Genomic DNA, 72,089 nt, shown 5'->3' with positions numbered 1-72,089 from the left:
AGTGCCTCCACTGTAACACCCCTTTAATTTGCCGCTGGGGCAGGGTGTTCGGTAGTTCTCACCTTGATATGACGCAGTGCCTCCACCCGAATCTTGCTAGGAGCTCTAGTGGAATGCAGAAGGGTCTTTGTCTTCTGCTAGGGGTCGACTCGGGAAACCCCTACCCACGCTCAATACACACTCACAATAACTGAGGTTAGAAATCTTAACAGGTTTATTTGCAGGAGGATGACAATGGTAATTGCAGGGAACAAGCAAATAACAGTGAAACGACAGGTAGTGTTATGCAGTATTCTACAAAAATGCAGGAGGGGCTCTTTGTTATAGACCTGAAGGTTAGGGGTAATGCTTCCTCTTTAACCTACACCACACACTCTGCTGACTACTTACAATCTACCAACTAACAGCTGCAGCCTCACAATTGACACAGTCCCAAATTGGGGCCCCAGTTGCCGCGGATGTCGGCGCGCTTGCAGTACGTTGGTGCACTTAAAGTAATGAAGGCAGTATTTCCCCAGGGCTGGTCCTATAGAAACTCCCAGTTAGTGCAGTCAAAAGTCCTCTCTAGCAAGGCCTTGTAATTTGCTCCAGCACACTTCTCAAACTGTAGAACTACAAGTCACAGCAATGTCCTACTCACTTCTGTCTGCAGCAGGTCTGTTCTCTCAGACTATTCCACACTGGGGCGTCTGGATTCAATGTCTGGGAGAGAGTTGGTACAGCAGGCAAAATCCTTCTTCGGCGTGGTAAACCTGGAAGGCCGCAGCTCCTGCTAATGGTGCCTCCTGTCACTTTCTTAGACGGTCTCTCCTCACACAGAGTTGCAGCTTCCCGCCTCCAAGATGACTCAGCTTCCTTCCACCCCTCCGTCCTGTTTCCTCCTCCCCCAGATTTGCAAGGCACTTTGGGAATTGTAGTATTCTCCAGTTCAACCAAAGAAGCAGCATCTGTAGAGGTGAATGTGGGTGGAACACTATAGATCGCTCCCAAAGCAGGTGTCACACCTGAACTGCCTATAAGTTAGTTTTTATATCAAGGAGTCTACCTTCTTTTCTTTTTTTTTTTTAAATCAGGTTCATTTTTATTTAACAGCAAAATTATACAACACATAAAATAAGTTACCCCATAAAAACATCACAGAAAGGGGAAAAACCCCACCTTCTTTTCTAAGCGGTTGATGGATTAGGAGCATCATTCAGGCACACTGCTTCAGTCAATTTTTCGGTCACTGCTCACATTTTCACCACTCTTCCTAGTCTGTTTCGCCAATTGCTAATAGTGGCCATCATCAATAAAAGCTCAATAAAAGCTCTATAAGGGGAACATAGACATATAGTGATCCTTCATGATGGGTCTCTCTCAGGACACATAATCCTAATAAAAAGTGAGTAAGAGAATAGAGAGAGATAACATATATAGAGCGCTAGCTAGCTAGATAGATGGATAGATAGAGAAAAAAGATTGTGTGACGTCTGTGTGCCGCCCCGGCGCAGACTGGGGTGCTCGGACCCGGGATGGTCGTGGCTAGAGGGGTCCAGACCCGAGCTCGGCACTCACTCCGATCCTTGAAAGGAGAATTATTTACAGGGAAGATGTTCGTGACACCACCTGCGGGTTGCGGTAATGGGAGTACTGCCGCTGCTGGAAGGAGTATCAGGGCAGATGGTGAGTAGCAGCAAGGTGTCAGTCCTTCCACAGGTAGGGAAGGCCATTGCCTTTGGGGTTTTTGGTGAGATGTTTGGGAGCACAGGATGCAGGGGAACCAAGGTACTCACTGTGGGTAGTTGTGGTGCAGGATGAGGATTATAAAGCAGACACTCATACTGAAGATAAACCAAAGACTCCATGCATCACAGTCTCTACAAGGGAGCCTGTCCAGGTGTCTGCTCCCACCGGTGTCACTTGGCAAGCTGTAGCCGCCTCCGTGCACAAGTTAGTTCTCTGTTGTGGCCCCTTGGCTTGAAACTGTTGGGGCCCTGCTCACTATATTTTTAGTGTAGCTGTGCTCTTCATGGCTGACACTTGGGATTTTAGTGGGCCATGTTACTGGAAAGCCCTATCCTCCGCGGTGTGCTCTCGCCTTCAATCTCTGAACTCCTAGGGAAGTTCATAAAGTGACTCTCCCTCCCAGGTTAATTATCAGGATGGTTGAACCTGCTCCTGCCCTAGGGTCCTGTACCCCGTCGTGCTCGGTACCAGTCAGTTCTTTTGGGTTTCTGATGCCGACAGTATGGGGCAGGCTGGGCTGGGGGACGGGGGCGCAATTGCCCCCCAGGCTGCTCTCCCAGATATTGTAGAGGGCCGGCCGCCTGCTGCATAATGTCATTATAACACACATGGCCGCGCACAGTGAATTGCGTGCGGCCGTGTCTCTGTACTGTAATGTGGCCAGGCACACTGAGACATTAGGCGCACACAGTGCTCACCGGCCGCATAGTACAGGAGACTCGGCCGCAAGCAGTTCACAGTGCGCGGCCACGTGTATTATAATGATGTCATGCAGCACGCGCTGCCTCAATCCAGCCGAGGAGCATCAGTCAGCGGCTACATCCCAGTAGCTAGGAGCTGTCTGGGTAGTGGACGTGACCGACTTTGTTAGTGGGCGTGGCCATGTTTCCTCCCGTCCACTATAATCATGCAGGCTTCACCCCCCCTACAACACCCATCTGGAGGTTTAACCTCAGTCCCCCGCTTCTATTATAAAGAACTCCAGGACACCTGGAGTTTCTTTCTGTTATCAGCTGTGTTGCTGAGGCCCCGTCCCTTCTGATCACATGGATGTGACGTCACCACAGGTCCTTTAGCCTACAGTGATTTACCATCAAACAAGTCTGTGGCAGCACGGGAGAGAGGAAGAGGAGAGAAGTGTCCCCCAATCATCAAAAGTAAAAAGCCTCCCAGTGTGTCTGTGTGTCTGAGTGTATAGGATTGTGTATGATTATTTGTATGTGAATGTTTTCAATATGTATACGCATCTATGTGACTATATCTGTGTATGTGTCTGTGTATATGGCTGTACGCAGGTGTCTGTAGGTGCATATGGCTGTACGCAGGTGTCTGTTGGTGTATACGGCTGTACACAGGTGTCTGTATTTGTATACGCCTGTAAGCAGGTGTCTGTAATTGTATACGGCTGTACGCAGGTGTCTGTAGGTGTATATGGCTGTACGCAGATGTGTGTAGGGGTATACAGCTGTACGCAGGTGTCTGTAGGTGTATACGGCTGTAAGCAGGTGTCTGTAGGTGTATACAGCTGTAAGCAGGTGACTGTAGGTGTATACGGCTGTACGCAGGTGTGTGTAGCTGTATACATCTGTACGCTGTGTGTACACATCTCTGTACTGTATGTTTACATGTCCGTGTTTCTGGTGTTGTGTAGGTGTGTAAGATGCATGTATGTGAGGCTGCGCACCATCAGTGTTTACAGTGTTTTGGATTCAGAGTGTTTTCGCTGCATTGCACAGTACAAGCACAGTGGATGGGATTTCTATAGATCCTATGCCCACTGTGCGTGTAGAGCCCACAGCAAAAACTGACCTGTGATGCGGATTCCCGAGCCCTGGCATGTCAATTTATTGCTGTGTAGCCACAAGTGTCTCCACAGAGAGAACAGAAGAGAGGGACCACAGCGGCCTGGACTCTGACTGTGGGCACAGGCTGCTGTGGTCCCTGCGGAGAGCACTCGCGGCCCCACAGGAGAGGATATGCTGCGTCCAGGACACATCATGTGCAGACCGTGGGCACGTAGCCTTATAGTGTATTGTGTATGTGTAAAACATATCTTTAGGGCACAGCACTAAATCTTTAAAGGTGATTCCCCACCTTCAGGCGTCCTCACGGTCTGGACGCAGCATACTTTCTCTGGTGGAGATGCTAGTTTCTTGGGCAGGAGATCGCGCTGTCCGTGCACACCATCAGAGTGACTGTCAGTTAATTTTCGTTATATTCTCCCAAACAGAGCACCAGCATCACTGTTAGAATAAATTTACATGCTGAGGATAGGAAAGCAGCGCCACAGGTCGGTTTATGGAGCGTCTAAAAGAAGCCCAGGGGGCCGGAGATTTCCATAAATCCATCCACTGTGCCTGTACTGTACAATCTGTACAATGCAGCACTTTGCGTCCAAGACGCTGCTGACACTGATCGTGGGTACACAGCCCTAAGGGCTCACTCACATATGTGTTAGGGAATTTCATTTGTTTTTCCATGTTTCTGAAAAGAAAAGTGAAATTAACCCCTACACTGTGACATAGTTATGTCACCACCTTATGGCCTCCTTCACATGTCTGTGTATGTGGTATGTGTTGTATCCGTTTTATTCACGGTTACAACGCGTACCCATTGTAATCTATGGTGCTGCTCGCATGTCTGTGTGTTTACACAGACCATGTGTGATCCCTACAGAGGCATCTTTTTTTTTCCCAGCACTGCCAGCAGCGCACATGACAAGGGCCAATAGAAGTCTATGGGGCTGTGAAAAACACGTACAGCACACAGATGGCATAAGTGTATAGTCCGTGTGCCAGCCGTGTTCCGTATGAGTTTAACATTGAAAATATAGGATAAGCTTTGTAATTGTTGTACATGTAGTTAGCTAGGTTATGGTACTGTATCTATGTAGCAAGTGTTGTTTTGCTCCTTTATCAATACAGTAAGCTCAGTTATGGTACCATATTTAAGCAGTAAGCTTAGTTCTGGTACTATGTCTATGCAGTAAGATCTGTTCCCGTAGCTATTTAGGTGGCTTGGTGTCCTGTTGCAGTTTCTATGTAGTAGACTGAGTAAGTACGATTTTGTTCCTGTATGGGTACAGCAAGCTCGGTTCTGCTCCCATATCTCTGTAGTAAGCTCTGTTCTGCTACCATATCTCTGTAGTAAGCCCGGTTTTGCTCCCATATCTCTGTAGTAAGCTGAGTTCTGCTCCCATATCTCTGTAGTAAGCTCAGTTCTGCTGTCATATCTCTGTGTAGTATGCTTGGTTCTGCTCCCTTATCTCTGTAGTAAGCTGGGTTCTGCTCCCATATCTCTGTAGTAAGCTCTGTTCTGCTCCCTAATTTCTGTAGTAATCTCAGTTCTGCTCCCATTTTGCTCAATATTTGACTGATGCAAAAGTATGGGCACCTCAACAGAAAAGTGACATTAATATTTTGTAGATCCTCCTTTTGCAAAAATAACAGCCTCTAGTCACTTCCTGTAGCTTTTAATGAGTTCCTTGATCCTGGATGAAGGTATATTTGACCATTCCTGTTTACAAAACAATTCCAGTTGAGTTAAGTTTGATGATCGCTGAGCATGGACAGCACGCTTCAAATCATCCCACAGATTTTCAATGATATTCAGGTCTGGGGACTGGGATGTACATTCCAGAACATTGTAATTGTTCCTCTGCATGAATGCCTGAGTAGATTTGGAGCGGTGTTTTGGATCATTGTCTTGCTGAAATATCCATTCCCTGCGTAACTTCAACTTCGTCACTGATTCTTGCACATTATTGTCAAGAATCTGCTGATACTGAGTTGAATCCATGCGACCCTCAACTTTAACAAGATTCCCGGTGCCGGCATTGGCCACACAGCCCCAAAGCATGATGGAACCTCCACCAAATTTTTTTGCCTCCATGCATAACGCTTTTTTGTATGACCAAACAACTCAATCTTTGTTTCATCAGTCCACAGGACCTTCTTCCAAATTGTAACTGGCTTGTCCAAATGTGCCTTTGCATACCTCAGACGACTCTGTTTGTGGCGTGCTTACAGAAATGGCTTCTTTCGTATCACTCTCCCATACAGATTCTCCTTGTGCAACGTGCGCTCTATTGTTGACCGATGCACATTGACACCATCTGCAGCAAGATGAAGCTACAGGTCTTTGGAGGTGGTCTGTGGATTGTCCTTGACTGTTCTCAACATTCTTCTTCTCTGCCTTTCTGATATTTTTCTTGGCTTGCCACTTCTAGGCTTAACAAGAACTGTACCTGTGTTCTTCCATTTCCTTACTATGTTCCTCACAGTGGAAACTGACAGTTTAAATCTCTGAGACAACTTTTTGCATCCTTCCCGTGAACAACTATGTTGAATAATCTTTGTTTTTAGATCATTTGAGAGTTGTTTTGAGGAGCCCATGATGCCACTCTTCATAGGAGATTCAAATAGGAGAACAACTTGCAAGTGGCCACCTTAAATACCTTTTCTCATGATTGGATACACCTGCCTATGAAGTTCAAAGCTCAATGAGGTTACAAAACCAATTTAGTGCTTTAGTAAGTCAGTAAAAGTAGTTAGGAGTGTTCAAATCGAGAAATTGATAAGGGTGGCCATAATTTTGCATCGATCAAATTTTGTTTAAATGCGGATTGCACATTTTCTGTTAGTACAACAAACCTCATTTCAATCCAGAAATATTACTCAGTCCATCAGTTATTAGATATATGAAACAGAAATAGCTGTTGCAAAAACCCAATTTGTTATAATGAAAAAAGGTTAACATTAATAGGGGTGCCCAAACTTTTTCATATGACTGTATCTCTGTAGTAAGCTTCTTGCAGTTCCCATATCTATGTAGTCATCTTGGTTTTGTTGCAGTATCTATGTAAGTGTCATGTAAAACTCTCGAAGGGTCCTCACCCCCCTCTTTGCCATCAGCCACAGATCATCATGACGATTATCTGATCGGCCTGAAAGTTTAGGTATTTATGACTTTGGGTGGTGGTAGAACTACAGAAAAAAAGATGCAGAGAAAGACAATCCTTTGTTCTATTGGAGGAAAAACTTCCAAAACAGTTTTTAAGCGCTCCGTTAATGCTAGAAAAAATAAAAGTATATTTCCAGAATCCCTGTGGAGTGCTGAACCCAGCACACCATTTTGCTTGACGGGGAGATCGCCGGTATCACGACATATTAGTATTGGCCAGTAAAATCGTGCTAGATGCGTTGTGTTTGGTATCTATGTAAATGTAAAATCGAGATATAAAATATGACGCTAATATCTTTCACCTGAGTGGCCCAGGGGTAAAGACATGTGAAAAGCTAGAATTAAGGAACCTTTGGGACAATCTCGGCACAGCCCACAAGAGACTGTAAAATGAGGTCACAGAGAAGGGGGGTTACCAAAGGCACAAAAGCAACTAGCGTCAGTATTAGAAGGCATCCGTAAGAGGTGATGCTGGCTGTCTCTTAACATCTTCTTCCTTTGGAGACCTTCCCTCTCTAAAGCGGGCTTTACACGCTACAACAAATCTAATGATGTGTCGGCGGGGTCACGTCGTAAGTTACGCACATCCGTTAGTGTTGTTGTAGCATGTGACAGCTACGTGCAATTGCGATTGAACGTAAAACCGTTCATCGCATAAACGTCATTCATTTCCTTAAAATTGCACGTCGGGTTGTTCAATGTTCCCGAGGTGCCACACATCGCAGTGTGTGACACCCCGGGAACGATGAACAGATCTTACCTGCGTCCTGCAGCTCCCGCTGGCAATGCGGAAGGAAGGTGGGCGGGATGTTTACGTCCCGCTCATCTCCGCCCCTCCACTTCTATTGGCCGGCTGACGCGTGATGTCGCTGTGACGCCGAACGTCCCTCCCACTCCAGGAAGTGGATGTTCGCCGCCCACATCGAGGTCGTACGGAAGGGTAAGTACGTGTGACGGCAATTAATCGTTTGTGCGACACGGTCAACAAATTGAATGTGCCGCACATACGATGGGGGCGGGTATGATCGCATACGATATCGTATGTGATATCTTAGGGGTAAAGCAGCCTTAAGTTTGGACGTCACTTCTATTGCTCGAGTTTAGTAAGTTTCACGTTTCTACCTTTTATTTTTTTATGTAACTTTTTATACTGTATTTGTATTGTTCCCTTTTTTAAATTCTTGTATATGTTTTAAACACTGCCTATTTTCAGATTAAATATATAAAATTTAATAGTTTATTTCCTCATGCTTTATATACGATTCCAAAAACCTGAAGGGCCTTATGCTATCTGAAACGGGTCCCCAGCGAACCCGAAAAGCTGGGTGGTGGCAGCATAATTATTATTGCATAGAATTATTGGAGTGCTATCATTAAGGGTACCGAGGTATATATATATATATATATATATATATATATATATATATATATTCCATTAGCGGGAATCGGTGATATATACATTTACCCTTGCTGTGAGACCTCCAATATTTGGCATTATCAGCTCAGCAGGCTCTTTTTATGTATTGTCCTGCAGTACCAAAAGTGGCCTGCCGGCAAGAGGGGCGCTAGAGAGTAGTCATGTTTTTAACAAATCAGCGAACAGCTGCGGGATATCTGAGTGACTCCCCAGGCTGTTCATGACAAATTAAGCAGTAAGCGCGGTTCTGTTCCAATATATATGTACCAGCCTGTTCATAAAGCCTGTTATCACTGCTGCTTTAATGCAGCGGGCAGAGATAACCAGACCAAAGGTGGGCTGCCACAACTTGAGGGCCACCGCCTTATGATTGCCCCCCAGGCTAAAATGTGCCAGCCAGCCCCTCCCGACAGTCCTCCTAGACTGTGTCCGTCACACCCTTCCAATGGCACTGCCACCGGTCCCCGACTCCTCTGGTCCTGGACCCCCGTCTGCAACCCAACCTTGGTCTAGCTCCCCGGGAGCTACTACTCCAGCTTCTCACTCTCTGAGGGCTCTTACTCAACTCCCTCTTCCTCCCTCCCACCAGTCTGCCTGACCCCTAGGTGGGTGGCTTTATTCCACTTAACCAACCCACTGGTGTGTCTGACAGGTCATGATGTGAGGTGTGATTGGGATTTGTGCTGATTTTAGTGACACCGGTTTCTTAGGAACCTGGAACCATGGAGGTAGGCCCTGCACCTTGAGTAAGGATTGCAATACCCTGTGGCTCCCTCATATATTCACGGGTGCCACATCTGCCCGATGCCACAGACTCAGGATGGCTGTCGCTGACAGACTAAAGTATAACCGCCCACTAAGCATGATCCCAAGGGCCCCCGAAACCCTTTAAACCCTGTACAGGAATTACACAGGGTCCAGGAAGTTACTACCTATGGAAGTCTACAATCTGGAGAAAAGTAGTCGCCAGGCAGTGTCAAAACCAGGTGATACAAAAGAGACAAAATCAACAGGCAAGAGAGGGTCAGGTAATCAGGCTAAGGTCAAACTGGAGATAGCAGAGAAGTACAAAAATGGTAGGCAGGAGTGTGGTCAGAGAACAGGCAGAGGTTAAAACATGGGAATCAATAGTACAGAGCAGGGTGTGAACCAGGCGGCAGCAATAAACAAGACTATATCTGGCAGCTACCACCAGACTGGAGGAGGAATAAGAAGGGTGTGATGCCTCCACATTGGCCCTGGCTGAAAGGTGGTGACTTCAGCTGGAAGGCAAATGCCACCAGAGTCATCCAGTGGTACTGCAGGTCCTAGTGAAACCCAGCTTAATGGATGAGCGGAGCCTGCTCCCCGTCACCAGCACCGCCCATGGTGGGAATATGGCGGTGTCTGGTGATCGAAGCAGAAGTCGCAGGAGAGGACTCTGGTGGAGACGTGAAAGATAGATAGATAGAGATAGATAGGTAGATAGGTAGATAGATGGATACATATATAGATAGATAGATAGATAGATAGATAGATAGAAAGAAGGCCTGCTATTTTGAGCCAAAAAGCTGCCTGGGCTGATTAAAATCTGTTTTCTCCCCATCTGACTTCTGAGTGCTGGGCTATTCTTTTGGATTTGTATATAACAGGTTTTGATAATAACCTTATTTGCTTTTCGCCCATTTTTTCATGAAAAGTGATACTTTTATTTTTCTGTTTCTAGATAGATACTTTCAACGACTCTGTACACAATGTCACACTAAGGTCACACTTTACGACCGTTGTCCAATCCTAACTCCACAAAATTTATTGTGATTCCGTTCTAGAGTCTCCACCTTTAATAATGATAGAATAGCACTTCTGCCTCTAGTGTCCCGCTTTGTGTCCACACAATAAAACACCTCTTAACGGTCACACAGTTCACTGGAAATCCTACAAGCTTTTCCTGGACAAATAAGAGATGGCGACCTCTGACCATCGCTTTACATAACAATCAATATAACTATTCAAAAACTGCAGCAATGGCGACTGGGACTTTGTAAATGGCAGGTCCTGATTTAAAACCATTTTTTTTTTTTTTTTTTTTTTTTTTAAGAACCCAAAAGAAAAGAGGGGAACTTGGTTCTCATCTGCATTACAGATCAGGCCTCTTTCAGAAAATCAATCATCCATAATTCATTACATGTTTCCTGCAGGGCCTAGAGACAGGAGTGATCCTAGCAACAGGGCCATAGCAACAGCAGTTTATCGCAACCAATCCTCTCCGCTGCTCTCTGAACATAGGCAGCCAATCGAGCTGCAGACGCTCGGCTTGGAAGTGTTGTCAGCGAACTCGTAATGCTGACATGCACCCAATTTGCACTAATCTTCAGTTAGATTTCTTTCTAAGAATTAACATAGTGTTTGCAAAATAAAATGAGGAAAAACAAGAGCAGCCTCTTTTTTTTCTTGCTGATTTATTGATGCAAAGTCAATGTTTTGAGATCAGGGAAAATAACTGGGAAAATAAGGATTTGATACCTATCAATTATAGGAATAGGGAAAATCTCATTCTCCTTGGCACAGATACAAGAAAATTAGGGTTGGCATAAGGCATATGTGTGCGAAACTAGACCACCATTCATCATTGCACTGGTTTATAACGATATATAGATAGAACAAGATATATATATATATATATATATATATATATATATATATCAATCTATATAATTGCCTTATTCTGTCTGTCTTGCTCCAAAATTGTGTCACTTTGACAGTGTCACCGTGACAGTGTCGTTACAGTGACAACTGTCGGATTGGCCGCTGGGCTCGGCCTGGCCCCGCCCCCCCAAGGATTGGCCGCTCGCCTCGGCCTGGCCCCGCCCCCGCATGGATTAGCCGCTCGCCCCGGCCCTCCGCACGCATCGCCCGCTCCAGCGTACACCGGCTCCCGGTACACATGTGCAGGGAGCCGGCATACGCTGACGCCTCGCCCGCTCGCCCCGCCACACGTTGGCACACTCGGCCCTGCCCCCGGTGGACATAACCTTGCGGCGATGCTGGGATCGTGACGGAGCCGGTGTACGCTGGTAACCATGATACACATCGCGTGACTATATAGAAGCGCTTCCCTCAGTTACCCGATGTGTATCATGGTTACCAGCGAACACCGGCTCCCGGTACACATGTGCAGGGAGCCGGCATACGCTGCGGTCAATAATGAAGTGTCATGCAGCGGTGAAAGAGTTAAAGACACTGCAAGACACTTCATTATAGGCAGCGGGCACCCCCAGAAGAGAGAAGACAGAAGAAAGAAGACCCCGCAGTCATACTCACCAGACGCCGACCGGGAGCAGGTGAGCGCATCAAGGTCCTGCAGCGGCGGAACACACACACACGCACACACATAAGAACAGACAGACACACATCAGATCACACTCACTCACTCTCTCTCATACACACATCAGATCGCATGCACACACTCACAACATCCAGTGATATCGTTTACTTCTCAGCGGCGATACTGTGCGTGCAGTGACCTTCCAGGACCTGCCGGAGGATCACATAGCCGGAAGCATGTGGTATCTCCGGATGTTGTGACTTGTGAGTGTGTGAGCGCTTATGTTCAATATTGTCAGTGTGTGTGCGCGTGTATGCGATCGGATGTGTGCGTGTATGCGATTGGATGTGTGCGTGTATGCGATCGGATGTGTGCGTGTATGCGATCGGATGTGTGCATGTGTCAGATGTTTGAGTGTATGCGATCGGATCTGTGAGTGTCGGCAGAATGCAGAGGAGCACGGCGTGCAGCACAGCTGCTGGGACCGCCCACCGGAGGGCACAGGGAGAAGTGGGGTGTGAGTGTATGCGATCAGATGTGTGTGTGTATACTGTCTGATGTGTGACTGTGGAGCACGATGGGGAGTGCGCAGCATGGGGCATGGAGCACGATGGGGGCTGCGCAGCATGGGGGATGGAGCACGATGGGGGGTGCGCAGCATGGGGGATGGAGCACGATGGGGGGTGCGCAGCATGGGGGGGGCGCAGCATGGGGGATGGAGCACAATGGGGGGTGCGCAGCATGGGGGATGGAGCACGATGGGGAGTGCGCAGCATGGGGGATGGAGCACGATGGGGAGTGCGCAGCATGGGGGATGGAGCACCATGGGGAGTGCGCAGCATGGGGGATGGAGCACCATGGGAGTGCGCAGCATGGGGATGGAGCACGATGGGGGGTGCGCAGCATGGGGGATGGAGCACGATGGGGAGTGCGCAGCATGGGGGATGGAGCACGATGGGGAGTGTGCAGCATGGGGGATGGAGCACGATGGGGAGTGTGCAGCATGGGGGATGGAGCACCATGGGAGTGCGCAGCATGGGGAATGGAGCACGATGGGGGGTGCACAGCATGGGGGATGGAGCACAATGGGGGGTGCACAGCATGGGGGATGGAGCACGATGGGGGGTGCGCAGAATGGCGGATGGAGCACTATGGGGGGTGCGCAGCATGGGGGATGGAGCATGATAGGGGTGCACACCTCCCCCCAAAACACACACACAGCACCACTTGCTCACCGCACAACACACCACACACACACTGGGAACCACAAACCCCACCCTACACAGACACCCACACACAGACAACGCCGCACACACACACAACACCCAACACACAAACACCGCGGCATACAGAAATATACGCACATACCGCGCAACACACACACTGCACAAAACATACCTCCCCCAAAACACACACGCACTCCACACCCACACAAACCGCGCAACACACACAGCACCACACACAGACAACACTGCAGACACACAGCGCTCCACAAGCAACGCAACACACACAACGCAACACACATACAACACCGCTCTCACACACCCCCACACCCAGACAACACCCAGAACATTTACAGTGCCCTACACAAACACTGGCAACCACACACAACAACATCGATATATATAACAAAAAACATACATTAGCTACACAATAAATTCTAGAATACCCGATGCGTTAGAATCGGGCCACCTTCTAGTATATATATATATATATATATATATATATATATACAGTCATATGAAAAAGTTTGGGCACCCCTATTAATGTTAACCTTTTTTCTTTATAACAATTTGGGTTTTTGCAACAGCTATTTCAGTTTCATATATCTAATAACTGATGGACTGAGTAATATTTCTGGATTGAAATGAGGTTTATTGTACTAACAGAAAATGTGCAATTTGCATTTAAACAAAATTTGACAGGAGCATAAGTATGGGCACCTCAACATAAACGTGACATTAATATTTTGTTCATCCTCCTTTTGCAAAAATAACAGCCTCTAGTCTCTTCCTGTAGCTTTTAATGAGTTCCTGGATCCTGGATGAAGGTATTTTTGACCATTCCTGTTTACAAAACAATTCCAGTTCAGTTAAGTTTGATGGTCGCTGGGCATGGACAGCACGCTTCAAATCATCCCACAGATGTTCAATGATATTCAGGTCTGGGGACTGGGATGGCCATTCCAGAACATTGTAATTGTTCCTCTGCATGAATGCCTGAGTAGATTTGGAGCGGTGTTTTGGATCATTGTCTTGCTGAAATATCCATCCTCTGCGTAACTTCAACTTCATCACTGATTCTTGCACATTATTGTCAAGAATCTGCTGATACTGAGTTGAATCCATGCGACCCTCAACTTTAACAAGATTCCCGGTGCCGGCATTGGCCACACAGCCCCAAAGCATGATGGAACCTCCACCAAATTTTACTGTGGGTAGCAAGTGCTTTTCTTGGAATGCCGTGGTTTTTTGCCTCCATGCATAACGCCTTTTTGTATGACCAAACAACTCAATCTTTGTTTCATCAGTCCACAGGACCTTCTTCCAAATTGTAACTGGCTTGTCCAAATGTGCTTTTGCATACCTCAGGCGACTCTGTTTGTGGCGTGCTTGCAGAAATGGCTTCTTTCGCATCACTCTCCCATACAGCTTCTCCTTGTGCAACGTGCGCTGTATTGTTGACCAATGCACAGTGACACCATCTGCAGCAAGATGATGTTGCAGGTCTTTGGAGGTGGTCTGTGGATTGTCCTTGACTGTTCTCACCATTCTTCTTCTCTGCCTTTCTGATATTTTTCTTGGCCTGCCACTTCTTGGCTTAACAAGAACTGTACCTGTGTTCTTCCATTTCCTTACTATGTTCCTCACAGTGGAAACTGACAGTTTAAATCTCTGAGACAACTTTTTGTATCCTTCTCCCGAACAACTATGTTGAATAATCTTTGTTTTCAGATCATTTGAGAGTTGTTTTGAGGAGCCCATGGTGCCACTCTTCATAGGAGATTCAAATAGGAGAACAACTTGCAAGTGGCCCCCTTAAATACCTTTTCTCATGATTGGATACACCTGCCTATGAAGTTCAAAGCTCAATGAGGTTACAAAACCAATTTAGTGCTTCAGTAAGTCAGTAAAAAGTAGTTAGGAGTGTTCAAATCAAGAAATTGATAAGGGTGCCCATACTTATGCACCTGTCAAATTTTGTTTAAATGCAGATTGCACATTTTCTGTTAGAACAATAAACCTCATTTCAATCCATAAATATTACTGAGTCCATCATTTATTAGATATATGAAACTGAAATAACTGTTTCAAAAACCCAAATTGTTGTAAAGAAAAAAGGTTAACATTAATAGGGGTGCCCAAACTTTTTCATATGACTGTATATATATGTACTGCCCCTGCAGCAGTTGGACTGCTCGGATCCGGGGTTGCTGGGGCTCGAGGGTCTCCGGACCCGGGGGCTTACGGCCACTCAGAAATAAAAGGGGGACTATTTACAGGGGATTAGTGATTTAGTGATCATGACATCACCCGTGGTTCGCGGTAAGGGGAGTACCACCGCTGCTGATTGGAGTACCCGGGGAAGATGGAGGGTAGGGGAGGCCCCGGGACTCTGGATAATGGAGGTGTAGGGAAGCGTGGTGCAAAACAGGTGGGCAGACTCAGGGGAGAGCAGCATACTCACTCAGGCCATGTGGATGTTGGTGTGACCATTAAGCAGGCTCTGACACAGGAGTAAACAAAGTCTCTGGGTGCCGCTGCCACTCGGGGGAGCTCATCTGGGAATCCGTCCCCATTGGTATTGCTGATGGCTCTTGACCTGCCTTCATGCACTGTGTTTAGACATTTCTGAGTGACCCCTTGGCCTAAAGCTGTCGGGGTCCCGCTTCCTATAATTAAATACAGGAGCTGTGCTCTCGATGGCTGACACTTGGGATTTCAGTGGGCCGCATAAGCTGGAAAGCCCTATCCCCCTCGTTGTGTTGGTGGTGCCTTCGATCTCTGAGCTCTTGGGGAAAGTTCAAAAAGAGACTATCCTCCACAGGTTAATCATTAAGTTGCGTGAAGCTACTAACTGATCTAGGGTCCAGTACCCCACCGTGCTCGGTACCAGTCCGGTTACTAGATTTTCCGGTGCCAACCATTCTCCAAAACTAAGTCTGGGCACCCTTCTCCAATACCCTGCGACCGGGTCTCCGACTCCTCCGGTCCCAGACCACCGTCTGCGACCTAACCAAAGTCTCCCAGGGAGCTACAACTCCCTCAGCTCCTCACTCTCTGAGGACTACTCTGTTCTGAATCAGTCCCTCCCACCAGTCTGCCTGACCCCTAGGTGGGTGGCCCTTTTACAGTTAGACCACCCACTGCTGTGCCTGACAGGGTGTGGTGTGAGGTGTGGCTAGGATTTGAATGCAGATGGAAGCAATATATATACAGTGCCTACAAGTAGTATTCAACCCCCTGCAGATTTAGCAGGTTTGATAAGATGCAAATAAGTTAGAGCCTGCAAACTTCAAACAAGAGCAGGATTTATTAATAGATGCATAAATCTTACAAACCAACAAGTTATGTTGCTCAGTTAAATTTTAATAAATTTTCAACATAAAAGTGTGGGTCAATTATTATTCAACCCCTAGGTTTAATATGTAGTGGAATAACCCTTGTTTGCAATTACAGCTAATAATCGTCTTTTATAAGACCTGATCAGGCCGGCACAGGTCTCTGGAGTTATCTTGGCCCACTCCTCCATGCAGATCTTCTCCAAGTTATCTAGGTTCTTTGGGTGTCTCATGTGGACTTTAATCTTGAGCTCCTTCCACAAGTTTTCAATTGAGTTAAGGTCAGGAGACTGACTAGACCACTGCAACACCTTGATTTTTTCCCTCTTGAACCAGGCCTTGGTTTTCTTGGCTGTGTGCTTTGGGTCGTTGTCTTGTTGGAAGATGAAATGACGACCCATCTTAAGATCCTTGATGGAGGAGCGGAGGTTCTTGGCCAAAATCTCCAGGTTGGCCGTGCTATCCATCTTCCCATGGATGCGGACCAGATGGCCAGGCCCCTTGGCTGAGAAACAGCCCCACAACATGATGCTGCCACCACCATGCTTGACTGTAGGGATGGTATTCTTGGGGTCGTATGCAGTGCCATCCAGTCTCCAAACGTCTCGTGTGTGGTTGGCACCAAAGATCTCGATCTTGGTCTCATCAGACCAGAGAACCTTGAACCAAACTGTAGACGAGCCTTGACATGACGCTTTGAAAGTAAAGGTACCTTACGGGCTCGTCTGGAACGGAGACCATTGCGGTGGAGTACGTTACTTATGGTATTGACTGAAACCAATGTCCCCATTGCCATGAGATCTTCCCGGAGCTCCTTCCTTGTTGTCCTTGGGTTAGCCTTGACTCTTCGGACAAGCCTGGCCTCGGCACGGGTGGAAACTTTCAAAGGCTGTCCGGGCCGTGGAAGGCTAACAGTAGTTCCATAAGCCATCCACTTCCGGATGATGCTCCCAACAGTGGAGACAGGTAGGCCCAACTCCTTGGAAAGGGTTTTGTACCCCTTGCCAGCCTTGTGACCCTCCACGATCTTGTCTCTGATGGCCTTGGAATGCTCCTTTGTCTTTCCCATGTTGACCAAGTATGAGTGCTGTTCACAAGTTTGGGGAGGGTCTTAATTAGTCAGAAAAGGCTGGAAAAAGAGAAAATTAATCCAAACATGGGAAGCTCATTGTTCTTTGTGCCTGAAATACTTCTTAATACTTTAGGGGAACCAAACAGAATTCTGGTGGTTTGAGGGGTTGAATAATAAATGACCCTCTGAATAAACTTTTCACAATTTAAAAAATAAAAAAAGAAATAACATTCTTTTTTGCTGCAGTGCATTTCACACTTCCAGGCTGATCTACAGTCCAAATGTCACAATGCCAAGTTTATTCCGAATGTGTAAACCTGCTAAATCTGCAGGGGGTTGAATACTACTTGTAGGCACTGTATATATACGTCCTAGGTCTCCTCCCTCCCTTTATACGGGCTCATTGCATTATTCCCTGCACATGTATGCTGATCTGAGCTAACAGAGGCATCTATTATCTAGTTAGATTGCGCTGTCAAACTCTGAGAGTAAAATCTAACACGCGCCTTCAGAAATCACACCATTCCCCACTGCCATAGGCGCTTCCGTGATGTGGCCATGGGGTCAGCTGAAGCAATGCATCAGCCTCCCTCTGAACAGCAGAAATGCTGATCTCCTGTGAGTGGTGGCGCTCAGCTGATGTTCACAGGAAGTGAGTCATGACAGCGACAGGGGTCACCCTGTCGCTGTCATGACTCCCTTAATGTGAACATCGACGAGCGCCGACACTCGCAGGAGATCAGCATTTCTGCTGTTCAGAGTGATGCATTGCTCTGATCAGCAGAAGAGATCGGATAGTACAGGCATAGAGTCCCCTAAGGTCACTAGTAAAAATCAATAAAAAATGTTAAAAAAAAAATGTTTTTTTAAAAATATGAAAAAATAAAAAAAAGCTTAAAGTTGTCCCATTGAAAATAATACTAAATTCTCTCAAAAATTTGTCTTCCGAAAGTCTCTGTAGATGACCTTGCCCTTTTAAATGCACCATATACCTTAAGTGAGATAGTAGCGGTTATTCATATATTAAAAAATGGAAAATCCCCTGGACCTGACGGTCTTAATAACGAGTATTATAAAGGATTTGCACATATATTGGCCCCACAATTGACAGACTTGACAAATTTAATTATTAAAAATAGTTATATCCCAGAAGAAATGCTAAAAGCAACAATTGTTTTAATACCCAAAAATAAAGGAAACCCATTAGATATGACCAACTATAAGCCAATTTACTTAATAAATTCGGACATCAAAATATATTCAAAGTTAATTGCCATTAGATTACAAAATATCATGCAAAAATTGGTTCATTCAGACCAAGTCGGTTTTATCAGAAATAGGCAAGCCCCAGACGCTACAAGGAAAATTATCAACTTAATAAAGCATATTGAGACTTCTCGAACGCCTTCTCTGCTACTTACTCTTGACGTAGAGAAGGCGTTTAATAGGGTACATTGGGGGTACATGGCGGCAACACTAAGGAAATTTGGCTTTAAGGGTCACATTATAAACTCTATTTTAGCCCTGTACTCTCGGCCGTCGGCAAAAATATATATCAATAACTGCTTATCAAAAGGTTTTTGGATAACCAATGGCACGAGACAAGGTTGTCCCTTGTCACCAATATTGTTCGCATTATTAATGGAGCCACTAGCGGAGACTATCAGGATAAAAGACGAAATCAATGGTGTTTTCTTAAATTTAAAACAGTATAAGATAACGTTGTATGCTGATGATGTTATTTTATCAGTATCCCGTCCTTTAAATTCTCTGAGATCTGCTACCAAGGTACTGCAAGAGTTTACAGAAATCTCGTACTATAAGGTTAACTATTCTAAGTCACACATATTAGGATTTAACATAGATCCCATGACACAAGAAGGTATTGAAACAGAATTTTCTTATAAATGGGAAAACACAAGTATCCAGTATTTAGGTATAATAATTACAGCTAAATTGAAAGACTTGATCCCTAGTAATTTAAATATATTATTAGAGGATATTAAAAAAAAATAACAAATATTGCTAAAACAGAAATATCATGGTTAGGGAAAATCATTACCTATACAGCTATTGTTCTCCCAAAAATTTTGTATCTTTTCCAATGCATTCCAATCCTCATGACAAAGCTAGAAATTTCAAAACTGCATACCCAACTATCTAGACATGTATGGAGAAACAACAGGCCAAGGTTATCTAAGGTGCTTTTATTTAAACATAAGAAAAGAGGAGAAATTGGTTTTCCAAACATTTACGCCTATTATTTTGCAAATTTATTAAAACAGTCACAGAAATGTCTTTTGGATGATTCGGAATCTAGTTGGGTACGAATAGAAAAAAGTGTAAATAAAAACAGATCTATGAGAGCCACAATCTTAGCTCACCTTATAAATTAAAAAACTCCCTTACCTACATTTATAACAATAAAAGCTACAATCTCTGCATGGAAACAACTCAATAGGATTTTATGTAAAAATAAAAGTGAACTTGTAGACATCAGGACAATCTCAATTGAAGTATTTGAAGTATAGGTCCCTAGGCTAGATTTAACAACATGGAGGAAGTATAATATAAACAGTTTTCATGATATTTCATGTAATAAAAGCTTATTACCTTTCCAGACAATTCGTCATAAATTTAATCTCCCTTTAAATGAACGGGCAAATTGGACAATCCTTAACCAGTACTGAAATAAAAATAAAAAGTTAACCTTTCCACTACCAGTAGATTTGTTAGATATTTTATTTAACCCACAAAATAAGTTATATTGGAAAACTAGCAACATTTATGCCATTATTAATGAAGACCTCCAATTTGATAAAAGATCAAATATTCTGAACTGGGAGAAAGATCTTGGTGAGACTTTTCAATTGGAACAGTGGCAAAAAATCATTGAATTTAACGTTATCCAACACTTCCTGCGCCACGTTGCAAGAAACTTACTTTAAGGCGCTTTCACGCTGGTATTTTACTCCTCAAAAGCTACACAAAATGTCCGTATCTAACTCTCCTTCGTGCTGGAGAGAGTGTGGAGAAAATGGGTCAATTTTGCATATTTTTTAGAGTTTTCCAGCTTTAAAAAAGATGTGGGAAGATGTATGTGATCTAATAAATAAAGTTACATCACAGAGTTTCATTCTCTCCCCCCAACTGGCACTATTGTTAATTGGTATAGAAGAGTTTAAAGACCCATGCAGACACATAATTTGACATATTCTACTCGTGGTAAAACATCTTAGGCTACTTTCACACATCCGGCTTGAGCTCTGCGGCTCAATCCGGCTGTGCAAGCTATGCAACGGATGCAGTGAAAACACCGCATCCTTTGCATAAGTTTTTCTTTTGCGGCCAGTCCGGTTTTTGCCGCTTGCGGCATGCTACTGAGCATGCGCAGTGGCAAAAACCGCATGCGGCGGCCGGATGCGGTTATTCCCGCATCGCGCCGCATCCGGCCGCCATAGGCATGCATTGAAAAATGCGCCGCATCGGCCGAATGCGGCGCGATGCGGTTTTTTTTGCCGCACGAAAAAACGTGCCAGGCAACGTTCCATCCGGCCGCCGCATCGGCTAAATCTGCCGCATGCGGCAAAAACCGGATGGAACGCAAGGCCATGCGGCACTAATTAAAGTCTATGCAGGAAAATCGCAACCGGCAGCAAAAAAAAACGGTTGCGATTTTCCTGCAAAGTGCCGGAGTGTGCCGCATTGCAGAAACCGGAGGTGTGAAAGCAGCCTTATTGCTTCAAAATGGAGACAGGTAGAGGCACCTTCCATAATAGAAATTATTGAACGGATATCATCACATAATTCATATGAATATAGTTTTGCATTGAAAGAAAATAACTTTTTGAGATACAAATTGAGATGGTCTTTATGGGCGAAAACATTTATGCCTAGTCCGCATATAACTTAGCCTCCTGACATGTAATGATTATTATTTCTCATGTATATTATTCTTTTTGTTGTTCCAAGTACGTTGGTGACAAAACGTTTGATGTTAATACTTTTGAAGCATTGGCCATAAAGGCGACACTTAACTGTAAAAAAAACCCCGAAAATAATACTAAAAAAAATACACATATTTGGTATCGCCAATTTCAGAAATGCCAGATCAATCAAATTATAAAATGAATTAATCTGATTAATTGGTTTAGGACATATTGAGAAAAAAATCAAACCGCCAGAATTAGGGATTTTTGGTTGCCGCAACATTGCATTAAAATGCAATAAGAGGCGATAACAATATTGCATCTACACAAAAATTGCATAATTAAAAACGTCAGCTCAAGACGCAAAAAATAAGCTCTCTCACAACTCCAGATCCTGAAAAATGAGAGGGCTACGGGTCTCGGAAAAGGGCAACAAAAGAGCAAGTCTTTTTTTTTTTTTTAAACTACAAACTTCTGATTTTATTTTACACCACTCGTACTAACCTGGAAAATCAATGGCAGGTCAGATTTACCAAATAGTGAACATGGTAAATACAAAACCCCACCCAAAAAACAAGCTCTCATATTGCTATATTAATGGAAAAATAAAGAAAGTTATGGTTCTTGGAAGAAAAAGAGGAAAAAAGAAAAACAGAAAATTGACGGTTAGTAAAGGAGTTAGGGGCCCTTTGCACACTACGACATTGCAAGCTAATGCTGCGATGCCGAGCGCGATAGTCCCCGCCCCCGTCACAGCTGCGATATCTTGTGATAGCTGCCGTAGCGACGTCACATGGCAGGCGGCCAATAGAAGCGGAGGGGCGGAGATGAGCGGGACGTAAACATCCCGCCCACCTCTTTCCTTCCGCATTGCAGACAGGACGCAGGTAGGAGATGTTCCTCGCTCCTGCGACTTCATACACAACAATGTGTGCCTCCGCAGGAACGAGGAACAACATCGTACCGTATCTGCAGCCAAAATAATGAAAATGACCGACACTACACCGATCATACGATACCGACACTTTTGCGCTCGGTAATCGTACTTAAAATGATTTACACACTACGATGTCGAGAGCGACGCCGGAAGTGCGTCACTTTCGATTTGACCCCACCGACATCGCACCTGCGATGTCGTAGAGTGCAAAGGGCCCCTTATTCCGATCTCCAAGATACTATCCCAATACGTAGTAAGGCTAATAATAATAATAATAATAATAATATTAAAAAAATAACTGCAGTTAAAAATGCAGTAAAGTTCTTCTAACTAGCTATGTCTCTTATCTCATGTGTAGGGCATTGCAGCTTAGGTATCCATGGTTATGCTCGCTCATATAGTGACAGTTAGTCAGTTGCTCCTAGTCCAAGCCATGGATACTTAAGCTGCAATGCCCTGCACATGAAGTAAGAGATAAAGCTCATAGGAGAACTATACTACATTTCTAATTGAAAGTGTTTTCTAATATTTTTAAGCCTACTGTTACGGTTGCTGTGGCTCTGGAGACTATGTCCGGATTTTTTGCTACTGCACATGTGCAAGCGCTGGAGACTAAGTCCTATCTTGGAGCCATTGCACATGTGCGGGTGACATCATCGATGACACGAGGTCACATGTCTCTGACACCGTCTAAGCTGATTGGCCACTGGTCATGTGCTTGTGACACGTGGTCACATGTCTCTGACACCTTCTATGCCGATTGGTCGCTGGTCATGTGCTTGTGACGCTTTGCTTGGTGATAGGCCAGCGTGACGTCATTGCTGTCATTCTGGCAGCGGATTGGCTCTGGTGTCCTCCATCTTGGATGAGGCACAGAGTCTATATAAGACCCTGACGCACGCCGCCCGGCGCTCATTCCTCTTGGTTCATGCATGAGGGTAGACGCCCTGTGCACGTCCCTCTGGGCATCTCTCTGTCTATGTTAGGTGAGCGCTACCGGCAGGGTAGCGTTCTTATACCTTACAGCTTCGGCTGCAGTCCGTATCCTTACCTCTTAGTGGAGCGGACATAGGCAGGTGCCTGAGACACATGGTCCGGCTGGGCCTTGTGATTCTACTCGTAGGTGGACGTTGCCGCTAGGATAACGTTCCTTATACTGCGTCTGGCAGTTGTTCGTATCCTCGCACACTAGGGGAGCGAACAGAGGTAGGAGCTTTGTGCGGCTTATGCTGTTGTCCGTCTCTTTTGCACCACTAGAAGAGCGTACCTAGGCAGGTGCCATATCTAGTGGTTCGTGTCCTCGCACACTAGTAGAGCGAACGCAGGTAGGAGCCTTGTGCGGCTTACGCTGCTGCCGTCTCTTTTGCACCACTAGAAGAGCAGACCTAGGCAGGTGCCATATCTAGTGGTTCGTGTCCTCGCACACTAGTGGAGCGAACGCAGGTAGGAGCTTTGTGCGGCTTACGCTGCTGTCCGTCTCCTGGCACCACTAGAGGAACGGACCTAGGTAGGTGCCATTTCCCACTCACTGCTTTTGTCTCTGTGATCTTTAACAGAGACCATTCCACACACCCTCCAAGTAAGGGAGGAATTGCTTTATTTTCTAATTATATTCCTCTGTGAGTTTAACAGAGGTTTTGCACTCTGCACTTGTGCTATTATTTTTTACAGTGGCACACTTATATACCCCTTATCCTCTGCCATAGTCTGCAGCAGAGTCTTTGCACGGTGGACCCTGACTGCCTGACATTCCTTTAGGTTTTATTATCAGACAGCCCCCCGTAATATTAGGACTGAGCCAAGGGTCTGGCAGTTATGCCAGAATATCAGCAGTTACGCCATTACATACAAGTACTTGAGTCGCGGCTCAAGAGTATAGAGGATAAACCTCAGACCATGGTGACATCTGCACATGATCCTCGACTTGCTCTGCCAAACAGATATTCTGGCGATGCCAGATCATGTTGTGGTTTCATTAGTCAGTGTCAGATACACCTAGAGGTCAACGCTTCTCGCTTCTCTACGGAGAGGTCCAGAGTAAGCTTTATCATCTCCTTACTTCAGGACAAAGCCTTAGAATGGGCGACTCCCTTATGGGAGTGCTCTGATGTGGTTACTCTGAGACATCAAGACTTTCTTGATGCTCTTAAAGCGGTATTCATGGGTCCGCAGGTTACCCATGATGCGGCCCTGAGACTCTTAGATCTATCTGAGGGTTCGATATCCACTAGTTCTTATGCCATTGCTTTTAGAACTCTGGTGGCAGAACTAGATTGGCCAGAGAATGTGTTGATTCCTATCTTCTGGAGAGGGTTGGCAGGCTATGTCAAGGATGCCCTTGCTACTCGTGAGGTCCCTGCTTCTCTGGAGGACTTGATCACAGTAGCAACGAGGATCGACGTACGCCATAGGGAACGTAGACTCGAGGTCTCTTCCTCACGCCCTAAGCATCAGGCTATTCCAGTTGTTGAGGGTCCACTACCATCTTCCTCAGCATCTGAAACATCTCCCACTCCTATGGAGTTAGGTCATATGTCCTCCAGACTACGCAAGTCTGGTCCTCCTATATGTTACGTATGTCGTCAGGCTGGGCACTATGCCAGCAAGTGTTCTAGTCGTCAGGGAAACTCCCAGGCCTAGTAACCATTAGAGGGGGGTTACTAGAGACGTCTTCTGCACCCTCTAAGTGTAGTATCCCAGGTCAGCTCTCATTCTCTGAGAATACATGGCCTATTATGGCTTTTGTGGATTCCGGAGCTGACGGGACTTTTGTGTCCTCAGGATTTGTAAAAAGGCACAATATTCCCTCTATCATGTTAGAGGTGCCTATTCCTGTCCGTGTTGTTAATGGGACTATGTTGTCTGACTCCATTACATTGAGGACAGTTCCCTTGCGCCTTTCCCTGCCTCAGGGTCACATAGAGGAGATTTCTTTTCTTGTTTTGCCTGAGGGTATAGACGACGTCCTTCTGGGTCTCCCATGGCTTCGGACTCATGCTCCTCACATTGACTGGGAGTCCGACAGCATTATTAGTTGGGGTTCGAAATGTCAGTCCCGATGTCTTCCCTTACCACCTAAGGTCGTTGCGGTTGCATCAACTGATCTCTCTCCCATACCTACACCCTATTTGGATTTTTCTGACGTGTTCTCCAAACAGGGTGCTGAGGTTCTTCCACCCCATAGGCCGTATGACTGTGCCATAGACCTTATCCCAGGTTCGGTTCCACCTAAGGGCAGGGTTTACCCCCTGTCGATACCTGAGTCGGAGGCCATGTCGACCTATATAAGAGAGAGTTTAGAGAAGGGGTTCAGTCGTAAGTCTGTCTCTCCCGCGGGAGCTGGGTTTTTCTTTGTTCGGAAGAAAGAGGGTGATTTGCATCCCTGCATAGATTACAGGGGTCTCAACGCAATCACAATAAAGAACAAATACCCGTTACCTTTAATTTCGGAGCTCTTTGACAGACTGAGGGGAGCTCAGGTTTTTACGAAGTTGGATCTGCGGGGTGCGTATAACTTGGTACAAATTCGAGAGGGTGACGAATGGAAGACCGCTTTTAACACTCGAGACGGTCACTATGAATACCTCGTCATGCCTTTTGGTTTATGTAATGCACCCGCAGTATTTCAGGACTTCGTAAACGATGTGTTCAGGGATTTACTGTTATCCTCCGTCGTGGTGTATCTGGACGACATCCTGATTTTTTCTTCTGATCTGGAGACTCATCGTCAGGATGTCGTTCGTGTCCTTTCCCGTTTAAGGGAGCACTCTTTGTTTGCTAAACTCGAAAAATGTGTATTCGGGCAGTCATCCTTGCCTTTTTTGGGCTACATTATCTCACAAGAGGGTCTGGCTATGGATCCTGCGAAGCTCTCTGCTGTCCTGGAATGGTCCGAACCTCATTCCTTGAAGGCGGTGCAATGCTTCTTAGGATTCATAAATTATTACAGGCAGTTCATACCCCATTTCTTTACTTTGGTGGCCCCTTTGGTGGCCTTGACTAAGAAAGGTGCTAATCCAAAAGTCTGGTCTACTGAGACATCCCAGGCTTTTGAGGCAGTAAAAAGACACTTTTCAACTGCTCCCGTTCTTCAAAAACCCGATGAGAATAAGCCCTTCCTCTTGGAGGTTGATGCCTCTTCAGTGGGTGCTGCTGCGGTCTTGTATCAAAAGAATGGTGCAGGTAGAAAAAGGCCATGTTTCTTCTTTGCTAAAATCTTTTCACCGGCAGAGAGAAACTATACCATTGGGGATAGGGAACCGCTCGCCCTGAGATTAGCCTTGGAGGAGTGGCGTCACTTGCTGGAAGGAGCGAAACATCCTTTCCAGGTCTATACAGACGATAAGAATCTGATGTACTTACAAACCGCTCAGCGTCTGAATCCTCGCCAAGCCCGCTGATCCTTGTTTTTCTCCCACTTTCACTTCTCCATCAACTATCTGTCTGGGAGTAAGAATAACAAGGCAGACGCTCTGTCTCGCTCTATGGTTTCTACCCAGGAAGAGATTGACGAACCTCGTCTTAGCCTTCCCTCCAGGGTTTTTCATACGCTCTCCCCTGTGACGTTAGACCAAATCCCACCGGGCAAGACCTTTGTGCCGCCTGATCGACAGAATGATATACTGTCGTGGGCCCACACCTCAAAGGTGGGTGGGCATTTTGGTATTAGGCGGACACGAGAATTACTGGAGAGGTGGTATTGGTGGCCACACTTAGCCAGCCACGTCAAGAGATATGTCGGTTCCTGCTACTCGTGTGCTCGCAACCGTCCATTACGGCAGAGACCGGCTGGGCTCTTGCATCCTTTGCCAGTGCCAGATAGACCATGGGAGGTGGTAGGCATGGACTTTGTGGGTGATCTTCCGTGTTCACAGGGACATCGATTTGTGTGGGTCATTACGGACCATTTCTCCCGGATGGTTCATCTCGTACCGTTAACAAGAATCCCATCTTCCAGGGTACTAGCCAAACTATTCCTCAAGCATGTCTTTAGGCTTCATGGGATGCCAGATCGTATCATTTGTGATAGAGGCCCGCAATTTGCTTCCCGTTTCTGGCGAGATCTTTGTAGCCTTCTGCAAATTGAGTTGAATCTCTCTTCGGCATACCATCCGGAGACCAATGGTTTGGTTGAGCGTACCAATCAATCCATGATTATATACCTTCGACACTTTGTTGCTGAGAACCACGATAACTGGTCCTCCCTCCTACCCTGGGCAGAATTTGCCCTTAACAATTCGCTGGCTGAGGCCACTGGGCAGACACCATTCGTACTCAATAATGGGCAACACCCTAGGGTACCGGTACCGTTTCCCGCTGCTGCACCTTCTCCTCTTGTGACCGACTGGGCAACTAATGCCAGAGAGGTTTGGGATCGGACTCAAGAGTCGATCCAAGCAGCTAAGGACCGCATGAAGACGGTGTCCGATCGGTTTCGTCGCCCGGCTCCTGTCTTTTCTCCAGGGGATTTTGTGTGGCTCTCTGCAAAACACGTGAAACTTAGAGTGAGCTCTGTCAAATTTGCTCCTCGCTTCCTGGGTCCTTATGAGGTTCTTCGACAGGTAAATCCTGTAGTCTACCAATTGAAGTTACCCCTCCATCTTAGGATCCATGACAAATTCCATGTTTCACTGCTAAAGCCAGCTATTTTACCTCACGCTCGTGAAGTGCACTCTCCTGCCTCTGATTCCCCTCGCTCTAGCTATGAGGTACGAGCCATAGTGGGTTCTAAGATGGTTAGAGGGCGCAGGTTCTTCTTGATAGATTGGGAGGGCTATGGCCCGGAACATCGCTCTTGGGAGCCTGAGGAGGCTGTCCATGCTCCCGACTTAGTTGCCGATTACCTGCGTCGCCGGGAGGGGGTCCCTTGAGGGGGAGGTACTGTTATGGTTGCTGTGGCTCTGGAGACTATGTCCGGATTTTTTGCTACTGCACATGTGCAAGCGCTGGAGACTAAGTCCTATCTTGGAGCCATTGCACATGTGCGGGTGACATCATCGCTGACACGAGGTCACATGTCTCTGACACCGTCTAAGCTGATTGGCCACTGGTCATGTGCTTGTGACGCTTTGCTCGGTGATAGGCCAGCGTGACGTCATTGCTGTCATTCTGGCAGCGGATTGGCTCTGGTGTCCTCCATCTTGGATGAGGCACAGAGTCTATATAAGACCCTGACGCACGCCGCCCGGCGCTCAGTCCACTTGGTTCATGTATGAGGGTAGACGCCCTGTGCACGTCCCTCCAGGCATCTCTCTGTCTATGTTAGGTGAGCGCTACCGGCAGGGTAGCGTTCTTATACCTTACAGCTTCGGCTACAGTCCGTATCCTTACCTCTTAGTGGAGCGGACATAGGCAGGTGCCTGAGACACATGGTCCGGCTGGGCCTTGTGATTCTACTCGTAGGTGGACGTTGCCGCTAGGGTAATGTTCCTTATACTGCGTCTGGCAGTTGTTCGTATCCTCGCACACTAGGGGAGCGAACAGAGGTAGGAGCTTTGTGCGGCTTACGCTGCTGTCCGTCTCTTTTGCACCACTAGAAGAGCGGACCTAGGCAGGTGCCATATCTAGTGGTTCGTGTCCTCGCACACTAGTGGAGCGAACGCAGGTAGGAGCTTTGTGCGGCTTACGCTGCTGTCCGTCTCCTGGCACCACTAGAGGAACGGACCTAGGTAGGTGCCATTTCCCACTCACTGCTTTGTCTCTGTGATCTCTAAAAGAGACCATTCCACACACCCTCCAAGTAAGGGAGGAATTGCTTTATTTTCTAATTATATTCCTCTGTGAGTTTAACAGAGGTATTGCACTCTGCACTTGTGCTATTATTTTTTACAGTGGCACACTTATATACCCCTTATCCTCTGCCATAGTCTGCAGCAGAGTCTTTGCACGGTGGACCCTGACTGTCTGACATTCCTTTAGGTTTTATTACCAGACAGCCCCCCGTAACACCTACTGCATATTGGGATAACACCTTTGAGATGGGAATAACATTTTAATCATTAAGTTCAAGCTTCACACTCTTATTGCATCCAGCCCCTTACCAAGAAATCTGTTTTTACTAACATTTGTGAAAGAATGGGTAGTTTTATAGATCACAATGATACCAACGTGGTCCTGTAGTCACCAGTGTAACAAGTCAGACCATGAAACGTCTTCAGTCCTAAATATTCCATGATAACCTACGAGCATAGCTCCCAACCATACCAGATTCAGCGGGACTATTCTGAGTTGAGAGCTCAGTTGCACTGTCCTGGCACATAAATGGTTTTGTCCTGACTTCTTCTCACCTTTCATCACCAGCTTCAAAGACAGAGGCGGTCTCTCTCTGCGCATAAATTAAGTAAACAAATATTCTCCTGTCTGGTCTCTCCGAGATTGCTGTGTTCCTGTAAAATTACTAAAAAATAATAATAAAAAAGTTGATTTCTTTCTAATTACAAAAAATGTAAGTTTTGCTTTTTTGTGAGTGTGCCTGAGAATTAAACTAACAGCCTCTATAGTTGCAGCCAGGAGCTAAACATCTCAGCCACAGGCTCTGCTGATGTCCCAGGGAGAATTTTGTAATCTTGAAGCTGCATTGCAGGCTCTGACTCTACAGTCAGATTATATTGAATGCATTGTACATAACAGTATATGTCTATGTTCCTGTATTCTAGAGGGAGAATAAAAAAGAGACTGTTTTTCTTTCGATAAAATTACTGAAATATAGTAAAAAACAATTACAATGACATTTTAATGAGCTTTAAAAAAATAAATAAATAATACACATCACAAATTAGCAAATAGCATGGACATATTTGGTGTACCTGTAATTGTCATGACCCACACAACAGAGATCAGATTATTTATGGTGATTGGTAAATGATGTAAAAATATGCCATGATTATTTTTCTCTAATAAACCCATAAAAAATTTAATAAAAATGTATCACTAAGGACATGTTGACATGAAGCGTAAATGCTGCATTTTTTCTACTGCTTTTATTTCTGCAGGTATCAGCACCACAAAACACAATACCAATAGTCTGTAATTATTGCATGTTTGCACTGTGCTCTGCACTGTTGACAGGGCAAAACTGCTGATATCATGCTTATTGACAGTTGGCTGCTCACAGTTAGGCATTGGAGAGACGGTTGTCAAACAGCATGACATTGGCAGTGACGCCCCATTGATAGAGCAGAGTGGAAGAGAAGAAGCTGCTCTGTCGGTGTGATGTCACCGGAGCAGGAGAATTGCAGTGTGGAGTGGTATTGACTGCTCTGATCGGGCAGGGATCAGCCTCAGGCAGAACAATCAGGTAGTTAGCAATATGTAATATGTAGTTGGTCCCAATACTTTTGAGGCATATGTAGAAATACTGTCACAAAGTTGATTGATATTAATCACCAAAAATTATAATTGATATAGGTAGATTGATGGTGTTGGCAGCGAATTAAACTCTGTACTGTCCAGGCGTTCAACAGTGGAGATATATTTATCGAAGAGCTTTCCACCGGTATTTCTTAAATCTCAGGATCTTGCAGTGTGAGAACTAGAACTTCCTGTTTTGTTTTTTTACAGTGCTTTATCAACAGCATAATGCTATCGCTAGAGACAAGAAAACTCATGCACTATTAAACAGTAGAAAATTGTAGTTGTTGCAATACATACAATAATAACCATTATTTCAACACCTCCACTCAACAATTACTTATCCTGTTAGTCCCATAGTGGTTCTGAGTTTTTAAAATTTGGCTCTTGGAAGTGGATTTGACATAACATAAGCTATCATCTGGTCAGTCTCACAACAAGCAAACTCAATTGTGCCACATTCTATCAGATCACATGGGTGATGATGTTTAACATCAATGTGTTTGTTTCTCGCACTGATCTTCTCACTGTATGCAAGTTTAATGCATCCTTGGTGGTCTTCATACATTTTTGTTGGTTGAAGCTATGCCTTACCAAGATTGTCTAACAATTGATTTAACCAAAGATGTCTTACCTTGCGTGACCTGCAGACAAATACTCTGCGTGTGTAGATGACAAGTCATAGTTCCTATACGTAGAAGTACTCCCACTGCCTGTCTCTACTTCTCATTGTTAGGTATCAGCTCATCTTCTCCTTCCAGCTTTAAATAGGATGGTTCCATTGGGGTTGATATACTTATGGATTCTGAAATTCCAAACTGATTCAGAATTTAGTTGATTTTTGCACTTTGGTTTAGAAGAAAGCTTCTATATTCCTCTCTGTGGATTGGGATTCCTAGATAACGTGTCACATTTCCAAAGTCTTTTCTTTCAAAATGCTGATTTAGAACTTTAGTCATCTTTTCAACTTCTGTTTCTTCTTGATGAACCATAATCACATCGTCCACCTACAAGACACTATACATTTACTTTTACATCTGTATATGTTGTGCTAAGCACAGATTTGCTTGACCTCTTTTAAATCCTTCTTCCAATAAGACTTTGTTCATTTTGGTATTCCATGCTCTTGACAATTGCTTAAGACCATATAGAGAAATTTTTATAATTTGAAAACAAGATTCTCTTCACTCTATTTGATATAACCCTCAGGTTGAGTCATGTACAATTAATCTTCAATTATACCATTTAAAAAGGCAGTTTTGATATCCAAATGTCTCACAAACATCTATTGAACATGTCACGGGGTGTAAGGGGATAACAGAGGCCTGAAGCTCCTAGACTGGCCTAAAGGCTGCTTTACACGCAGCGACATCGCTAGCGATGTCGCTCGTGAAAGCACCCACCCCCGTCGTTTGTGCGTCACGGGCAAATCGCTGCCCATGGCACACAATATCGCTAGCACCCATCACACGTACTTACCTGCCTAACAACGTCGCTGTGGCCGGCAAACTGCCTCTTTTCTAAGGGGGTGGTTCGTGCGGCGTCACAGCGACGTCACACAGCAGCCGTCTAATTGAAGCGGAGGGGCGGAGAGCAGCTGCAGGAAAGTCACGCCCACCTCGTTGCGGATGCAGGTACGGTGTTGTTCGTCATTCCTGGGGTGTCACACGTAGCGATATGTGCTGCATCAGGAACGACGAACAACCTGCGTCCAGCTCCATCAACGATATTTGGGATTTGAACGACGTGTCAACGATCAACGACTAGGTGAGAATTTTTGATCATTAGCAGTCGTTCGTACGTTTCACACGCAACGACATCGCTAACGAGGCTGGATGTGCGTCACAAATTCTGTGACCCCAACGGCATCTCGTTAGCGATGTTGTTGCGTGTAAAGCCCCCTTTTGACTGACCCTAGCTGTCCCTAATCCAAGAGATACCTCTAGTGGAGTGGTTGAACCCACAGATATAGACAAATGTGGAAACAAAAACTCTATCACACAGCTAGCACACACGGAGATATAAGAAAATATGTGATAAGGAGGAAATAAAAAGCAGGGAAGAAATAACCAGACAATGAGAAGATTTCCACAGCACACCAGCATGCCATAAATCACCAGCAACTGGAACACAATAGCACACAGACTAGTTTAGCAAAAGCTATAGTTGGCATGGGAAGACAGGCTCCACCATCTTAAAAAGGTGGGGAGTAACTGTGATAGGTCTCCCACAACATGTGATGGAAGAGGTAACCAGCAGGCTAGCAGAGATTAACTCCTGCAAATCCAATATGAGCACACACCTAGCACTAATTAGCGCCTGTGCTGCATTCACTAAAGGTGCATGTTATCCCCTGACTCACCATGTACACCCCAAAAATACCTTTTGAAAATCTACTGTATTGTATGGTAATCCTTGGATCCGGTCCGATGGTGTCTTTGGATGCGGCTCCTGTCCCTCCTCTCCGCATTGATTGCTGTCCTCTGCTGATGATTGATGTGGAAGATGTCTCCTGCGCCATCCACATGCCCGGGCTAAATCTTGCGCTTGTGGAGAGACATTGCCAGCTCGCACAGGTGCACTTCACTCTGCCCTACTGCAGGCAGAGCCGAATATATAGGTGCGAATGCACGAGACAGCGCAGTCTCTACGCAGGTGCGAGATTTTGCCCAGCAATGTGGATATCTTCTGCATCATCCACTTACCTAGGCGTAATCTCATGCCTCGGTATGCACACCTATGTTTGCTGCCTGTCCTTCCTTTCCCTGTCTTTGTTATTACAGGGAGAGGAAGGAGGGAGGAAGAACAGGAGAGATGAAGGACAGGCAGACAGGGGCGTTAATAAGTAACAAAACGCCACCCACCTATTAGATATTTTGTTGCACCTCTAATCAAATAACAGTGCATTTCAAAAACTTTCCTTGCCTATATTTTAGAAAGTTTGCATCTCACAACTAAAGATATGTATAGAATCAGCATGATAGCGCCAGTATAGCACTGGCTTTAGTTTATATAGGAAAATCCTGATGGATGGTCCTCTTTAAGGCGGGCTTTGCACGTTGTGACATCAGTAACAATGTGTTACCGATGCTGCAGCGATAGTCCCGCCCCCGTCGCACGTGCGATATCTAGTGAAAGCTGCCGTAGCGATTATTATCGCTACGGAAGCTTCACACGCACATACCTGCCGTGCGACGTCCCTCTAGCCGGCGACCCGCCTCCTTCCTTAGGGGCGCGGGTCGTGCGGCGTCACACGGCAGGCGGCCAATTGAAGCGGAGGGGCGGAGATGAGCAGGATGTAAACATCCCGCCCACCTCCGTCCTTCTCATTGCAGCCGGGAGGCAGGTAAGGTGATGTTCCTCGCTCCTGCGGCTTCATACACAGCGATGTGTGCTGCCGCAGGAGCGAGGAACAACATCGTACCTGTCGCACCATCATTATGGAAATGTCGGAGGCTGCAGTGATGATACAATAACGACGCTTTTGCGCTCGTTCATCGTATCATAAAGGTTTTACACGTTGCGATATCGACTGCGACGCCGGATGTGCGTCACTTTCGATTTGACCCCATCGACATCGCACGTGCAATGTCGCAACGTGCAAAGCCGCCCTAAGACATCTAATACAATTTTTCCTTCTGCTATTGTGAGACCTTCTTTTGAGATGATACAGCCATCTTCATTTCCTTGTCTTATGGGTTTCTTCACAAATAGCTTTCAAGATTAGAGACATAGAGCATGTCCTTTACAGGGATATGTCTCCTTTCTGTTGGGGAGATCTGACAATTAATATAACAATCTCCTTTTCCTTCTGAACTCATATACTAACCATTAGCCAAGATCACTTTTTCTGACTTACTTTGGTCAAAGTTAGAGAAAACGTTTGCCCCAGAGTCTTTACACCATGGATGCTTGGATGTTAATTGCATTGACGGTAAACCCAATGTCACTACTTGAAGTATAATATTCTTCAGTAATGGCACTCTTAACCCTTTGATGGTTATTTTACTTTTTTTAGCTGATTCATTCGAGCTTTCCAGACTCTGCAGTCAGCCTTTCGGTTCTCTGATTTCTTGCAGACAAAACACGTGTTTCTTTCAAAAGATTTTTAATTTTGGGTAGATCTTGCGTTTTTAAAGCAGATTCTGCATTGGATAACGCACTGCTGTTTACACTTTCTGATTTTCGCTTATACTCATCCACAAGCTTTCCTCTGACATATTCCAACTGTGTTATAGCTTTCTGGTAGAATGCTTTGTAGTAGTGCAGCAACATGGAAATCTTTTAGATCTTCCCAATGCCCCGCAGGTGCTCCACAATTTTTAGTGTATTTCTTATGTAATCCTGCATATCTTGGCCCCCATTTAGCTTAGAATGATACAGATTTCTCATTGGATAAAGCTTCTTGCTGAGATTTATCCTTTTAGGCATTTTCTGCAGCTGTTCCTGTGCCGCCCCCTCGTCAGTAGCCAGGCGGCTCGGATCCGGATCCGCGGTGGCTCGAGGGACGTCCGGTTCCGGGGGTCGTGCGGCCACTCGAATTGAAGGGGGCTATGTACAGGGGATGGTGTGGAAAGTTCGTGACGCCACCCGTGGTGTGTGGTAAGGTGAAGTACCACCGCTGCGGCTAGGAGTACCCGGTGGCCATGGTGTGGGCAGCCAGGTGTTTAACCCGTCCACGGGTAGGGGGGATGCCCTGGGACTCGGTGATGGTGTCGGGAAGGTGCCGTCGGACCAGTAAGGGTTAATTGCGTACTCACTCAGTCCAATAATGCTAACGCTGACAACCGTGGTAACACAAAGTTCTTGATGCCACTGCAGCAGAGAGGGAGCACGCCTGGATCCCATGCCCATTGGTGTTGCTTGTTAGCCTGTGACCTTGACCTTGGCACCTCTTTCTACAGTTGGTCCCTTTCAGCTTGAAACTAAAACGGGTCCTGCTCACCCATATGGCTAATGGAGTGAGCTTGCTCTCAGGGTTCACGCTTGCGATTTTCTGGACTATGCAGTGGGAAAGTCCTATCCCCCTCATTGTGCTAGTACCCCGGTTTTGGAGCGGGTGGAGAACGGATCTTGAAGGCTCCGTCCTCGTTGGGTGATTTATCAGGATGCCAGAAGCTATTTCCTGGCCTAGGGTCCACGTACCCCGTCGTGCCCTTGCCCCTGCCCAGTGATGGCACAAAGCCGCCGGCTGTTCTCCTTGACAGTCCGTGCCCCTTGTCACGATCCCCTGCGACCGGGGTCCAGCTCCTACCAGGCCCAGACCAATGTCTGCCACCTAGTAAACGAGGAGCCCAGCTCCTGACCTCTCCTCTTGAGAGTCACCACTCAACTAACTGTCTCCTAACACTCCTGACCTCCCCTTACCAACCCCCTAAGTGCCCGGAACTATTCCCTTCAGGCCGTCCACTGGTGTGTCTGGTGGGTGTGGTGCAGAATATTTCTAGGGTTTTGATTAGCTTTTTCTTAGCAACACCAAAGGTCAGGGACCCTAACCAAGGAGGAGGTGGATATTATGCAGAAGGGCAGATTGCACAATACCATGTGACAACCTGATAGGCCAGGGCATCACATTCCCACATTTCTTTTGCAGTTTCACATTTACATACATGCACAATAAGATCCTCATCTATGCTGAGGGAGATCCTTCTCTATCCAGTCTTCTGGTAGTGGGTCAGGTGTAGACGCATTTGTGTGTATTTCCATGTACCTTCTCTTATCAGCGGCATACTTACTTTGAATTTCCAGGATTAGTAGTTCTGGTTAGTTAGGATTGGCACTGTTAACTTCATAGGATTGCTGCTGGTGGCCATCATTTGCTGCCACCATTGCCATAGTAACCTAACGGGCAAGTTACTATAGCAACGGTGATCTCCGATCACCTGATTCCCGGCGCCTCGATTCACCGGGTTTGGCAGCCAATACCTGCATGTGGGCTGACTCTGTAAAGAGCACCAACATGCAGGGACGGGGAGCCAACAATGTGCCCGAGCATCTCGCCGGTACATGGCACTCACCGAGTATGTACTGAGTACTGAGATGCTCGGGCAAGCACCGCATACTGGCGAGATGCACTGACAGGACCTAGCATGACGTCATAGCCATGTGACCAGTCTGTAGCCAGTGAGATATACCCACGTGACTGGTCACATGCTATGACATCACGGAAGGTCCTTTGGTTACCGAGCGGCACAGCGATGATCGTACTCAGAAGGAGAAGCGGTGGGAAACAGTCGGCAGGACGCGTCGCGGGACCTGTAAGTATAATGACAATGTTTATTATTAACTGTATTCTTTATTTTACAGCCCCCCCCCGCCCCATCCCATTACTAAAGTCTAAGTTTGGGGTTCAGCTGCAAGTTCGCGTTATGTCAGAACCTGAACGCGAACTTTACAAAACGTTCTGGCGAGTCTCCCGAACACCGAACATCGGGGGGTTCGCCCATCCCTACCCCTTCCTCCACCATCTCTTCTGAGATGACTTTTTATTTCCATCCTGTGTCTGCGAAGTGTGGGCACATAGTATGAGAGTGCTGAGCTTAGAGGGAGATGTTAGGGATGTATGGCTCCCTCCCTACCACTCTGATATGCAGCACATGTGGCCCTGAACCATACTGAATAGCCTTCAGCCCCATTATAATAAAGGGGATATTCACTTTCAATAAAGCCGTTTGCAAAGTGTAAAAAGTACATAATATAAACTCATCAGGTATTCGCCCCCTTCCACCACATCCCCTAGGGTCAAGGGCCAGCTTACCAGACATCACTGCGGTTCCGAGAATCAGTAACATCAATACATCATCACTTTAGTCAGGCAGTTGATGACCTCAGAGCTCATGTCGAGGTTGATGGCACATGATGCTGAGCTTAGTGACTGGCTGGCGAGAGTGGTGATGCACACTGTTGACATGACATCATCCTCTAGTCACAACTCCAGAACTGCCGAAGTGGTAGATATACAGTAGGAGTGATATAGTGTATTAGTCTGTGGGTAGGAAGATAGAAGATTGCTAAGATGTGTACACCCGGTACATAGACTCCGTTAAGTTTTATATTTAGTAAACATGAACCACTGTCACAGGACTGGTGTGACCAACACGAATTTGTGTATTGCATATAGTTGCACCTCTTGTGCTTACCAGAGTCGTCTAAAACAACGCCCGGGACCTTTAACCTGATCACGGACCCACCATAGGTATGCAGCGGGGTCAGGTTGTTTGGGTGGCGGGTTAATGGGATCCGGGACATTGGGACTGGACTGTCATTGGTAGACGCTGCAACGGAGCAGGTTGAGTCTCCGCTACCATTGAAACCGGTAGCGTCCCATTGTTAGTGATATGAACTCTTTAAAAATTTAGTAACGTTTAAGTGACAAGCCTCCCCTGCGTGGGCTGAAAATGCAAATAAAAGTGTTAATCTTTTCTTACCTTTTTCTGCAGTTTTGAAAAAAAAAAATAAACCTCTGATGTCCTGTAGCTCAGTGACGAGCTACGTTTAACCAAGGGGGAATGTGACGCCCTGGCCTATCAGGTCATCACAGGGTATTGTGCAATCTGCCATTCTGCACAGTATCACCTCCTCCTTGGTTACAGGTCCCTGACCTTTGGTGTTGCCAAGAACAAGCTAATCAAAATCATAGGAACACTCTGCACCACACCAACCAGACACACCAGTGGCTAGCCTGAAGGGAATAGGGCCGGGCACTTGGGGGGTTGGTAAGGGGAGGTCAGGAATGTTAGGAGACAGTCAGACAGGGGAGGTCAGGAGCTGGGCTCCTTGTTACTACTAGGTGGCAGACGTTGGTCTGGGCCTGGTAGGAGCTGTTGTGACAAGGGGCACGGACTGTCGAGGGGGACAGCTGGCGGCCTTGTGCCATCACCGGGCAGGGGCAGGGGCACGACGGGGTACGTGGACCCTAGGCCAGGAAGTAGCTTCAGGCGTCCTGGTAATTTACCCGATGAGGACGGAGCCTTCAAGATCCGTTCACCACCCTCTCCAAAATCGGGGTACTAGCGCAACAAGGGGGATAGGGCTTTCCCACTACATAGTCCAGAAAATCCCAAGCGTGAACCCTGAGAGCAAGCTCACCCAGTTAGCCATTCTGGTGAGCGGGACCAGACTAGTTTTATGCTAAAGGGACCAGTTAGAAGAAAAGGTGCCAAGGAAAAGGTCACAGACTAACAGGCAACACCAACGGGCATGGGATCCAGTCGTGCTCCCTCCAAGCGGCAGCGGTGTAAAGAACTTTGGTTTACCACAGTTGTCGGTTTCAACGTTATTGGACTGAGTGAGTACAAAAGTGACCCTTACCGTCCCAACGGCACCACGCCATCACCATCACCGAGTCCCAGGGCATTCCCCCTACCTGTGGAGGGGTTAAACACCTGGCTGCCCACACCATCGCCACCGGGTACTCCCAACTGCAACAGTGGTACTCCACCTTACCACACACCATGGGTGGTGTCACAAAGTTTCCACATCCTTTCTTGGAAATATTCGCCCTTTTATTCCGAGTGGCCACGCGACTCCGACCCTCAGGTCCGGAGACCCATCGAGCCACCGCGGATCCGGATCCGAGCAGCAGCGGCAGGCTGCTGAGGCGGGGGCGGTACACCTACCCAGTCTTCACCAAAGCCTCGGATGGTGAAGTTGGACGCACCAGTTAACACTCTGATGCAGTTCATGGTTGATGTGCTACACCAAGGGGCTGGTCAGTACAAGACATGATGGGAGGCAGGGATGAATTTATTTCCACTAGGGAAGAATAGGGAGGGACAAGACAAGGGTAAAGAAACAGCAATCGTACAATGCACACCAGACTACAGGAAGGAGTATAGGCAAAGGATTAGGAAGCAAACCAAAAAGGGAAAAAAGAATATGAATACAGCAAAGAAAACTTCCAAGAAGCTACCTCCAGATACAGTTCCTTAATTGACTTTTTTGTCCACAGCTCACACCTTTACATCAAGACCAAGGTAAGCTCTCACTGGAAACTACCCAAGCTGAGTAGTGAGTACTTAGAGCAGAAGAGAGTTGAAAAATCAGAACAGTTGAGATAACCCAGGACGTGAAGCCTAAGGTGAACAAAAAAAACAGCTTACCCTTGCAGAATTGGACTAAGGAAAATGTGCACACCAAAATAGAAAGTAAAGAAGATCCAACTACTGTAGCTATCCACTGTGATCTCCTGAAATAGGTGACACCCCTCTCCATTGTGGTACATTGTGAGACATGAGGGTCAGTGGGTAACCTTGTCCGCTGGCCTGACTGTATTCAGAAAGTCGCACGGACCAGGGCTCATCCCACTAAACACCCCCACTCTTTTCCCATGGGCAAAACACTACTCAGACAACACAGAATGAGGCAACCACACATTGATAAGACTTTATTGGTTCACCAATAGGCAACAACATATTGTACATTCCCAGCAAGAACACGAGATAATACAGCCTTCCGCTGACCCACCAGGGATTAGAATCTTTTTGACTTCGAAGCTTCCAGGGCTAACTATCCCAGCCATCGGCACTCTGCTTTTGGCGAGCATCCACTGAGAGTAGATAGTGGCAAACTTAGGAAGCAGACCGAGCACACAAGATATGGAGCCAGGCGACCAAATTTGTCCCAACCTGGGTTCTCCAAGCAAATTTATGGGCTCAGCATTGAGCAGTGAAGTTCTGTTATCCTTCAGCTGCAACCGTAGATCCTAAGCTGAAATCCTGTAGAATATCTAAAGGGAATCATTTTTGTGATTCTCCCAGATGGAACCGTAGCTCATCAGCTGAGGTCATGTAGAATAACTCCCTGGTGACAGAAGCAAGACCCTTTTATACCCCTCAGTTCTCATACAGGATTGGTGGAGATGGCTGTTTTCTCATTGGTTGCTAGTTCAATATGACTGCATAATTTTGTTCAGAATTATGTAGTCAAAGGGACTGAGGGACACATTCAAAGACAATAGGTCTCTGATCAGTCTGACAAGAGGCAAAGTCTAACGTCTCTTGATTTAACAAACAATCACCCATACATCTGGCATAATTAAGAAGAGTTCACCCCCACACACGTGGCAAAATAATCAGTCGTCACACACCCCCGTGACACATTGTCACATTCCCACTTGAAGACATCAATAGTGTTGTAATGTATAAAGTGATATGTGCTAATGATGTGCAATGTGAAAAAAGTATTTAGTCAGCCACTAATTGTGAAAGTTCTCCAACTTAAAAAGAAGAGAGAGGCCTGTAATTGACATCATAGGTAGACCACAACTATGAGAGACAAAATGAGAAAACAAATCCAGAAAATCACCTTGTCTGATTTGGCAAGATTTTTTTTCTTAAATTATGGTGGAAAATAAGTATTTGGTCAATAACAAAAGTTCATCTCAATATTTTGTTATACATCGTTTGTTGGCAATGACAGAGGTCAAACGTTTTCTGTAAGTCTTCATAGGGTTGGCATACAGTGTTGGTGGTATGTTGGCCCATTCCTCCATGCAGATCTCCTCTAGAGCAGTGATGTTTTAGAACTGTCACTAGGAATACAGACTTTCAACTCCCTCCAAAGGTTTTCTATGAGGTTGCAATCTGGAGACTGGCTAGGTCACTCCAGGACCCTCATATGCTTCTTACGAAGCCACTTCTTGATTGCCCTGGTGGTGTGCTTGGGATCACTATCATGCTGAAAGACCAAGCCAATGTACTTGCTGATGGAAGGAGGTTTGCACTCAAAATCTCACGATACATGGCCACATTCATTCTGTCATGTACACGGATCAGTCGTCCTGGTCCCTTTGCAGAGAAACAGCATAAAAGCATGATGTTGCCACCCCAATGCTTCACGGTAGGTATGGTCCATTGAACCCGTGAAAGCACCCCCTGTGGTGCGAAACGGTACCGTCGTCCTTGTGCTCCGCTCCCCCTGCACCCTCATGTCTGTTTCACCTGTCTGCAAGAAAAAATAAAGCAAGATTTGTTTGACAACCGCAGAGTGCTGCCAATTTCTCTTTGTGGCAAAATATGGCAAGAAGCAGTTAATGTTTAGGATTAGCCAAAAGTGTGAGGGGCTTGTGTGCAGGGACAGTGACAGTTTCTATTGTGGATGTAGAAGAAGCGAAAGGGCAGATCTGTCCAGCCCTCTAGAGGTTGAAGTGGAAGTGGAAGAAAAAGGGCCGACTATTGCAGAGTGACACGGGAAAACCGGCGGAGGCATTGATCAAACGTGATGGTGAGCCAGAAGGGAGCCCACCCAGTGAAAGGTGGAGCAGTGACATATCTGAGTGGAACAGCACCATTTTCCTGCAGGAAGTTGAGGAAGGAGCAGAGTGGTGCAGTGATGTATCTGATGACAGAACAAAGACCCATAAGAGTCAATAATGGCCCAATGATAGGGTGCAGGCAGATGCATCTTTTGGAGGCACTAATTCAGGAAGGGGGAGGACACGTGGCATGATGGAGAAAGTGACCTGGCCCTCTGAAGGAGAGGCTGGGTGCGGTTTAGATAGGATATCTGGACCCTACCCTGGTGCAATGCTGGCAAAAGGGCCAAGCAGCTGTAAGCCTTGTGAACCCAGTTGCTGGTGGGTTCCCCACGAACCCCCAGAGAATTTCCAACCCCTGTAAAATTCCCAAACCCGGTAGAAGTCTTGACCCCAAAAGAAACCCTGACCCCCAAAGAGGCCCATCTTATCACCAGAGTGCAGTGGATCGTGACTGAGATTAGGGACAAAAAGAAGAAAGAAGTGTTGGTGTGGGCACAGCAGTCCCAGAGGAGAATAGCTCAGCGCAAGACCAGGAAAGTGGTGTTATTTTTTGATTGGGCAAGGGCTACGGCTTTCTGGTGGAATAAAGCATATGGGATAAAGTTATGTAAATGCCATCTCTTTAACGGGTACTTTGCACGCTGCGACATCGCTAGCCAATGCTAGTGATGCCGAGCGCGATAGTACCCGCCCCCGTCGCACATGCGATATCTTGTGATAGCTGCCGTAGTGAACATTATCACTACGGCAGCTTCACACACACTTACCTGCCCTGCGACGTCGCTCTGGCCGGCGACCCGCCTCCTTCCTAAGGGGGCGGGTGGTGCGGCGTCACAGCGACGTCACACAGCAGGCGGCCAATAGAAGCGGAGGGGTGGAGATGAGCGAGACATAAACATCCCGCCCACCTCCTTCTTTCCGCATAGCCGGTGGAGGCAGGTAAGGAGATGTTCCTCGCTCCTGCGGCTTCACACACAGCGATGTGTGCTGCCGCAGGAATGAGGAACAACATCGTATCTTCTATTGGTGCGACATTATGAAAATGACCGACACTATACAGATCACCGATTTACGACGCTTTTGCGATCGTTTATCGGCGCATCTAGGCTTTACACATTGTGACGTTGTTACCGGCGCCGGATGTGCATCACTTTCGATTTGACCCCGACTATATCGCAGTAGCGATGTCGCAACGTGCAAAGTACCCCTAAGAGTCCTCATTGCCTTGCGAGACCCTATACTAAAATCAACAGCTGAAAAAAGGACAAAAATTCAAAAAACATCCCAGAAAAAGGTTCTAATGAATGTAAATAGTTAATAAGTCCTATAATTTGAAGGGCCAAATGCACCACACTGCATCCATATTTAATATCCTACTAAAACTATTACAGCACCGAATCATTTTGCTGTGAGAATAACGCTGACTATTTTGTAAACTATCTTGTACGATTTATCAAAATAATAATTCAGTTGTGACAGCTGCAGATTACGGTAGGTTTACAAAAAAAAGACTGTTATGCAAAAACAGAATATTCCTTGAATTTAATTTAGAAAGCGTAGTGGAATATCCTGTTATTATCTTACAGGAGAAGAGACAGATATTTGATTTGTGATGTCGTATGCTGTGGCATTTGAGTTATTCTAAATAGCATCGTGGACTGAACAAGAAAAACAAAAAGACTGACGTGGAAAAATATTTTATATTGATATGGCGGCCTTATATTGATTAACTAGTTGCAAAGCAGCATTAGTATGCAAAAGGCAACACTAGCACTCTTCACTTTGGACAAGTGATCATACTTAGCAGAAGATGTCAGATTGGTGGGAATGTCACTCGTAGGTCCCCACCTATTGGAACATTGGAGGACTTAAGGCTGCTTTACACGCAGCGACATTGCTAGTGATGTCGCTAGCGAAAGCACCCGCGCCCGTCGTTTGTGCGTCACGGGCAAATCGCTGCCCGTGGCGACCAATGTCGCCGGTACGTGTCACACATATTTACCTTCCTAACGACGTTGCTGTGGCCGGCGAACAACCTCTTTTTTAAGGGGGCGGTTCGTTCGGCGTCACTTAGTGGGCCACCAATAGAAGAGGAGGGGCGGAGAGCACCCGCATTAACGTCACTCCCACCTCGTTGCCGGAGGACGCAGGAACGCTGTTGTTCATCGTTCCCGGAGTGTCACACATAGAGATGTGTGCTGCCTCAGGAACGACGAACAACCTGCGTCCTGAAAGAGCAACGATATTTTGAAAATGAACGACGTGTCAACGATCAACGATTTGGTATTTTTGATCATTAGCGGTCGCTCGTAGGTGTCACACGCAACGACATTACTAACGAGGCCGAATGTGCGTCACGAGTTCTGTGACCCCAGTGATATCTCGTTAGCGATGTCGCTGCGTGTAAAGCGGCTTTTATGCTTGCCAAAGCATTTATTTAGCCCAATAAGCTTAAATAAAAGGAACCACATTGCAACGTCTCCTTTAACTCTTTGATGATACATGACAAGTACAGCTGGATTATGAACTGTCAAGCTGATGGCTTAGACATTTTGATGCCCTTGCTGAAATAGTTCCTGTTCTAATGGTGGATATCAGAGAAACTTGAGATCTGGGTAGTCTAACCCTTTGTATGCAAGAATAACATCAATCACAGTATACAAAAGGAAAATTTGAAGAGGATCACTTTTGATTGCCTCACAGGGAATCCTTGAGATGTGACCAGACTATTTTATTATCACAATCTTTTAACTCTAGTACCCTATTTGCGGGTGACAGCAGATATCATGTGTGTGTGTGTGTGTGTGTGTATGTGTGTGTGTGTGTGTGTGTGTGTGTGTATATGTGTGTGTGTGTGTGTGTGTGTGTGTGTGTGTGTATATGTGTGTGTGTGTGTGTGTGTATATGTGTGTGTGTGTGTGTGTGTGTGTGTATATGTGTGTGTGTGTGTGTGTGTATATGTGTGTGTGTGTGTGTGTGTGTGTGTGTATATGTGTGTGTGTGTGTGTGTGTGTATGTATAAGGTGGGGTCAATAATACAAGGAGTCATTAAAAGAGTTTTTAATCCCCATATTTTTTTATCAATAAAATTAATATCGGATAAAATATAAAAACAGTGCATATTGTTTGATAAACTGTTTTTTTTCCATATGTTGTCTCTTGTTGGCTTACTTTCTGCTAACATTTTGTAGCAAAAATTATTGCAGTATTTGTGCATGTTTCCCATAATTATAGACATTGGTCCTTTCATAGACATTGAAAAAAATGGACTAAAACAGAGTTTCTATTGATACAGAATTTTGGCAGATTTAACTTAGTAAATCTTTGCCATTGTATTTAAAGGGAACCTGTCAGGGGCAATATGCATCCAGAACCATGAGCAGTTCTGGATGCATATTGCTAAGCCCTGTCTAACCGTCCCTGTATCTAGTAGCATAGATAAAGAGATCTTTAGAAAAAATATTTCTAAAAATCTTTTATCATATGCTAATGAGGCCAGGGACTAGTCAGAAGGGCGCTATATCCCCCGACTAGTCCTCTCTCTTAGTATGGTAGTATGCCCACAGTGGATGCTAACATGCTAGTCAATGCAGCATCACCAGCGGTGACGTGCGTACCTGTGTCCGCTGTCTCCACTGTTCAGAAGTCCCGACAGTTCCGGTCTTGAGCACTAGACCTTGCTGAATCTGGGACGCATACACCCGCCTTCACACTGCGCATGACCAGAATTGCCAGGGACTTCTGAACAGTGAAGACAGCGGACACAGGTAGGCGCGTTACTGCTGGTGATGCTGCATTGAGTAGAATGTTAGCATGCCCCTGTCGGCATGCTACCATGCTAAGAGAGCGGACTAGTCAGGGCAAGTAACATCCTTGAGACTAGTCCCCTCGCTCATTAGCATATGATAAAATATCTTTAGGAATATTTTTTCTAAAGATCTCTTTATCTATGCTACTAGATGCAGGGATGTTTAGGCAGGGATTAGCAATATGCACCCAGATCTGCTCGTGGTTCTGGGTGCATATTGCCCCTGTCAGGTTCTCTTTAAAGAGTGACTGTCCTTTCAGGAGAACTTGCCGCAGAATATCTGTGTCTCCCTCTAGTTCCTCCTTCTCCTTCACCCTTCTCCATAGACATACTGTATATTAGCAGCAACTGTCATGTTATTCCTCATTGAGCTAAATAACTGCATTTTTTAAAATCTATAGAGTTCAGATTTAATTTATGAATTGATGGAGAATGATCAGTCAAGGAGGAGAAAGAAGCAGATTTTTTTTTTTCTTTTGATGTATGAAAAAAAATTAAGCCTAAAGTTACTCTTTTAAGAGAACCTTTCACCACAGATAGCCTATGCTTTTATTTAAAAAATTAGCAGTTCCCCCTTAAATAATATATTTCTTAAATGGTTAATAAAACTAACAAAATATGGCATCTTATCGGTACAGAAAGGACTGACACTCATGAATGTCCAAACAAATGCTTCAACAGCATTAAAATTTTAGAAGAAGATTTTTTGGGGGGGGATGGATGGCACTTTTACTGTTTGTGCTTATAGGTCTTGTTTTAATCTTCCCTCTCCAAACCCACTCGAAGTGTTCCATGCGCCCTCAAGAGTCTTTGGATAATTCTTTGTGTTTTCTATTACAGCGCTGGTCTATTGTCTGGATATGTAATCCAAAAAAAATCGCAACAGCACTGTATAATCCAATAGTATCAAATTTATTGATTCAATCCATAAAAGCAAAAAGGTAGGTGAATCAAAAGAATATGTAAAAAGAGAAACATGTAACGCGTTTCTGGCCTATAGCGGCCTTTAGTCTTAAGGTTGAGACTAAGGGGTACTTTACACGTTGCGACATCGCTACCGAAATATCGTCGGGGTCACGATTGTTGTGACGCACATCCGGCGCCGGTAGCGACATCGCAATATGTAAAGCCTAGGAGCAACGATGAACGAGCGCAAAACAGTCAAGAAACGCTGATCTGTGTCACGTCGTTAATTTTCATAATGTCGCTCTAGCTGCAGGTACGATGTTGTTTGTCGTTCCTGCAGCTCTACACATCGCTGTGTGTGAAGCCGCAGGAACGACAAACATCTCCTTACCTGCGTCCACCGTCAATGCGGAAGGAAGAAGGTGAGCGGGATGTTACGTCCCGCTCATTTCCGCCCCTCCGCTTCTATTGGCCGGCCGCTTAGTGACGTCGCGGTGACGCCGAACGCACCTCCCCCTTGAAGGAGGGATTGTTCGGCGGTCACAGCGACATCGCTGACCAGGTATGTGCGTGTGATGCTGCCGTAGCGATAATGTTCGCTACGGCAGCAATCACAAGATATCGCATGTGCGACGGGCGCGGGTACTATCGCGCTGGACATCGCTAGCCGATGCTAGCAATGTCGCAACGCGTAAAGTACCCCTAAGGACCACTAAGCCAGAAACACATTATCTGTTTCTCTTTTTACATGTTCTTCTGATTCACCTACCTCCATGCTTTTATGGATTGAATCAATAAATGTTTGATATTATTGGATTATACAGTGCTGGTGTGATATTTTGGATTTTTGTCTATGGAGCTGTTTTGTATTGTGCACTTTATCAGGTGAGCTGAACATGATATATATATTATTTCTATCACGGCAGTTAATCTTTGACAACACGGGTGATGTATCAACCTCCCTGAAGCCACTACTGCTGCCATAGTTGGCTACCGCAGTCACGTATAGAATCATAGAGTGGTAGATTTGAAAGGGACCTCAAGGGCCATTGGGTCCAACTCCCAGCGAGAGCAGGTTTTCCTAAATCATCCCAGCTAACAACTGTCATGGGTTAGTATGGAGATTCGGACTGGTGACCCGCTGTCTGCCGAGCTATTGCCTTTAGAATTAGGCTACGCATGTAAAGAGATTGCATTGTGGTAGTCTGAATGAAAAACCTTTTCTTGCCAATTGTAGATCAACCCACAAAGAGCCCAAGAGTCACAATGGAGTCCTCCTACTCGGAACGCCTTAAATCATCAAATAGTGCCACATAAGCTAATTAAAATAATAAAAATAGTTTAATAAATTAAATGTATCTCTTTTTTTAATTAATTTCATCATTCTTGCTTGGCCTAGTTCTAGTGGCAAACTTTAGAAACTCTGTTCTAGAGAGTTGCTGGTTGAGTTTATAGGAACTTTCCATTATTCAGCAATGTGTCACAATGCTGATAACTTTACAGACTTTTGTGGCAATCTGACGGTTCAGACACTAGCTTTCTTATCTGCCTGTAAATCTCCTTAATTAGGAGACTGTTTGTTCCATGCTCTTCCCGCAGCTTGCTCTGGCAAAGGTACAGTATATCGACCTAGATCAAACTCTGCTGAGTTATCTGTGAGGGTTGATTGGGGCAGCCTATTTGGCTGTATCGAGACAGAAACAAAAATAGACAAATTGAAATGTACACATATGACACAGACAGGAGAAACTTGGTTAACTTTTCACCTATAAGTTTGGAAAATGAAAAGTACTGTCAGTGAATCGTGAGCACCCAAAGCTTAGTGATGACATGACCTGTAATACCCAACACCAACAGAGAGTCAACACAGTCTGCAAACAAAGGAAGAAATAAGACTGTATTGCTAATAAAACACAAACTTATTAGAATACACAAACTGGCTATAACGATTTCAATAAATATGTCATATAGATAGATGTATGGATAGATAGAGATAAAGATAGATAGATAGATAGATAGATGGATGGATGGATGGATAGATAGATAGATACATAGATAGATAGATAGATAGATAGATACATAGATAGATAGATAGATAGATAGATAGATAGATAGATAGATAGATAGATAGATAGATAGATGTTGGAAACAACCGAATCGTCTCCACGCCACAAGGGCTATTAAAGTCCTCATTTTTTTCTGAAGTGTTGCCTGTTATTTTTTCTAATACCGTATATTATCTCGTTTGGATATATTGCCTTTTTGATGCCTTGCACCCATCTCTCATTTTCTAATGTGCTGTTCCAATTTATTTTAGATAGATACATAATAGTGGATATATAGATAGATAACATGTGATAGATAAGAGTATTAGTTAGATAGATAGCTAGATAGATGGATAGATAGATAGATAGGGGTACTTTGCACACTACGACATGACAAGCCGAAGCTGCGATGTCGAGTGCGATAGTCCCCGCCCCCGTCCCAGCTGCGATATCATTGTGATAGCTGCCGTAGCGAAAATTATCGCTACGGCAGCTTCACATGCACTCACCTGCCGTGCGATGTCACTGTGGCCGGCGAACCGCCTCCTTATTAAGGAGGCGAGTCGTGCATCATCACTGCGACGTCACACGGCAGGCGGCTAATAGGAGCGGAGGGGCGGAGATGAGCGGGATGTAAACATCCCGCCCACCTCCTTCCTTCCGCATAGCCGACGGGAGCCGCAGTGACACAGGTAGGAGCTGTTCCTCGCTCCTGCGACTTCACACGCAGCGATGTGTGCTGCCGCAGGAACGAGGAACAACATCGGACCATCGCGTCAGGGTAATTATGGAATTCGCTGACGCTACACCGATGACACGATTACATCGCTTTTGCGCTCGTTAATCGTATCATCTAGGATTTACACACTACGATGTCGAGAGCGACGCAGGAAGTGCGTCACTTTCAACATGACCCCACCGACATCGCACCTGCGATGTCGTAGTGTGCAAAGTACCCCATAGATAGATAGATAGTAGATAGATAGATAATGTAAACTTCTGGTTTCATCTAAAAAGACACATCTGCATGTTTTTCTCACAATCTGACAGAATAAGCAGAATAAACCTTTCCCGTTTTAGGTCAATTAGAAACCAAAATTATTTATATTTGCCAAATGCCGGAATAATGACAAAGAGAGAGAGAGAGAGAGAGAAGAGAGAGAATGGTTTAAGGCATTTTTATTACTTTATGCAAAGTGAAAAGTTTCCATACATTTTATTAGTATTTGGTGCTATTGCCCTTAGGCCTCTGCCACACATACGTGAAAATCACGCACGTTCCGCGAGACACATATTTTCCCTGAGTGTTGCGTTTGGTAAGTACGTGTCTGCGGTACGTGCGGGCCACGTGTGTTCTATGTGTGCTATCCGCGATCACACACGGAGAACCGGTAATTTGCATACTCACGTGGTCCTTGCTGCTGTCCGTGGTGCTGATCTTCGGTCTCCGGTCCTGCCGACTCCCCGTTGCGGATGCCTCTGGTCGCAGTGAAGTGAATATTAAATGAGCATAATGAGCAGGGGTCGGAAGCAAGTGACAGCAGCGGCAGAGACAGGAGGGCAGGAGAATGTGAGTAAAGATTTGTTATTTTTTTCTCTGACACGTGAGTTTTCTCCGGCGCGTGTCACACAGGACCGCATCCACACTAAATCCGCGTGGTACGGGTGCGGGTCGCGTGACACCCGTGATGCCGGAGAAAAATGGACATGTCAGAGTGAGTAACACACGGACACAAGTAAGTATGGAACGGATACATTCCATTCCAAAATACTTACGTGTGTCCAAACCATTAGGAATACCTAGGTCCACATGTGTACGTGTTTCCGGTACGTGAGAAAACTGTCAAACATGTACCAGAGGCACGAACGTGTGACAGAGGCCTTAAACTGTATGACATGAGTGAAATGTTTTGAATATTCTTCCACAAGCTTCTCACAATAGTTGGTAGGAATTTGGGCCCATTCCTCCTGACAGAACTGGTGTAACTGAGCCATGTTTGTAGGTCACCTTGCTTGCACGGGCCTTTTCAGCCTTGGCCATAAATTTTCAGAAGGATTGAGATTAGAGTTTTGTGATGGCCACTCCAAAACATTGACTTTATTATCCTTAAGCCACTTTGTAACCAGTTTGACAGTATGCCTCACGTCATTGTCCATTTGGAAGACCCATTTCCGCCCAAGCATTAAGTTCTTGGCCGATGTCTTGAGATGTTCTTCAGTATTGCCACATAATCTTCTGTCCTCATGATGCCATCTATTTTGTGAAGTGCACCAGTCCCTCCTGCAGGAAAACAACTCCACAACATGATGCTGCCCCAGTGTTTCACAGTTGGGATGGTGTTCTTAGGCTTCAAAAGTTTCCCTTTTTTCCTCCAAATGTAACGATGGTCATTATGGTCAATCAGTTACATTTTATTTTCATCAGACCACAGGACATGTCTCCAGAAATGAAGGTTTGTTTTCCTGCGTGCATTTGCAAACATTAATCTGGCTTTTTTATATTTCATTTCGAGTAATGGCTTCTTCTTGGCAAAGTGGTCTTTCAACTCATGTTGATACAGTACTCGTTTCACTGTGGATATTGACACAATCTTACCAGCTTCCACCAGCATCTTCGCAAGGTCTTTTGCTTTTGTTCTTGGGTTGATATGCACATGTCTGACCAAAGTACGTTCACCTCTGGTACACAGAATCTGTCTCCTTCCTGAGCGGTATGATGGCTGGACATTCCCATCTTGTTTGACTGCATATAATTGTTTGTAGAGATGAATCAGGCACCTTCAGTTATCTGGAAATTGCACCCAAGGATGAATCAGACTTGTGCAAGTCCACAATTCTCTTCCTGAGATCTTGGCTGATTTGTTTTGACTTTCCCATGATGCTACCAAAAAAGCAGTGTGTTTCAGGTGCGCAATAAAATACATCCACAGGTGTGTCTCTAATTAACTTAGATGTTGCCAATAAACCTATCAGAAGCTTCCAAAGACATGACATCATTATATGGGCTGTCCCATATTGTTTAAAGGCATAGCACTTTTAAGGGTGCTTTACACAAGACGACGGATTGTGCGATGCATCATCCGGGGTCACGGTTTTCGTGACACACATCCGGCATCGTACACGACGTCGTCTCGTGTGAAACCTCTGAGCGACGCAGTATCGCTCACAAATCGTGAGTCGTGTACTCGTCGCTCAGTTTCATAATATCGTTTATTTTTCCTGCAGCAGGTTGTTCATCGTTCCCGTGGCAGCAAACGGCGCTCTGTGTGACACCACAGGTAACGATGAACACAGCTTACCTGCATCCCGTTGCTCCCGCCGGCAGTGCGGAAGGAAAGAGGTGGGCGGGATGTCTACATCCCACTCATCTCCGACCTTCCGCTTCTATTGGCCGGCCACTGTGTCACGTCGCTGTGACGCCGAACGTCCCTCCCCCTTCAGGAAGAGGATGTTCGCCGCCCACAGCGAGGTCGCTCAGCAGGTAAGTGCGTGTGATGGGGGTTAACGACTTTGTGCGACACGGGCAGCGATTTGCCCATGACGCACAAACGATGGGGGCGGGTACGATTGATTGTGAAATCGCACAATCAGTCGTCCCGTGTAAAGCAGGCTTTAGTGTATGCAAACTTTTGACTTTGCAGAAAGTAATAAAAATGACTTACAACATTCTCTCACTCTCATTATTCTGGCATTTGGCAAATATAAATAATTTTGGTTCCTAATGACCTAAAATATGAATGGTTTATTCTGATTTCATATCAGATAGTGAGTAAAAGTATATCTTTCCAGATATTGTATGTAAACTTCTGGTTTCAACTGTAGATAGACAGACAGACAGACAGACAGACAGACAGATAGATAGATAGATAGATAGATAGATAGATAGATATAGATATACCGTAATGACATTGCCGTAATGTGGTTACTGGGCAGGTGTGAAACTGGCCATTTTTATATGAAAAACATCTCACATTTTTAATAGATCTTTTTTGGTGGCTGAAAGCTTTGGCATTTCAGTGTGCGGCTGTAACTCTTTTTGCCATTATGTATCATGAACAGATACACACCTGTTCACATGAAGTACTGTCAGACTTTTCTTTTTGTCTTTCTTCAATAGCTAGATAGATAATAGAGGATAGATAGGAGAGATAGATAGATAGATAGATAGAGAGATAAGATAGATAGATAGATAGATAGATAGATAGATAGATAGAATGTAAATTAACCTTGGAAAGAATGTCGAAAGAAGAAAAGGCTACCATGAATCTTGTGACATGCCAACAGTAAAGCTTCCTGATAACATTCATATGTGAGGCTATCTTTCATCGAAGGGGCCGAGCTCAGTCACAATTTTGCTTTTGAAAAATGCCCTCAATAAAGAATGCCCTCCTAGAGCAACTCCCAACAATCCAGTAGTAATTTGGTGATGAACGATGCTTTTTCCAGCATGATGAAGTCCATGTCACATAGCAAGAGTGACAAATATATGTCTTGATTAACAAATTATTAACATATGGAGTCCATGGCCAGGAAACTCCCCAGATCTCAATCCCGTCAGTTCGCAAAAAGTGGGTGGACAAACAAAACCACATAAATTGTGGTAAACTCCAAGCACTGATTTGATAAGAATGGGTCAGTCAGTCAGGATTTGGCCTAGAAGGTGATATCCAGCTGCTAGGGGGAAGGGATAGACAGACAAACAGACAGACAGACAGACAGACAGACAGACAGACAGATAGATAGATAGATAGATAGATAGATAGATAGATAGAATCTTAGGTTTAGGAATTGCATTACTTGGATTGTGATGACAAACTTTTACATTTTTTTCACCTGACATCTGTCATTGCTAAGATAAATACAATTCATCAAAACCGTCTCTCCATCTTCTATTTTTTTCCAGTAGCCTTTTTTTTGTTGATCATGCTTGATTAAAGATATGCATACAATCATTGTAATCATTTTTCTCCCCGCTGCCTTAAATCATTGTAGAACCCAATGTTTAGGGCACTGGAATGAGTTCAATGATGATGTATGGTAATGCTGCTGATCTGGAATTAGCAAGCTGAAAGATTTCTGACAGGGACTCAGAGAATTAGAGATGAGCTAAATTATTCAAGCCAATGGGCCATCAGCTAAATTTTCTATGAAACATCTGATTATAACAAGTATTTGGCTCAAAAAGACAAAAAGTAGATGCTGGAATTCTAATGTTCTCAATATACATATGGAAAAATGGGTGTAAATGCAGCTTTAGCGTCTCCTGACACCAGAGTAATGAGCCTGATGTAACCTGTAAAAACAAAAAGATCTGCCATAGTTGCTTTTACTAAGAACAAAAAGTCTAGCATTACTTGCCAATTTTGGCCACGGCACAGGTTGTGTAGCCAACGAACACTGTTCTGATGCAATATCCCAACATAATGCAGAAGATTGAGGTTGCATTGCAACCCACAGGATGCATCGATCATAATAAGCAAGTTGCAAAAATAGACTTTTTGCAACTTGTTTGCTGAGATGTAACAGCAATATAGCAGTATATATAACAATCACTGTCACTGCCAAAATCACGTCACTGCCAAAATCACTATGAAGCCCCATCCTTAGGCCCATTTCACATTGCGTCCTGACCTCCATTCAGTTGCCCTGTTGGAGCTTCCGTCCGAACCCCCTGCAAAATGGGTTTCAGATGCATGGGCCGACAGGGCCATTGACTATAATGGTGCAGACGGAGTCACTGTTTGCTCTGCAGTCTACTATGTGTGGGTGTCCGCGTCCAGAAAGCGTATATGTGTCGCCCAGGGTTATGGGGTACACGGTCCCGGGCAGTGTAAAACTGGTGAATGTCATTTTGGTGGCCGTTGCCCGTCCCGTGCCCTGGGTGCTTTTTGAAAAGGGGAATATTTATAGGGAACTGTTGAATAAAGTTTATACGTGATGCAACTTGCGGTTTGCGGCTTTGTGAATGGAGCCGCCGCTGCACAATGTTCACTACTGGGGCTGGTGTTAATGGCAGCCTGGATGTTAGCCCCTCTGCAAGCAGGGCCAGGCCCCAGAGGATAGGTGATGTAACGGATGTTGAAAGAAGGTAGGCCACAGCGGGAGTTTCAGTGTAACTGGTTCTTTTTACTTACTGCAAGCTGGTAACTGGTCACCCGAGGCTGGCTGGTTTTAACCACAGGTCCCCGCAGTCCCAGTGCCAGTTTAATGACCTGATGGCTTCTTTCCCTTGCAGCTGGGGGTCCCCTCCTCATTGTCTTCTTCAGCAGTCCGTATGACGGTAGCGTGAACCCTGTGGGGTTGGAGTCTCTGGTCCTGCCCCTGATTCTCCCTTTGCTACTGAGTCCCGAACTTCAAGGTCAGTGAGGTTCTTGATGTTCTGTGCAGATTTTATGAGGTCTGCCTGGAGCTTTTGCCTAACCTAGGATTCTGTACCTCGTTGGTGCGTAGTTCCAGGAGCACTCCACCGTACTCCACCGACAACTAATTACCTGGGCCCTCAGATCACTGTTCACTCCTGTCAGTCCGTCTGCTCACTTTCACTGTCACTGCTAGACTGTCTACTGTCTTCCTGACTGTCCACCGTATGCCCGTCTGGTTGTCTAGTGGACTGGAGTGGCTCCACCTCTAGGTGGCCATCCATTGGTCCGACCCTAGCCTTGTACCATTCAATGGGGGATTTTGGGGAAAACAGGGATTTTCTGGAGTGTTTGTGTTACCGGCACTGGTCTTCTCGGTCCCTGGGGGTAGGCCTTGCATCCTGGCGGGGATGTGTTGTGGGCGGGGGCCGCTGCCGCTTCTCTCTCGGGGTCCTGCTTGGATCCTGGTTCGCTGCTGCGGCTCGAGTGGTGACCGGACGCACGGCCACCCGTCCTCACAACTGTCGGAAAGGGGAGATATTTACAAGGGAGATGTTGTGTCTGTGACGCCACCTGTGGGTTGCGGTGAGGGATGGTGGCACCACCGCTGCCTGATGATGGGGGCGCCCGGGGCTAATGGAGCGGGGCAGCAAGATGGGATCCCCTCCACGGGTAGGGGAGGTGTAGTCCCGGGACCCGGTGTCGGTACATGGGAGTGATGGCTGCTGGTGGTGGCGCGCCGGGCTGGACCAGGGGACGATGGTGTACTCACAGTTCAGTAACTTCACACAAGTCCAGTAGTAAACCAAGTTGTCAGTGCCTAGCTGCCTTAGGAGGGTGCAGTCGGAGCCCGTACCCAGATTGATGAACAGGTTTCCCTTCCTCCTGAACTTTGTGTTTTCCTTTTCTTTTTGGATGACTTCGCTTGGAACGGAGAAGTCCACTCCTGGTTCTATGTGTGTTGGGAGCTGTGGCCCGTGAAAGCTGACCCTTGGGATTTTAGTGGGTTCTAGCGGACACCTTATCCCCCGCGTTGGGCTTCCGCTTCGCTCTATCTGGGCAGTTTATGGGACAACGTCTGGAACCTTGTCCCCAGCTGGTCAATTAACGAGGGGGCTTGCAACCATCCTCGTCCTAGGGTCCAGGCACCCCGACTGTGCACGGCCTCCGGACCGGATTCCTGCTGTCGGCACCGGTGGGCTACAACCCTGCCCCGGTCCACTTAAGGTCTCCCGCGACCGGATCTCCATCGCCTGTGGCCCTGTTCACTGTCTGCCACCTAGCCTGGTAGTCCAAGGGCTACGACCCCTGACTACACTGCTGTCAGCTCTCCACTTGAACTCTCAACTTGCACTCTCAACTTGAACTCTCCACTTTTCCTGTCGTGTCCGCCCCTGATACCTCAGGATCCCTAGGTGGGCGTTCACAACCGCCTGATCCCGCCCACTGGTGTGTCCTTATTATTATGAGGGGGTGGCTAGGGTTTAATGGCTGTGTGTTATATCTAAGTGTGGGTTTTTGGTGGTAGCAAGGAGGATTGACTCATTTGTGACTACCTGGTTTTGCCAGGGCGTCACAGATGCAGTACCTTGTAGCTCCCTGATGGCTTCAGGGGCACTACATATACTCCTGAAAATAGTGCAAGACAGAGCACACAGTGACTCCGTCTGTACCATTATAGTCAATGTCCCTATAGACATATGCGTCCGAAACGTGTTTTGCGGGAAGCGACGGGATCACTGAACGGAGATCACAATGCATTGTGACAGCAGCTTTACCGAACTGTATTATACCTATAGCTTTATTCCTGACTACTAAATGATGTGCTGACACATTGTTGCTTGTAGACCAAATAACAGCAGATAATATTAGCTAGTTAGAGCCTGACAATTGCACCATATCCATTAGTCTCATTGAGCTGGACATATCATGTAACTGAATCTATGACATTATAATATGGCATGATGACATCTGACAAGCTCACGCACCCAGGATCAATGTTCATATAGCTTGGATTGTAGAGAACAAAGTAATACATGGATTTGGAGGAAGTGGACTATTACCATATTCATCTTGCCCTAAAATGTATCATATTGAGACAGGTAGGAGTGTTTTATCTTCCTTATTTTAGCTTGACAGCAGTATTGTAAAGTATGCCAATTACCTAGCCCTTTAAGTTTCAACCCCACCTGCCCCAAAGAACGACAGACCAGTCAATTGGATTAAATTTACCAAAACGGCCTTTATTACAAACAAAACCTAACAAATATTCTGAAGAAAGGAGGTTCTTGGAGTTCCAAAAAATTGGCGTACCCCAGCTCTAACCTTCTGGCATTACCCCCAGTTGTGACCAAAGTCTACAGGGGCAGCTAAATCAACGGATACCAATTGCCATATCAATGACTCCCAGAGAACCCACCCCGAAGAGTCCCAAAACGCTGACAAGCTGGTGTCATATTCCAATTCAATTTGATGGTACCATCTACCCAATGAAAAAAACCTCCTCCACAAATGACCCACAAACTCCAATGCCATAATGACCTGAAATATTATTAGGTTTTTGCAGGTTTTTGAATGTGTATTAGTACAGTATTGTGCTATTACTGCGTTTTTGTAGTGAGCAATATAATAACTGTAAATTTTTGGGTGTGTATAATAAATATTCATTTATTAATTTTTTATTTTGTGTGACTTAGTTGTCGTTAATATACACATATTGTATAAGGAACAGAAAGTGTTATGATGTCATTTTAATTGTATATTATTAAAAGTCAAAGTTGACAATAATTAATATACAGAATTCCCCTTAAATAGTCGGCAGAGGGGTGCACACTTTTTAGAGGTACCTCTGTCTGAAACTTCAACCCCCAACATTACTGGTTCTAGGTCCATCCTTCTGCTGATCCCACCTCCTTCCGCCCCTTTAAAATTTTAACCGAATAAAACATCACCCCCATTAAACTAACTAATTAACTCCAACTGCCTTATAAAGGGGTTACTATGCCATTGGTTCCATCTGGGCTCTGTTTTCCCATTATTATACCACTTCACTGTGTGCAAATAACACTGCCATAAACAGCCTGCGTAACATTGCCTGAAAATAACTAGTTGTTGCTGCTATGCAACTCTCAAAGACTTTAAGGAGTGCCTAAATAAGAGCTCCAGACTGTATATCATTCCTTGACGCGGTACTCAATTAGATTGTAAAAGGAAAAAAAATTGGGTTGCCCACATCTTGAGGACTGTTGCTACCTAAACCCACTGTTATGTCCAAGAGATCCATGTCTGATATAGTCTTTATTGGTTATTATGGGTCAGTTTTGACCCTGTTGGAATGCATAAAATGTATTAAAGGGAATCTGCCAGCAGGTTTTTGCTACCTCATCTGAAGCAGCAAAGGCAAAGAGATCCTGAATCCAAAGAATTATCACTGAGATTACTGGCTGCAGCCGTTCTGACACAATCATAAATTTTAGATTTTGTCATGTAGCAGAGCTGAGATAGCTGCTCCCACCCACACCAGATTCTGAATAGAGATTGTACCTTGAAAGTGATGTGTCAATCAGTGGAAAGGGTGTGCCATACTGCCATGTGTGTGACATTGTAGTCCTGCTGCTTAAACAAAGATTGCAAATAAATAACAGATCATACCAGGGCCAGCGTCAGCACCTGGCGCACCCGAGCAAAAATCGGGGCCCCAGACAGCCAGGGTTCGGCCCACTTGTTAGGGGTGGTGATCAGTTATGCGGTCCCCAGGCCGAGTTCCGAGGACCGCAGTTCTGAAGCCGGCAGCCGCACTTTCCTTGCTGCCGACCCTGCACTTGCTCCCAGTGTTCACTGCTGAATGCTGGTGTGACGCCCTGGACCGCAGGGGTCACAGGTAACAACACCTACCACACAACACACACACCCCCATCCCTTGTGAGGACACACCAGTCACCCGAAAGGGAGACCCGATGCCTCCCTCAGGGCCAGTAGGGCACACCGGGTGGACGGAGTCAGGCGGAAAGGCATGCCCACCGAAGAGACTACTGTCCTGAGGTGACTCGCCCACCCCAGGGCTATGGGACACCCGGTGCCGGGCCGGACTAGTCCAGGGATCGTCAGTGGTGGCTGGGCCCGACTCCGTACCCTGGTGGGGTCAATTAAGATTGCTTCAGTGGCTTGGGGGTGAATAAAGTTTATGGTTGTCATGACACCACCTGTGGTATGCGGCTATTAAGCCGCCGCTGCTGTATGGGGCCTCCGGGGTGATGGAATGGCAGCTTGGATGGTCCTGCTCCCCACAGGTGGAGCGGTACCCCGGGGCACAGTTGGTGCTCGTGAGTGTCTATGCAGTGATGGAAGTCTATGCAGATGAAATAACAGAGGCAATACCAGGGACTGCAGTTTCAAGATGTTTACTCACAGTTGGGTATTTGACATGGCAGCTGTCCGGTTGCCCACTGGTGTGCTGGAATCCCCTGTCAGGGACCTCCGCTGATCCCGGGTAGATCTGGAGGTAAATGCCAGTGCACCCCTCTATGTGATCCTTTCTTAGCTGACTCCTCAAGCCTTGGCCTTGTTGGCTGAACCTGGCTCGGCCTCCACTGCAGCCTCCGGGCTGGGAGCTCGCCTGTCGGTTATTTGCCCCTTTTCTAGAGGTTCTGCTGTGGGCTGTGGTCCGGGGAGCATGCAGCTTCCCTGGACCTCGGTTTCTAACCTTTGGAGTTGACTTCTCCTCCTCCAGTGACTAGGGACCGTCCCCTGGATGCAGCTTGATCCCTTCACCGACGTTCCTGTGGAACAGGCCACCAGCTCAAAAGCTATCTGTGGCCCTGGAATCCTTTCGTTCCCTGCTTGGTGTCACCTGGACCCTCTGAGTCCCAGGGTCTTCACCAGGAAGCGTCACTTTCTTCTCTTGCTCCTGACTGACTAGAGCACTACTCTTCTTTCTCCTCTGCCTCCCGCAGACCTCCTCCTCCTTCTCCCCTCTCTCTCAGACTGCTCAAACTTGACCTCCCTTTCTCTGTCTACTCTCTGGTGGCTCCTCCGACCTCCCCAGTTGCTAAGCTACCACCCAATCGAACGGGGATGGGACTTACCGGCCCTCCAAGGCGAGCCAGCCTCGAGGGTTGCTGCCACAGTCCCCTGTCCCTGTGTGTGCCTACCAATAGGTGTAGTGCAGGTTTACCTGGGAACTGGCATGTACCCCTTTCCTTACCCAGGATGGGACATCACACCTCTGGATGGGGTGCAATGTCTCTGTGGTGACGGAAGCCTCAGGGGCGCCACAGAGGCAGGAAATACAAACAGTTGAGTTTAGGAGTTGAGTTGTAGAGTGGCAGTGACAGGAGGTGTAGAGGAGCAGAGCTGTCAGGGACCCGAGTTGGAGCCTGGGATCCCCGTAACGTCAGGCAGGCAGATGGTGGTGGCCGCCTGCAGGAGTACCGGTGTACGACCGGCGGAACCGTAGGGATCGGGCCAGGGTTGGAGCCCGCTGGCCCTGAACCGGGGAGTCAACCATTTACCGGAGCACCAGAAACCGGGTGCTCAGACCCCGTCCTAGCTTAGAAGCCACTGAGCGTAGGCAAATTAACTGATTGCAGTCTGGACCTCATAGGTTCATCCTCACCCAAAGTCCCGAAAGAAGGCAACAGCCCACCGATACCGGGTGAGAGCCACCGCCAAGGGTCAAACATCCGACGGGCCAGCGCCTGCGGGCAATCGAGGGCTCTTCCAGCAGCTAAACGCCGGGGAGCGGGCTACCACTGCCCAGGCAGGGGAGCCGAAAACCACAACAAGAGGTGCAAGGGCCACCATCAGCCTCACAAGGGACACAAGCATCTGGCTGCGGGACCCGACCATACCTGAACTTTGGTTTACCAGTGACTCTGAGTGTGAATTAATAGTGAGTACACGAGGGCCATCCGGGCACAGCACCACACTGCAGTACGGCACCTTGCACCCCGACAATATCATCACCTGTCCCACCGGGCCCTGGGACACACCGCCCCTACCCACGGAGGGGCTAACATCCAGGCTGCGCCTTCAACACCGATCCCGGGAGCCCCCTTCACTCCAGCCGCAGTGGTGGTGCATCCCGTCACCACGAACCGTGGGTGGCGTCACGACCCGTACAACGACAACGCGGGCCCCGGCTGCGAACCTTGTCCCACACCACCACCCTACTGCCTCCCCTTAAGGCCTGCAACACACATCCGTGCCGCTGGCACGTGTTTGTCATTTTTTACACGTACCGGCGGCACGGAGACACGTTAAGCAATGCCACCCTATTGTAGCAGGCACACACACGTAAAACCACACGGAACGTGTGTCCGTGTGCGTTTGTACTTGTGTGCAATTTTCAAAGCGCTGACATGTCAGTGTTTTCTCCCGCAGCACGGGTGTCACACGGCACGCACCTGTACCACACGGGTGTAGTGTGGATGCGGTCCCGTGTGACACGCGCCGGAGAAAACACACGTGTCAGTGAAAAAAAAAAAAAACATTTACTCACCTTCTCCTGCCCTCCTGTCTCTGCCGCTGCTGCCTCTTGCTGCCGACCGCCGCTCATTATTCTCATTGAATATTCACTTCACTGCCTGGCAGCAGCAGCAACGGGGAGACGGAAGGGCTGGAGACCGAGGATCAGCACCACGGACAGCAGCAAGGACAGCAGGAAGGACCAGGTGAGTATGTTAATTACCGGTTCTACGTGTGCTATCGCGGATAGCACACGTAGAACACATGTGTCCCGCACGTACCAGAGACACGTACTTACCTGCACGCAACATGCAAGGGAAATACGTGTCTCTCGGCACGTGCGTCAATTTCACGTGAGTGTGGCAGAGGCCTAACAGAGCGATGTGGCCCCCGGTCCGGAGGCGCTCGAGCCACCGACAACCCGAGCCCGGACCTCGAGCGGCTCGGCCTGGCGAAGGGAGCGGCCGAGCCCCTCTCAGGGCGGTACACTGGCAGCATGTGTACACTGTGTGCAGAATTATTAAGCATGTATTTTATAGGATATTTTTTATTATATTTTTTATTATTGATCAACAACTATGTTCTCATTTAACCCAAAAGACATAAATTTCAAAGCTTGATATTTTTGGAAGTTGGAGTGGTTTTTTTTTAGATTTGGCTATCTTAGGAGGATATCTGTTTGTGCAGGTAATTATTACCATGCAGAATTATTAAGCAACTTAATAAAAACCAAATATATTCCCATCTCACTTGTTTATTTTCATTAGGTAAACCAATATAACTGCACAAAATTTAGAAATAAACATTTCTGACATGCAAAAACAAACACCAAAAATGTAGTGACCAATATAGCCACCTTTCTTTATAATGACGCTCAACAGCCTACCATCCATAGATTCTGCCAGTGCTTGATCTGTTTACAATCAACATTGCATGCAGCAACCACCACAGCCTCCCAGCCACTGTTCCGAGAGGTGTACTGTTTTCCCTCCCTGTAGATCTCACATTTTATGAGGGACCACAGGTTCTCTATGGGGTTCAGATCAGGTGAACAAGTGGGCCATGTCATTATTTTTTCATCTTTTAGACCATTACTGGCCAGCAACGCTGTGGAGCAGTTGGATGCATGTGATGAAGCATTGTCCTGCATAAAAATCATGTTTTTCTTGAAAGATACCGACTTCTTCCTCTACCACTGCTTGAAGAAGTTGTCTTCCAAAAACTGGTAGTAGGTCTGTGAGTTGAGCTTCACTCCATCCAAAACCCAAAAACGTCCCACAAGTTCATCTTTGATGATACCAGCCCATACCAGCACCCCACCTCCACCTTGCTGGCATCTGAGTCGGAGTGGAGCTCTCTGCCCTTTACTGATCCAGCCTCTGGCCCATCAAGAGTCACTCTCATTTCATCAGTCCATAAAACCTTTGAAAAATCAGTCTTAAGATATTTCTTGGCCCAGTCTTGACGTTTTATCTTATGTTTCTTGTTCAAAGGTGGTCGTTTTTCAGCCTTCCTCACCTTGGCCATGTCCCTGAGTATGGCACACCTTGTGCTTTTTGATACTCCAGTAACGTTGCAGCTATGAAATATGGCCAAACTGGTGGCAAATGGCATATTGGCAGCTTCACGCTTGATTTTCCTCAAGTCATGGGCAGTTATTTTGCGCCTTTTTTGCTCAACACGCTTCTTGCGACCTTGCTGGCTATTTGTCATGAAACGCTTGATTGTTCGGTGATCACGCTTTAAAAGTTTGGCAATTTCCCTGCCCTGAGGACACCAATCGCTGCTAAATTATGTGAATTGTGCAATGTATTCGTGCATAAAGTGTAAATATGACCATCTAGGGGCCGGTATAGGTACAGCTCCTTGGTAAAGAGAGTAGGCAGGGAATAGTTAATCTCTGTGGGAAGCCCTTAGGAGGAGGAGCGAGCTGCAGGGTTCAGCCTGATCCCATCGGAGTTTATTCAGTTAGCAGTAGACAGTAGAAAGCTCTGCTTGTGGGAAGTATAGTGAGACGGAGAAGTGTGCAAGCCAGTCACAAACCTTAAGGCTGCTTTCACACTACGTTTTTTTTAACATCCATCATGAACGTTTTTAACACAAAAACGGATCCAGTGCAAATGCGTTTTCATTTCAATGCATTTTCAATGGACTCGCGTCAACATGCGTTCACCTGCGTTTGCGTGCGTTATAGTGACGATCCAGCGACTTACAGTTTTTTAACTTTTTTCAAAAACGCTACTTGTAGCGTTTTTGAGCTGCATCCAAATACTGCAAATTGCTGGATCCTGACTAAACAGCATGCAAACGTATGTGAACGCTGGCATGCTGATAGACAGGATCCTGCTTGCTCTACTGAGCATGCACAGAAACCAGCCTCGGGTGATCAGTCTCTCTCTCCACCTCCCTCCCTCCCCCTCCCTCTCTCTCCACTCTCCCCCGCCTGAGAGCGGAGGACGCTCGACCAAGGTAAATATCGGGTAACTACGGTCTTAGTTACCCGATGTTTACGTTGGTTACGTGTGCAGGGAACCGGCTCCTAGCAGCTGCAGACGCTCGTAACCAATGTAAATATCGGGTATCCAAGCAAGTTACCCGATGTTTACCTTAGTTACGATCCTCCACAGCTGTCAGATGTCGGCTCCCAGTCTTTCACATTCAGTTCCCCTCACTCCCGATCACATGACTCCAATGCCCGCCCATAAACTTAAAGTGACAGGATCCTGCAAAATAACACATGCGTTTGCATGCGTTTTTTTCCTGTAAAAGCAGGATCTGCTTTTGCAGCAAAAAAACGTTCATGACGCATGTTAAAAAAACTTACTGTTAAAGCAGCCTAAGCTGAAGAACATGTGTGCCTGTGGCAATCTTAATTTGACCTGACCCTCAGGCTCACTCAGAGAATATAGTGTCGCGGGCGGAGGGGACGCGCTCGCCACGCTCGGGTCCGGGGCTTCTGATGCTGCTGCTCGGTGGCTCGAGCGGTGGGCCGGACCCGGGGACTCGAGCAGCGCTCCTCACCCGTGAGTGAAAAGGGATGGTTTGTTTGGGGAGAGAGTTCATGACGCCACCCACGGGACGTGGTGATGATGGCACCACCGCTGCTGGTGACGGGGATCCCAGGAAAGATGGTAGGGAGCAGCTAGGATGTTGTCCCCTCCGTGGGTAGGGGGTTGGTGATCCCGGGGCCCGGTGGTGTGACGGGGAGGCTGGATGGCTGGGGTGCAGGGTTGCAGGGACAGCGCGGTGCAGTGCCGGACGGCACTGGTGTACTCACTCAGACAATCAATGACAGAGTCTCTGGTAAACCAAAATGGCCGGATGGACGGGTCCCGCAGCCGGCTGCAGTGTTGTTGTGCTCTCCCCGGACGGCTGATGGTGGCTGTCTTTCCCTGCACCTGTTAGAATGTTCTGACTCCTGTGATTGCCCACCGGTAGTCCGCTCCCCGGCGTACAGGTGCCATAGGAGCCCGTTTTGCCCGCAGGCGCTGGCCCTTGGATCTCTAGCCTGTGGTGGTGGCTGTATATCCTCTTGGTGTGGACTGTTGCCTTCTGTCGGGTCTTGGTTGTTGGGAAACCCCTGGGGTTCCTGTCACACTCGGATTTGACTATTGTCGGCGCGGCAGCTCCAAGCCTGGTCGGGGACCGATGGCGCCTCCAGGTCTGTGAACTCCTCGGTGGGTGGGGCCAACCGCCTGGCTCCGCCCCACCGGGTATGGACATCAGACCCTGGAGGGAGGCAACAAGGGTTTGTGGTTGACTGTTGTCACTGTCTAGGGTGGGGGGTGTGTATGTTGTTATGTATGTGACTACCTGGATAGTCCAGGGCGTCACAATAGCACATGGGAATGACTCCATTCGGGGATGGGTAGAGGACCACCTTCTTCCCACAGTCATGACTACCATGTTCAACTCTAGAGAAAATTCCCAAGTTTCAACTGACTCTAGCAATACAAGTCTTAAGGGTGCTTTACACGCTGCGACATTGCTCGCGATATATCGTTGGGGTCACGTCGTTAGTAACGGACATCCGGCACCGTTAGTGACATCGCAGCGTGTGACACCAAGGAGCGACGATCAACAATCGCAAAAGCGGCAAAAATCATTGATCGTTGACACGTCGCTCCTTTTCATAATATCGTTGGTGGTGCATGCCGCTGGTTGTTCGTCGTTCCTGCGGCGTCACACATCGCTATGTGTGACGCCGCAGGAACGACAAACATCTCCTTACCTGCGTCCACCGGGAATGAGGAAGGAATGGGTGGGCAGCATGTTCCGGAAGCTCATCTCCGCCCCTCCTCTGCTATTGGGCAGCCGCTTACTGACGCTGCAGTGATGTCGCTATGATGCCGAACGCACCTCCCCCTTGAAGGAGGGATTGTTCGGCGGTCACAGCGACGTCGCTGAACAGGTATGTGTGTGTGACGCTGCCGTAGCGATAATGTTCGCTACGGCAGCGATCACCAAATGTCGCATGGACGACGGGGGCGGGTGCTATCGCGCACGACATCACTAGCTAGCGCTAGCGATGTCGTAGCGTGTAAAGCACCCTTTAAAGTGAAGGTTTGGCATAGACCTGGGCGAACAGGTTGGCAAGGCACCATGCGGTAAATGAGCCTTGTCCGACGGCTGTCAAAACAGTTATACAGAATGGGTTCCTGTGGGTGGGAGGAGACTAGAGATGAGAGAACCTGAGGTTTAGGTTTGCGTTCGGAAACCGACTTCCAAAAAAATAAAGTTCAGGTTCAAAGTTTGAGTGCGTTACGAGTGCAAACCACTCAATTGAGCAGTGTTGTGCCTGGATATGAGTGATGGTCAGCCCTGTGCAAGTCACCTGCAGTGTTTGAACAGCTCACGCACGGGGAAGGGGGGGGGGTAAAATCAGTATGATCAGATGTAGTGTGCATACACAAACAAAAAAAAAAATTAAAAAAATCCACCCACCCTCCTGGAAGTGTTCTGCTTATGGCTGGCAGCATGTGGGGGTTGAGCCACAAAATGCCCAATTACTGACTTCCATTGAGGTTCGAATCAAGTTGGGGTCAAAAAACGAACTTTTTTTTAAGGTTCAAATGTACCTGGTGCACCGAACTTCCAAAGGTTCACTCATGTCTAGAGGAGACCATGGCCATGCGGGACTCTATGACTTTATTGTGTGCCAGATATTGAGGAGGAAAATGTACAAATAGCAGCAGTAGAACCAGGAACTATAGAGCAGCCTGCAGTAAAATAATGCCATAAAGTTAAATGTACCGTACCGAAAATGTTCAAGTGCCCGCAGTAATGATGTGACAGAAATACTGTGTGTAAATATTAGTAAAAGACTGTTGAGAAAGAAATCAGAATGTGTGTCCGTGACTCCTCAGCGTGAAAATCCTGGTCTGCTAAATGGTCTAGCTACAGGTATGGCTTGCACACACAAAGACCGCACATCGAGCTAGGGTCACTGCGACAAATCCCTTTCACCTTGCTCTGTGAAGGTGGTTGGGGGTGCAGATCATCAAAGGAGAACTGCCAATAAGCAGAAGCACCTACTTGCCCATGACTACTGCCCCACATCACCCCCACACAACACAACCATGACACATTGAATAGAGCTGTGCTCTTCATTCAGCCACTGCTGGAGTTGGCGATTGCCGGTTGTTGTACCTCCACAATTACCTATCCAAAGGTCAACAATATTAGATCCCCTGAGAATCACTTTATGTTACCTTAATCCTTTTAAGTGTCATAATCAATATGGTGCATTTTGAGGTACAATAAACTTTGCTACATCTGTACCTCTGTTCAGAATAACCTGTTGCCATGTAAGACCGTTGGTAACACTGTGAGAGTAGTCTCCTGTCAAAGCGTGTCAAGCTCGTTGTCTCCCAGTCACTAAAATTGTCAAAACTGCTGTGTGTGTGTTTCCCCCTGCATTTCTTTCACAATTCATATGCCAGTATGATATCATGTATATACACTCTTAAAGGATCATGCCACTGTTAAGTGAGGGCATGGTAGTCGTGAGCTCCTGTAGGCACACTGGCCCCACTTCACAGAAAATGGGATATGGTCCTGGCTGGGTGTGTGGATTGGTGCGGTGCTGTTTGTAAATTTCATGAGGACGCATGATGGCACTGGTTTGGGCAGGCCCAGCCGGATCGTGGAGGCAATTGAGACGGACTCTGATAGTAAAATTATACACAAGATGTAGCGGGTACACATCTTATCGGACATTCCTTTAGCACAAAGCACCATTAAACACATTTCTTCCAAGTTCACCTCAGTTGTTTCTGTCCTGGTTGTTCCCAGACCTTCTGCCACCCCCCAGCTTAGCATAACAGAACGGCACAAGGAAGTCATTCTAGTTCACCCACGTCCTCCCAGCCACAGGGAGTAATGGCGCTCTCGGATCTGCTGCCCAGTGATGCATTCTCATTTCCCACCCATCATCTTTCCAACCTGTTACCTCTCAGCTGTAAGCGACTCAGGGCCTACTAGTAAACGTTTGTCTCTAGACCCTACCCACACTACTGTTGTTAGGTCTCAACGTTGCAGTCTCCACAAGTCACTCTCAGACTACGACCAAAACACGACTTGACAGACTGTGCATGCATTCCACTCACAAGCTGCTTCCTACAGTATCTGAATTCTAAGATGCAGTCTGTCTTTTCCCTAGGGACCACTCCACCCCCTAATGGCTAATCCCACAGTTTTACTGTTTCTTGACCTGCAGTCAGTTACTGGCAACTTACCTTACCAAAACATCCTACATAACGTTTTACTTATATTCTTATAATGTCCAGCAACTAGATGGCGACGTTTATTTGCAGACACTATACATCATTTTACTATGTTGCTTTAGGTACACTGCTACTTCTTTACTTTACACTACATCTTATGCACTCCAATACTTTACATTACTTTCCTTCATAATATTACTTTATATCTTATCACACAATACTTTTGGTGTCTTCAGGGGTAGGAACTCGACCACAATCTCACACCGCCACAACATCTTTTATACAAGGGTTGCTCTGGCATCCATCACACAAAATAAACCAATCCTTTACAACTTGCAATCCAGACTTGATATATCCACTAAAGACGTAGGAGGCATTTCATCAAGACTGACTTTTCAAACAGCAGTCTTCATTAAAAGCCCAGTAGGATGTACCAAATTTAATAAGAGGTTCACACCTATATAAATAAATTTGACACATTCTTAGGTTGCCTGGGCATCACAAACGGATATCTAAGAGATCAAAATTATAGGATGGCTATATTTCCGTTAACATTATACCAATTTCATGCATAAGTTATAGTAAAAGGTTAGACCATGGTTGCTACATAGCTCTGCTAAGTTCTGGCGACTAAGGTAAAAAGGACTTTGTACACACAAAAAAACTGGTATAGACACTTCAGAGAATTGTCCCAGTAAGGCCTTGGTTGCACTTGCGTTTTGTACGGATGAGTGTGTGACGCCCTGGCAAAACCAGGTAGTCACAAATAGGCCCCCGCATAACACCTTCCCTCACACAGCCAATCTAGAAACCCTAGTCACACCCCCTTAGGGAAAGATAGACACACCAGTGGGCGTGACCAGGTGGTTGGGACACGCCCACTTAGGGGTTTAGACATCCTGGGGCGGGAAAACAAGCAGTCTAAGGGGTGCTTCACACACAGCGAGCTCGCTGCCGAGATCGCTGCTGAGTCACGCTTTTTGTGACGCAGCAGTGACCTCATTAGCGATCTCGCTGTGTGTGACACTGAGCAGCGATCTGGCCCCTGCTGCGAGATCGCTGCTCGTTACACACAGCCCTGGTTCGTTTTCTTCAAAGGCGCTCTCCCACTGTGACACACAGATCGCTGTGTGTGACAGCGAGAGAGCAACAAATGAAGCGAGCAGGGAGCAGGAGCCGGCATCTGACAGCTGAGGTAAGCTTGTAACCAAGATAAACATCGGGTAACCAAGGTGGTTACCCGATATTTACCTTAGTTACCAGCCTCCGCAGCTCTCACGCTGCCTGTGCTGCCGGCTCCGGCTCTCTGCACATGTAGATGCTGTACACATCGGGTTAATTAACCCGATGTGTACAGCAGCTAGGAGAGGAAGGAGCCAGCGCTAAGCAGTGTGCGCGGCTCCCTGCTCTCTGCACATGTAGCTGCATTACACATCGGGTTAATTAACCCGATGTGTACTGTAGCTAGGAGAGCAAGGAGCCAGCGCTCAGTGTGCGCGGCTCCCTGCTCCCTGCACACACAGCTAAGTGGTGTGCGCTGGTAACTAATGTAAACATCGGGTAACCATACCCGATGTTTACCTTAGTTACCAATCTCCGCAGCTTCCAGACGGCGGCTCCGTGCAAGCGCAGCGTCGCTTGCACGTCGCTGCTGGCTGGGGGCTGTTCACTGGTTGCTGGTGAGATCTGCCTGTTTGACAGCTCACCAGCGACCATGTAGTGATGCAGCAGCGATCCTGACCAGGTCAGATCGCTGGTCGGATCGCTGCTGCATCGCTAAGTGTGAAGGTACCCTAAGGGAGTGAAGCAGAGAGTTCAAGTTTGGAGAGGAGTGTGGGCTGGAGCTAAGTGTAGCTTCAGCAGGAAAGTTCAAGTGGAACGGTACCAGGGTAGGAGCCCTGGTGCCACTGGCTAGGAGGCAGATGGTGGTCTCCGTCAGCAGGAAACGGGAAGACGGCTCGGCAGAACCGATGTGGACCTGGACAGGGTTGTAGCCCGCTGGTACTGACACGGAGAACCGACCCGGAAACCGTAGCACAAAGGGGTGTACTCGGACCCTGAAGCCAGAACAGGAAACAAGCGGACTGGTTAATTCACCAATTGAGGCCAGGACTAGAGGTCCTGTCCCACCCAAAGTCCCTCATAGAAGACAACAGCCCACCATTAGGGATAAGAGGTCACCGCCAGGGCACATAGATCCCACGGGCCAGTGTTTACGGGCACGGCTCCTTAGGCCACAGCCAGCCGGGAGCGGACTCCTGAGTTTCATGCTAGGTAGTCCACCTTACACAAAAACAGTGCAGAGAAAAGGACAGAGACCACCAGCCGTGTGGGGGACCTGAATGCAACCGGCCGCGGCACCGGCCACCATCACCTTGGTTTACCAGAGACTTGTGTGGCTTATTAACTGTAAGTACACCAACACTCCCTGTGGTCGCTATCCTGTGCACAGAGACACCGGGTCCCGGGGCTACCATCCCTACCCTACCAACTGGCTGCACAACATCTCCCCCGGGTGCCCTACAGCGGTGGTGTCCCATTTCGCCGCACACCGTGGGTGGCGTCACGAACTTACTATGGCCTAGCCCGTACATCTACGTTCCGTCCCCCCCTTTTATTCGGCGTGTCCGCGAGACCCCCGGGTTCGGTGACCCTCGAGCCACCACCCCTGAAGGCTTGGACCCGAGCAGCGCCGGCTGCTGGCACGGGGGCGGCACATGTGCAATCCGATAAAACATCAGATTGCACTCGCACCAGTGCAAAACTATGACGCAATGTCCACCTGCGATTGATTTCTCATGCCATATTGGCATGAGAAAACAATTGTGGCATGCTGCGTTTGGCAGTATGTCTCGGCTCACATGCACCCATACAAGTCTATGAGAGAGTGTGAATTATTGCACTGCACTCTGATGTCATCCGACTGCAGTGCGATATATGGTGAGACAGGCAGCGGAGAAGAGGGAGAAAGTGCTCCCTCTTCTCCGCAGCTGTGATCCGATCGGCTCACACTCGCAGCAGAGCAGGATCAAGGGTCATTAGCATATCACTTTCGATGCTCTCTTCTAATAGATACTTTGTATCAGGTTTTTCTCTAACTTAACCTTTAGTTAAATATGAGGGATCGCCCCAAAATATTTTAATTCTCAAATTGTTAAAGAGGTTGTCAGCGACTTTAACATTGATGACTTATCCAAAGGATACTCTAGGTGATCAATGTCTGACCAGTGAGGGTGCGACACTCAGCACCTCACTAACCAACTGTTCCCAGCGTCGGAACTGCTCGGTTGTGGAGCTGCACAGCACAGCTCCATTAATGTATAGTGGCCATAGCTGGGTCCTGCATATCTGCCCAATATTTGAATCAATAGGGGCGAATGTGCAGTACCTAGTCACGGCCACTATTTCATTGACAAAGTTCTGCCATTCCACAACTGAGAAGTTTCGGGGCGACAGCAACACTGGGAACAGCTGATCAGCAGAGGTGCCAGGTGGCGAACCCTCACCGATCAGACATCGATGATCTATCCTAAGGTCCCAGACAACCCTTTTAATATTCTTTAACATAGTTTAACCTACTACATTTTTTTCAGCCAGTTATGACCAGCTGAACCCTTTCTCAGAAAATGATAGCAGCCATTACCTTGGACAGCTTTCTTGAGTTCCCACTTGGCTCCTATATACTTATAAAAATGCAGTCCACATTTATGAACATTAGATATGTGGCGCCCCTGACCTGGTCAGGCACCACTGAGTACTGCACCCATGCTGGGGACAGTACAATACAGGTAATCCAGAAGGCTGACCGAGGTGTGACTACACAGGCGCATAGTGATCAGGTCTCACACATGTACCTATGAGAGGACCCCTGGGGATCCCAGGAGGGGGAAAAGCCTTCACCTTCACTGGAATAGTGGAGGGGGCCAAAAGCCTCCATCTCCTCTCAAGGGGTGTGGTAAGAGAGCCTGGTTGCTAGGTGGCGTAGGCAAGAACAGGAGAGGAGGAGCAGTGAGCCAGTTCAGTGCAGAGTCCAGGGAGCTCCGAGAGGAGCTGACCCCTACCCCTGGGGCTGTTGCAGTCTGACAGCGCCCGCGCAGTGGCTACCGACGGGGGAGAACGGTCACCTAGGAGTGCTACCCGAAACCCGTCTCCAGCTAAAGAGAGAGCACAGAGTGGGAAGTAAGGAGACTGCTAGGGGGTACCAGGCCCAAACGGGCGGCAGATCCCGGAGCGGGGATAGATCCACCTTTCCTTGCTAAACCTGC

The sequence above is a fragment of the Anomaloglossus baeobatrachus genome, chromosome 6, assembly GCF_048569485.1.
Source record: "Anomaloglossus baeobatrachus isolate aAnoBae1 chromosome 6, aAnoBae1.hap1, whole genome shotgun sequence".
Taxonomy (NCBI): Eukaryota; Metazoa; Chordata; class Amphibia; order Anura; family Aromobatidae; genus Anomaloglossus; species Anomaloglossus baeobatrachus.
This window is presented reverse-complemented; position numbering follows the sequence as displayed.